The following is a 71942-nucleotide window of genomic DNA, read 5'->3' as shown; positions in this document are numbered from 1 at the left end:
CAGGAAACGGCGGGTTCTGGGAGGTTCTCAGGGCTTTCATTTGTTTTCTGTTCCAACCATACAAATCCTCTCTTTTATTACCTCATCATGCCCACATACCAAGAATTACAAAACACAAATTCCTATCTGGATTCTCATTTTCAGTAGGGAAGTAAGGCGTCAGTACTCAGCCCAACATGAACTAAAGACAGGGATGGAGACGGAACACGAATCAGTACGGGAGGGGTCATGGTGGGCATGGGGGCCAGTCTCCTGCGTCCTCACAATATGCTAATAGGAACACAGACACATTCTGACACCATCCTCAGAAAGTCAGGGGATCTTGATGTCACCAAGTGGGAGTGTGAACAGATCCCAGTTCTCCACAGGCAGCGGGTCTCACACTGTGAAAAAAAATCATCATGAACACATTTAGGTCAGTCACATAAGTGCCACACACTCAACAGCCCCACGCATGCTCAAAGTGTCCCTAGTGCCCCCACTCCTCCCCACTTCACCCTCCAGAGTCTTACCTTTAGGAGCCATTAGAGATGAATCAGAGCCCTGGGTACTGTCGTCGCCTGGGTAGAACAAACAGGACATGATCAGAGCCATAGGAGTTGAGACTAAAGGAGCAGCCAAGGGGGAAGGGGGGTGACCCATGGGATCCTGTCTACACTATCCCAGGTTTCAGGGATCACCCCCTCCACACTTACGTGCAGCGTGAGAATAGCTTGGTCCCTTTCCTCCTGTGGAAGAAAATAGCATGTTAGAGACCTGGGACAGGTGGGCCATGTGATCCTAGAGTAACCTCCTAGTCCTGGTCCACAATGACATTTCCAGAGTTCTGACTGAACACCCAGGACAGGATTGGGACACATGAAGAAAGAGGTGTGGGGTCACAGGACCCCCTGACTTGCTGGAGGTCTGGCCTCAGCAGGGACCTTCCTCTCTGTCCTGTCAGTGCTGGGAATCAGGTCCCCGTGACCAGAATTACCAAGTGAAAATCTGTTCTTCATTTTCACATGTGCTTTGCTACAGAGTGAATGTTAGTAACGGCTCCAGAGTGGGCAGGTCCATGTGTGTGGATGGAAATTCCCAGGAACCAGGCAGGACAATGTGCTACCTAGGAAACCCCCCAGCGGGACAAGAGAACTCAGATCCCCCCACTCCGTTCCTACCTGAGAACTTCTTCCTCCAGATCACAGCTCCAACCACCACAGTGACCACAAGGACAACCACACCAGCAATGATGCCCAGGATGGTGATGGAGGGCAGAGAGGATGGCTCTGGAAAGGGAAGGAAGGTGAGGGGCCCAGACCCCCGGCTTCAGTTCTGACTCTGAAATTTCCAGAAGGGCCCTGCTTTCCCTGACATGGGGCTCTACCCCAAACCCTCCTTACCCCATCTCAGGGTGATGGGCTGGGGCAGCCCCTCATGCTGCACATGGCACGTGTATCTCTGCTCCTCTCCAGAAGGCACCACCACAGCTGCCCACTTCTGGAAGGTTCCATCTCCCGCAGGCCTGGTCTCCACAAGCTCTGCGTCCTGGGTGTGGTCCTGCCCATCACGCTGCCAGGTCAGGGTGATCTCCGCAGGGTAGAAGCCCAGGGCCCAGCACCTCAGGGTCACCTCACGGTCAGAGATGGGGTGGCGGGTCACCCGTGTGTTGGGAGACTCTGAGGAAGAAGAAACAGAGAATCCACACTGTGGTTTAGCTTTATGGGCCACTGAAACTGCATCCACGTGACCATCCTGAGGTGGACAGGACAACTGGTCTGGATGGAAGAAGCACAAAACCCAGACAGCAGTCTAGCCTTTGGGATCTCCTGATTCTTGTTAAGTTCTGGAATCAGGGAGAGAAGCCCGGGTAGGGAGCTGCTGGTCTAAAGGGGGAACACACTGTGGTCCTGACTGTGGTGGAGGATGAGTGACTCAGAAAACCCGGAGTCAGATCTCCAAACATGTTCTCAGATGTAGACAAGGCCTTGAGAGGGAAGGTCAGGGTTCACAAGGTGGCTGCCAGGGTCCGAGGGAACTGCTGATGGGTTATTTCTGGGATGATCTCAACCTGCATCCCAGGGACAGACTGGATTCCTGTCTCTCTTTTAGAGAAAAGCACCCTCAAGGTGAGTCAGTCTCTAGTAGGAATATGAACTTCGAGGCGGATCTCCCTCTTCCCACTCGGGGAGGGGCGCTGTTCTGACGGGAAGCCATGCCCAGTGGAGGGGAGATCGAGGAGGCCCCGTGGTCCCGGTACCTGCGCGCAGCAGCGTCTCCTTCCCCATGTCCAGGTATTTGGCGAGCCACTCCACGCACGTGCCCTCCAGGTAGTTCCTCAAGCGCTCCGCCTCACCGGCCTCCTCCCACTTGCGGCGGGTGATCTGCGCCGCTGTGTCCGCCGCGGTCCAGGAGCGCAGGTCCTCGTTCAGGGAGATGTAATCCTTGCCGTCATAGGACTCCTGCCTGTACCCGCGGAGGAGGCGGCCGTCCGGTCCGACGTCACAGCCATACATTCTCTGGATGTTGTGCGACCCTGTCCCCGCCCCAGAGCAGCAGCGATTAAGGTGAAACCGAAAGTAAACCCGCCTAAAAGCTCCCTCGGGCTCTTCCAGGGTCTTGGGACGGGGGTCACGAGGCCTCGGGTTTGCACTCTGACCCGGAGAATCGGGGCGACCCCGGCCCGTCGTGACCTGGACCCGGGCCCGCGTCGCTCACCGGACTCGTTCTGGTTGTAGTAGCGGAGCATCGTGTTCAGGTCCACTCGGGAAATCTGTGCGTTGTTCTTCTCGTTCCGCGTGTTCCGGTCCCAATACTCCGGCCCCTCCTGCTCCATCCACGGCACCCGCGGCTCCATCCTCGGATTCGGGGCGTCGCTGTCGAACCGCACGAACTGCGTGTCGTCCACGTAGCCCACGGCGATGAAGCGGGGCTCCCCGAGGCCGGGCCGGGACACCGCGGTGTAGAAATACCTCAGGGAGTGGGAGCCTGCGGGCGCGGAGGGGCTGAGACCCCGCCCGACCCTCCTCCCCGCGCGGGGCCCGGGTCCCAGGGGGAGGGGGACGGGAGGGCAGGGGGAGGGGGACCCGAGTTGGGGAGAGCAGGGCTGAGTCCGGGAGGGTCGGGGGAGGGCAGGGCAGGGCGGGCTCGGAGGCGGGTGGGGGTCTGGGGTCGGGGCGGAGGACAGTCGCCTCCCCGGAGGTTCCACGTCCCCGCCGGGCGATCCTCTCCCTCCTGCCCCGCAGAGTCCCTTTCCTCCCGACCCCGCACTCACCCGCCCAGGTCTGGGTCACGGCCAGGGCCCCCAACAGCAGCAGGAGCACAGTTTCGGACATCACGAACCGCATCCTCGGGGTCTGGGGACAAATGTGTCTCAGGAGGCGGGTGCGGAAACTTGATACCCCGGAACCGCGGTGCCGCTCATTGGCTTCTCCGGAAACCGGACACTAATAGGAGTGTGAACCGAGGCCGCGTCATCAGTATCCAGGCAGAATGACCTGACACAGGTTGTGACAGGGAGAAGTGAAACCAGGGCAGATGGGGACTCCCCAACACTGGGCTTGCCTGCCCCCGACGCCGCCCTGGGGCCAGAGTCCCTGAGAGGCGGGCCTGGGGACCTGGGACTTGGCCTGGACGCCTCACCTACTGCACAGAGCGCTCTTAGTCCCACTGTGTCCCTGAGCCGTGGACCGGGAGCTGTGTGAGTCACTGATTCTCCAGCATTTTGTTCTCAGGATATCTCTACAGTCTTACAAATTAGTGAGGATCCCAGGGATAATTGTGTGTCTGTGGATTATATCGATCTTTATTTACCGCAGTAGGAATAAAACAGGTTCAAATACTTATTAATTCATTTTCAATCATATGAAAACATAAATATTGTTTGTATGGAAAGTACCAATGTTCCCAAATAAAAGGGGCAGTGAGAATAGTGGTTTTGTTCCATTGTACATTTTTGCAAGTCTCTTTCTTGTCTGTCTCGTTGGAAGACCACTGGATGTTCAGATTTGCCTCTGCATCTATTGTGTTGTTTTGGCTGAAGTATATGAAAAAATGTATGTCCTTGACCAAATGTAGGAGAATAGTACGTATTATAACCGTTTCAGATAATTATGGATATTCATCTTTGATACTATATTAAAACTACACAATGTGTAATTTCTCTGAGGTTCTTTGCAAACTGGGCTTGAAACAGTATCATTAACTGTGTTTTACTGTTACATTAAATCCATAGGCCCATCTGCACATGGAATGGATCTGTACTAATGCATGAATGTTTTTAAGTAACGTGTTGTGTGTTGTTTCACTAAGTAATGTAGGTGTTCCAGCATTGATTAGAGTGGAATCGAATTATCAAAAAGTCATTTGTTTTGGGGCACCTGGGTGGCTCACTTGGTTAAGCATCCGGCTTGGGCTCAGGTCATGATCTCAGGGTCCATGAGTTCAAGCCCCGCGTGGGGCTCCGTGCTAACAGCTCAGAATCTGGAGCCTGACTAGGATTCTGTGTCTCCCTGTCTCTCTGTCCTACCCCTGCTTGCACTGTCTCTCTTTCTCTCAAAAATAAATAAACGTTAAAAAAATTTTTTAAAGAAAGCCATTTGTTTTAATATTACCACACATCCCAACAGAAAAGGTGGTTAGTACTGAGAAACTGTCAAGCTTCTGGGTGGGTCACAGGTTTATGGGATGGGCTTCATGGGTGATGGGTTCTAAGGAGGACACTTGTTGTGATGAGCACTTGGTGTTGTTTGTAAGTGATGAATCACTCAATTCTTCTTGAACTAATATTAAACTGTATGTTAACTAACTGGAATTTAAATAAAAACTTGAGATAAACAAAGTAATGGTAAAAGCAGCGATTGTTCAGTAACCAGCACGGGGAGATGTTTGGTATTTGGTGGATCATACGGTGCCTTGTTTTTGTCTGTAATTGGACAAAGTTTTGTCATGGTTTCAGAGTGTCCTTGTGTGCTGTCGATGTTCGGTGAGATGACTGGCTCCTGTCCCACAGGAATAATATGGCCCAGTGGTGGCATCAGTCAGCTTCTGTCCACACTGAGGCCCAGCTGTCAGTGTCAGACCAGTTCCCAACGTGGGGGCTGCTGTTTCTTCTGTCGTCAATTGCATATTTTAAAATACGTACAACCCATCAATAATAATTAAAGACTTGGTGTTTTGGGGAGCCTGGGCGGCTCAGTCGGTTAAGGGTCAGACTCCTGATCTCATGGTTTGTGAGATGGAGCCCTGTGTCAGGCTCTGTGCTAACAGTGGGGACCCTGCTTGGGATTCTCTCTCTTGACCTCTCTGTCTCTGTCTCTGCCCCTCCCCTGCTCATACTCACTCTGTCTCTCTCTGTCTTAAAATAAGTAAATAAACTTTCAAGAAAATCTGGAGGACTTTTAAATCCTTAAATATTCCCACATACATTGGCCCTGTTAGGGTTCTTAAATATGTTTATTTCTTCTTGTATCACACCCTGAGGAGAAGCTTTTTTTCAGATTATGGATTGTGCAACTTTTTCACACTAAAACTACTCCCACAATTAGGGTAGGTCTTAGGTTTAATATTTCATAAGCAGGAATATTGTTCATGGTCGTTCCAGACCCTAGTTCCAATACTTATCCCTTTGTCATGGAGTATCTCATTCCTGTCTCCTAACATGTCTGCCAGGTTTGGTTACTGTTCTCTGTATCTCCTCAGAGACTGATTTGCTGAGGAAAATCTGAAGCAAAGGAGAGAAAGGAAGAATAATTATCCTTAGAGGAATAAAGGAATCATGTAGTGGGGAATAAGAGGGACTTAGTGGTTTCATGTGGAGGGTGTACTTCCAGAAATCTCCCACTCTGGCACATTGTCATTCTCCCCCCATACACACACCCATGGGCCCACATCCCCCTACTCTCCACACACAGGCAAGATCTTTGTGAAGTCTGTGCAGCGTTGCATTGCCCTGGCCCAGCTCCTAGTGGAGGAGAACTTGCCAGCCATTGCCACCACTGTAGGCGGCCCCGAGAGGAGAGGTGAGTGAGAGATGGAAAGATGTCTAGTGTCCTTGGGAGGAAATGAGACCCCTGAGATAAAGGACTGTGAACATTTTTATGATTGTCTTTCTGACAAAGGCTTTCTTGGTATCAGTAGTTTAAAGGTCTTCAATAACGAATTCTTGTGGCCAGCAACCTATGTGGCCAAGGCATGGACATTAAGCAGGTGAACTCTGCCATCAGCTACCACCGGCCTGGCGATTCCCACACCTACCTGCATCAGGTAAGCTGCACACCACACAGACATCCCAGTGCAACTCCCAGCCCCTGATTTCCTATGTCTTCGTACATTACACCCTCGTCCCTCCTTTTGGGTGTCTTCCTACTTTGGGGTCTTCCAGTGCTACCCTCTGTCCCCTTCCAGGAGGCCTGTGCAGGCCAGTTGCCCGAGGAGATTGTCCATCACATTTATGTCAAGTGAAAACAATGCCAAGATTCTCAGTGACGTGCAGGGTCAAACTGAGGTCGATGGTACTGAACTGCCTGATGAGATGGACATTTCCTCCTCCAGTGAGTATTGATTGAGTATGAAATTGGTTCCTCCACCCCTTCACAGTCCCCTTGTTCCTTAGAGACTTTGTCTTGAACCATGTCGTGCAGAGAATGGTGCCTGATGCCTAATGGGTGCCTGACAAGTTTATGTCCCCCAACCTTGATGCCATGTTGGGATGTTTTGTTCATTTCTATGTCCAGTCCCTTTCCTCTCTCATCCAGTTAGTTGTTTTTGCATCCCAGTGTCTCCTCTGACCCCACACCCCACACGAACACCTGCGTGTATAGGGGTCTGTGTTTCTGCCAGTCTCACTTAGCCTTCCCATGCCTTATTGTAACTGTGCATGTTTTCTCTGCAGTTGCAGTCATGGGAGAGGACGCACCCATTCACAGAGCCTGATGCAGGTCTCACACCCAGGAACCAGGAGATCATACATGACTTGAGCTGAAATCAAGAGTCAGATGCCCAACCAACTTACCTACCCAGCCACCCCTACAGTTTATACTTCCTAATTAATTTCTTTTTAAAAATATTTTAACTGTGAATATAGTTGAAAGACACGATTACATTAGTTGCAGGTGCACAACACAGTGACTCAAATTCTGAATACATTCTCTGTTTTTGAGAGAGAGACAGCCAGAGCAGGGAAGAGAGGCAAAGAGGGAGGGAGGGGGGGAATAAGAGAATCTCAAGCAGGCTGATTCCTGTGGGGCTGGATCCCATGACCCTGGGACCATGAGCGGAGAACCCACTGCCACCCAGGGACTTCACCCTCTGTCTACACCATGCTGTGCTCACCAGAGTGTAGCTGCCACCTGTCACCAGACAGTGATGTTGCAGTATCACTGATGATATTCCCTGTGCTGTGCCTTTTGTTCCTATGACCTGTTCCTTCCATACCTGGAGCCTGTGTCTCCCACTCCCCTCACCCACTGTGCCCATCCTCCCAACCTCCTTCCCTCTGGAAGTCATCCGCGAGTTCTCTGTATTTATAGGTCTGATTCTGCTGTTTGCTTGTCTATTTATTCATTTGTCTTGTTTTGTAAGTTCCACATAGGAGTGAGATCATGTGGTATTTGTCTTTCTCAGTCTGATTTCTTTCACGTAGCAGACACACTGCCCTGTTTGTCCATCCATGTTGTCACAAGTGGCAAGATCTCATCCTTTTTGTGGCCGCATAATATTCTAGTGTGTGTGTATATATGTGTGTGTATATACCACACATCTTCCTTAGCCATTTGTCTGTGGGGGGAACACAGGTTGTATCCCTGTTGCTTTTGAAAACAATGTCACTCACTGAACATCATTTGGGATGAGGGCGCCCCCTGGTGTCTGGGCCCCTGTCCAGGTGCTGGACCTGAAGGAGACCCTAGGGAGGGCCTGGCTGAGGAGGAGAAAGGCAGCTGGGTCTTCTCTCCTTAGTCCTGTGGCCGTACGTGGGGTGAAAGGTAAGGGGACATCCCCCACTGCTCTGCTCTTGGGTGGATACTGACTGAGAAGCTTTAGTGGGGTCTGGACTGTAACCCAGGTAGAGATGTCTGAGCAGAAGCCTGGGTGTCAGTGGGGAGAGGAAGAAGTTTCTGAGCAGCCCTGGAGTCCACAGGGGTCAGGCTCAGGGGTGAGGAGGGATTGCAGGAGAGGAGAGCTCAGGAGCCCGTGCCATTGCTGAGGTGTCTGTGTCCCTGTGCACCTTGTCCTCCAGCCCCGTGATGATGATACAGGGAAAACCGAAAAGTAGAAACATTTCCTTGGACTCCTACTTCTAAATGTTTCAAAACTCAGTGAAACGAAAATCATTTCTGATGTGGAAATAGCATCTCAATGTCTATACAATGCTCCTTAGTGTGGACATGTGCACTCACAGTTTGTGAGTTGACCCCACCTCAGGCGCTGGGCTGACGGCACTGAGTCTGCTAGGGATTCTCTCTCTCTCCCTCCCTTTCCCTCTCTCTCTGCCCTTCCCCTGCTTGTGTACTCTCTCTCCATCTCTCAATAAAAATAAATAAACCTTAAAAATAAAAGAATTGGTGTTTTCACTTTGGGGGATAAATACCCAAGAGTGCAATTATTGGATTATATGACGAGTCACTATGTTGTAAACCTGAAAGGAATGGAACAGTGTGTGTAAGCTGCATTCAAATACTAAGAAAAAAAAAAAGATTATTAGAAATATTAGAGAACCCTTTGGAAAGGAAGACACGAAATGTCACACAGAAAACACACAAATGGTACCTATATTGGTAATAAATAAACACAAAGAAAATGAGAGTGTGGAATATGTAGAGAGACTGGTCCTAGAGGTGTGGTGATGAGAGGATTGCAAAGCAGGGGGCTAAGACTCTCCAGGAGCCAAAGCCTCGGTCCCCTGGCTCAAGCCACTTTTATTTTTGCAAATTGTTGACAACAGCAAGCACATACAACATAGTATTTGGCATCTTGACGGGTCATGTACCTGCAGTGTTTTCCATACTGGGTCATGAGTACATCTGGCACCAGATAAAACATTCTTATTCCCAGGGTGGCGCCCGGATGATGTCCTTCTGGAGAGAACCATAACTCCCAGTGGCTTTCTGTCCTGGGAATGAAAGTTCTTTCAGTTTCTTGCTGCTCTGTCCCTTTCGTTCAGGACATTCTTACAGTGCATCCGGCCTGCTGTTCTCCAGCATCTTTCCCTTTCTCTTTGTATACGATGGACTGTAGGAGGACATTGCATAACCCGAACTGTCGTCGGTCGATATGTTGACAGGCTCGTCGTCTCTGGCACAGACTGTACATGCAAAGATAAATACATCGCATGTTAATGCAAACAGAATAGCAGTAGAGAAGCTAAAAATCTTAACGTGCTCTACAGGGCTTAGTTTTCCTCATCCCTCTGTTATACTTTCTAAGACCTTAGAACAGGATAACATGTCCAGATTGGTTATGAAAATCTCATATATCTGTGCTTGCAGATGTTGAATGTCCATAGACACATTAGATTGTCGGAGCAAGTGTCTCTAACATCATTCCATGGAAATTTAGTGTTATTAAACAGTAATGTGGCTACACATATTGATGTAGTGTTCCAATCACATTGTAATATTTGTCTTTGTAGCTCAGTAATTGATCTCCCAGCAGCATCACACAGCCTGTTGTAGGCCTGCAATCTCACTGCACAGTCGACTGTCAAGATCCCGTTGTGTCTTCCAATGTTGGAGCGATTTCTCATGCCATTGTTGCACAAATTGTACTGTCTGCACAGATTGGTGCAACGAGACAGCCGCAGTAGCTGCGGCCACAGTCACAGCAATAATGCCTATGAGAGCTGCAACAAGCATTCCAGCAAACCCTTGGTTTCCGTGAAGAACTCATAGAGCAGGGTCCATCAGATACATTTCTGAACAATGTTGCCATGGTGGAGACATGCGAATCAGCAGCCACAGGCCAGGGCGTGCTCTCAGTAAATATAAGCCTTTGGATGAGGAAGTAAAGGGTATAGAATTGTTAAGACAACTGTATAATGCGCAGTTAACACAGATTATAAGGGCCTCAGAATCATTCCTTTTAATAGTATGCATGGCAAACGGACACAAGCCCGTATGTACCAGGTACTATTGACCGTGAAAGATAAAGTAGAAAATGTTGCTGGAGCTTTTTTATCCTATGTGCCCTTCCAGGTATGGAAAGGGTGGGGGACAGCAGTTAATTTCCATAGATGCTTTTGTAAGGGTCCTGGTTGTAAATGAGGACTGGGCGCAGAAAATCCCCCACTGTGCCAAACAACAGAGCCATTAGCAGTGGTGAAGACGGTAAGATTATGAATCTCTGAGATTCAGGATGTGGGGTGCGCAGGGAAGATTGGGGACACCTGACTTGACCTCAAGTACTGCAGGAGTATTAGAATTTTTAAAACTCTGTGCCTCTATCATTTGCTAAAGACAACATGGTGGGTGAGAAACAGAGTGAGGAAAGTTCTGCACGGAGGCAATAGAGATGGGGCAGGAGTTGGCGGAGTCATGTCAACATGTTGGATTTTTAGGGGAGGATTTTGTTTGCATGTATTTAGTTGTGTTTCATGTTGTTGCATAGGAGTCAGGACAGCGTGTTTGTATGGGGACCAGCTGAGCCAGCAGAGAGGGGGAAATGGATGATGCAGGTGCCCAAATGGAGGGGCAGCCCGAGACAGGAGGGGCGCCTCCACCCTCAGTAGAAGGTGAGGACACAGGTGCAGATGGGCGAGAGGGTAGGGAGGAGGTGCCCTTCTCATGAGAGTGAGAAACAAAGGAGCTCATCACCTCAGAGAGGGGAGCAGGGAGGGGTGCAGGAGACTGAGGAGGGGAAGGAAGTGAGAAGCAGCCCTCTCAGGGGGGGACAGTGAGCTGACTGGGGAAATGGCATCTGGAGAGAGGAGGGCTGGGACCCCTGAGCTCTGTCCTCATCACCTTAGAGACAGAGAGAGCTCCAGCAGCAGGAGCATCTATCATACACTAGGAGAAAATGCAACAAAGTAGCTCAGGTGTGAGAATTACCATCCTTTCTACTTTGTCCTCATTCGCTTTTCTCATTTTTAATTTTTCTACAGGGAATATACATCACCTCATATATATTGTACATCATACGTACACATCATAACCAGTTTATACATGTTTCTTTACACTTTAGAAAGGAAGGAGATGGTAGGAAAGTCAGCAGCTCAGGCCACTGAGCTGGGGGCGGGGGGGGCGGGGACTGGGCCTGCCTGTCTGTGTCCTGGGCAGGGGACTCACAGAGACTTTGCTCCATTTCTCAGGACCCTGTTCTCTGGGGGTGGGAGGGCGGGGGCAAGCACGATCTTTCTCGTGCTTCTGGGGTGTGCTCCTTTATTCATTTATTACTATCTTGTCAGTTTAAATACTTTCTAGATGATGGGTTTTGTATGTTACATGGCATATTAAGCTATTCTCATGGGAGTACTTGTTCATACAATGAAGCCCACCTGCTTCAGAAATGAAAATTCAAAGGCAAAATAGTTCAGGGAAAAGATGATTGGTCCTAAAGTAGAAGATCAGAACCCGAGTCTTAATTAATGGTCTGAGGATGATCTGTCATGTGTTAGGGATTTTAAAGTAGTTTATGTTTTGAAAACATCACTCCAGCACATACGAGGGAATCCAGCAGATAACCACAGATATCCAAAACGAAAGATGTCATCTGGTAATCCCTCATCCCCCAGTCACCCAAGTTCTCTCCCCAAAATACATCACAAGAGTCATTTCTCCTACCCGCCCCCCCCCCAAAAAAAATACATCCGTGCATATACGTCTACTGTTAGTTCATAAAGAAGTTCAGGGCAGAGACTGGGAGAAGATATTTGCAAATCACATGTGTGATAAAGGACTTGTTTTAGAACACCCATAAAACCCTTAAAAAGCAACAATAAGCCAAACTCATTTTAAAAAATGAGCAAATGCCTGATCAGACAGCTCACCACGTAGATATACTCCTGGCAAATAAGCACATGAGCAGGTGCTCACAGAAGATGTCATTAGGGAAATGCAAAGGGAACAACAGTGATCTGCCATCGCACTCCTATCAATGGCGGGAATCCAAACACTGATAATATCAACTGCTGACCAGGACTTGGAGCAACAGAAAGCCTCAGTCACTAATGGCAGGAATACAAAGTAACACAGTCACTGTGGGCGTCAGTCAGCAGCTTCTTATAAAGCCAAACACAGACTAAGCATGGGAGCTGCTGATCCCTCTCTGAGGTGTTTACCCAACTCATTAGAGAACTCCTGTCTGCACAACAAGCTGCATGCACATTCTCATAGTGGGACAGCCCATATCTCTGGGCTGCACGTCCTGACTTCCTTCTAACACTACTTCGTGGAAAGGGACAAAGCATAAAGAAGAACTTCACGGGGAGAATCTGGGCAAGACGACCTTAGCCGGGGGGTGAAGGGTCACTTCATCAGTGATGACCAAGTGATCACTGTATGCTCTTGATATGTTGTGTTGAGAATGGCCCGTCCAGTTGTGGTCTTCCCAAACCCATAGCCTGTGGCAGCCTAATTCACAATGAGGGTTAGTCTACAATGTACCTGAAAGTCCTCCTCAAACATCAAAAAAAAAAAAAAAAAAAAAAAGGGGGAAAGTCTGAGAAATGGTCACAGCCTGAGGGGCCTGAAGGATATGACTGGACTATCCTGGATGGGATCCTGGAAGAGAAAACAAAACCAATGAAACAAATCCCGTGTGGGGTTCAGTAGTAGGAATGATGACTATTGCGTCATCATCTGTGGTAAATGCATGAGGCTGAGTGAGGGTGGTGTTAACAACAAGGCAACCAAGTGTGGGGCGTACAGGGACTCAGCGCTGTGTAATTCTCTGTAAATCTCAAACTATTCTAAAATAAAACCGTTTCTTTTTTACAGTAGCCCTCAAACAATTACTAGGTCCAGGAGGAAAAACTGTCTACTTTTCAGGTTTCCTGGGGTTGTTCAAGGGCCTGGAGAGAGGGGTTGTGGGGAGGACAGAGGGAAACTACAGACACAGGACAGGGCTCAAGGATCTCCTCTCCTCTGCTCCCTGCCCCACCCCTGCACCTGCCCCCAGGGCTGCCAAGAAGGCACCTTCATTCCCCCTTTCCCTGCTTGCTCAGCCTGACTGAGGTCAGCCCAGTCCTCTCCCCTGGCCTTGCAGAACCGGAGAGCGACAGCGCCCCCGTGTGGCCACAAGGATGACGACAGAAAACCCGAGTGCCCTTTGGGCTTCTCCCCAGGTTCCCACTGGGACCTTGACCCTGGAGTCCCTGTCAGGTGTTCCTGCTTCTGCTTCCAGGGCTACAGGATCCTCCTCCAGGGAACCAAGTCTGGATTGTCCACTCCTAAGATGTGGTCGAAGAAGGGGAGGAGGAGGAGGTGGGTAATGACCTGGAATCTGAGGAGGCTCCCGGAGAAGTGAGCAGAGGTAGGAAATTGTGACATTAGGGGATGAAGGCCAACAAGAGAACAGGAGGAGGAACCAGGGGCCAGAAGTAGGGGAAGGGTCATCTTAGGGGACCCTCGTGGGGAGACGAGTGGTTCTGGAAGGGGCACAGGGGTATCTGGGTGGGGCCCTGGTGGATGTCCCTGTTTGGACCTGATGGTTATTCACAGGAGTCAGTTCTGTAATTGGTCAGGAAACTGTACTTAGGTTTAGGCCTTTTTCCATACTTACAATACGAATAGTTCCAAAATCCCGGAATGAAGGAGAAAGAAGAGAGAGGGGAGGTGGTTAAGGGGCTCCCTTTCTTCCAGAGCAAGACCCCCTTTTGCTGGGGAGGCAGAAGGAGGCAAGGAGCTGAGAGGAGGGACAGCAAGGTGTGTGCACCCTGAAGGGTACTGGTTCTAATTCTGGAGTTTCCGGATCCCACTCCCTGGGCTAAGATTTCACAGCCACCTGCAGTCCACCCCTGTGTCACCTGGAGACATTCTCTCTTTGTGAACACGGGAAACACTCCTCCAGGAGGAGCAGCCCCATGGCCTCCAACAGGGAGGTTCCCAACAGCTGGGGCCCTGGAGGCTGCGTTCCTGGAGCTCAGAGACAGGACATGGGGTGGAGGCTGGACACTGCAGGGGCTACCAGGACATGAGCCATGAGTCAGGCCCAGGCTTCTGCCTACCATTTCCCCCAGGACCCAAATGTGTCCCCTCCCTGCTCCCCAGGCCTGCAGGACCCAGGCATCTCAACACCATGCCCAAGATTGACAAGGGGGAAGCCCCTGTGCCAGGGGGTCAGACCCCCACATTTGGAGCCTGGAAGGTGGCCCCCTCCCCCACCTGGAAAGCGCAGGACCCTGGCGTGCTGCCTCTTCCTCCCCTTGGTGCACCCTCAAAACAGGGTCTTGGTGCACCCTCGAAACCCAGACTGCTGTCTGGGTCCCTCAGGCTTGGCTTCCTGTCCCTGCAAACTGTGAAATCACAACCTCTGTTTCTGTTGCATCTACAGACCTCACATTGTCATTTCTGTACATTGTCACTCAGGTACAGACAATTCTGACCTCCCTGTGATTGTCTCTCTAAGCCATGACGACCCAGGGGTTTGAGGCGTGTTCTAACTTCCAAATATTTGGGGATTTTCCAGAGATACTCATGTTACCAATTTAGTGTCACTATGGTTACAGAGTGTACTCTATAATTTCCATGGCTTCACGTTTATTTAGGGCCAGTCTGTGGTCTATTTTGGCCCATGAAATGGTTGAAGTCATGTAATCCCTACCTGTTCTATTAATGAGAGAAGAGTATTGATCTTCAAATATAATAGCTAATTTCTCCATCTCTTTACCTGACTTCCACTTTATGTGTCACCTGTTTTAGAGCTCTGTACTGAGGGTCTTCTCCATTCATTGCTTTGTTTTGCTGCAATGCTGACCTTTTGTCCTTACAGAAAGTCCTTCTTTGTCTCTAGCGATGCTCCCTATGTGACAGCCTATTTTGCTTCAGGTTAATGCAACAGTCCAGACTTCTTATACTTTTTACTCCCATGGGATATTCATTCCTTAACCCTTTAAGTTTTAACTTATCTTTGGGTTTGTAGCTCAAGTGTTTCTATTCTACACAGTGTATAGTCCTCTTGATAATTATGCACTCGGATAACATCAACCTTTTGATTGGAATTTTACTTGGTTTATATTGAATATGATTCCTGACATGGTAGGACTTGGGTCTATCATTTTGCTCTTTGTTTCTGAAGTGTGTCATGTCTTTTCCATTCTTGTGCCTCTTTTCTACCTTCCTTTGTTTCAAGCAATTAGTTTTTGTTTATGCTTCGATTCCTCTGGTGGCTCTTCAGCCACACTTATTTCCGTTAATTTTTATTGAAGTTGTAGGGATTGAAACCTGCATCTTTCACTTTTCACAATCTACTTAAGGCAACATTGAACTCCATCCAGTACATACAGGGATAGAGTTTCACTTAGCCTTCTCAGTGCTAGTATTGTTACATGTGTCACCAGCATACATTGTCAGTCAGATAATATCATGTACCTCTTAGTGTTTGCAACAGTCGTATGTCTTTTAAAGAAGTTAGGAAGAAAATGTACATATACGGAATAACACCATTCCTGGTGTTAATTACTCCACTCTGTTTATGAGTTAACATCTGGTGTCATTTCTTTGTGGCCTGCAGGACTTCCTTCAAAATGAGATCATGGCGGGGAGCTTGCAATGAATTCTCCTAGCTTCTATTTATCTATAATACATTGACCTAAAACTTACTTCCTCACTTATACTTACTAGTTTAAATGTATCTTTCCTGTGTCATTTCCTCCCTATTGTTTTATTTTTGGAGGTTTCCAGATGAGATAAAATGCCCCAGGTGTGAATGCACAGTTAGAGGAATGTCACCAATGGTTTAGACCCATGGAACTAGTAAGATGAGGGCAATAGAGACAGGTCCCTTATCCTGAGTTTCCTGATGCCCCTTTGCATCTGGTCCTCGTCCCAGCCCCCAGCCCTGGGCGGCCACTGGTCTCCTTTCTGTCTGCACTTGTGACATTTCTCATTCTATTACATTTCTCACCAGGAGGCTCTCCTTATCTCCAGCAATGTGTTCTCTTTTCAAATCTCTTTTGCCCCTGGTGTTAACATATCAGCCTCCTCGTGTCACAGTTTGCCTGGCACAGCTGTTCCATCAACTTACATTCCGCCTGTGTTCTCAAACTGAAAGTGCACGTATTTTTTTTAATGTTTCTATCTTTCTTTTTGAGAGGGAGAGAGCGGGGTGTGGAGAGGAGGGAGACAGAGAATCCGAAGCAGGCTCCATGCTGTCAGCACAGAGACTGAACTGAGGCTCAAACTCACAAACCATGAGGTCATGACCTGAGCTGAAGTCAGATGCTTAACCAACCTAGCCACCCAGGTGCCCTGAAAGTGCACGTTTGTACACAGCACGCAGTGGGACATGTGGCTGTGTCTACAGGGCGTAACATCTTCAGCCTACTTCTCCCCAGAAGAATTGTAGGGCTCCAGAGGACTCTGTTCCTTTTCTACGTCTCTGCTCCTTTCCTTGAACGTTTCCAGCATTTCTGCTCATCTCTTCCTCCTAAACTCTCACATCACAGTCCTTCCGACTCCACCCTGCCCCCCTCCTCAGCACCTGCCTCGTGTAAAGTGTCTATGATGCCAGCACCCAAGTCCAGTTTCCAAGGTCTGTGTCATTATCCATTGCGATGCCACAGATTATAACATGATTCTGCAGCTTCATATGACATCATTACAGCAATAACAATAATAATAAAATAATATAAACATAATAATAGTTAAAGTGTAAAGACAGGGGATGAGGACAGCTCCAGCTAAGCTGTCTCATTAGGTTGCAGCCAAGATGCAACTAGAATCGCAGTGATGCGAAGGCGTGACATGGGCTGGAGGGTCAAGGTCACGCCCCCCGTGTGGCTGCTGGCAGGGAGCTTCAGTGTCCGTGGGCTCTCAGGGGGAAGCCTCAGCTCCTCACTCGTGGGCCCGTCCGCAAGTGAGGATCTTTCTGACAGGGCACCTGCCTTCTTCCAAATCCAGGATCTGAGAGAGGGAAAGAAAGAGAAGAAGGGGGAGAAGAAAACCACAGTCCCTTTGAGACCTGATCTCTGAAGTCACACACTATCACGTCCCCCTTATTCTGTCCATGAGAAGTGAGTCACTGAGTCCAGTCTGCACACAAGAGGAGGAGAATTAGTTCCACCTTTTCATGAGGGGAATATCAGTGAATCTGTGAACATTTTAATACCACACGTCCTGTGTGGAAGGTGTTGTCAACTGTGAAGATTTGTCTTTGGTTTTTTGGGGGGTTTTTTTTGTTTTGTTTTTAAATATATATTTATCTTAAGAGAGAGAGAGAGAGAGAGAGAGAGAGAGAGAGCATGAGCAGGGGAGGGGCAAAAAGACAGGGAGAGAGAATCCCAAATAGGCTTCATGCTCAGCAGGGAGATCCAACCGGGGCTCCATCACACGACCCAGAGATCATGACCTGAGCCGAAATCAAGAGCCAAGACGCCTAACTGACTAAGCCACCCAGGCGCCCCTGTCTTCTTTTTGATTCTCTCATGTGGAAATGGAAGAGCCTCAGTGTGGTTTTCTTTTGCTTCTCTTCTCTGGTGAGTGATGAGCTTCTCAGATCTATATGCTCAAGCTTTTTGCACTAAATTAGAGGAGTTTTCAAATGGGATTTCTTCAAATATTTTTCTGCCCTTTTCCTCCTTCCCGTTTTTGGAGTCTGATCATCTGTTTGCCTTTTTTTATTGTCTGTGGATTTCTGAGGTTGTGTAAGTTTCTCTTCAATCTTTTTTCTCTGATGTTTGGATTGGATAATTTCTATTGATTTATATTCAACCTCATTGATTCTTTACTCTGCCTTCCCAGGCCTTCTGTGAAGTTTACCCATTGAACTGTCACTGCATTTTTTCCCCTTTCAGTTCTAGAATGTCATTTTGGTCTTCTCTGTACATTCTACTTCTTCATTCAGGTATCCTTTCTGTTCACCCTTTGATAACTCGATTTTCTTAAATTCTTTCAACATATATTTATTCATTTTTTGATGCTCGTGGCCAAGTTTGGTGTGGATTGCAACATCTGGGAATCGTCACACAGGGAACATGCTTGTGTTGATTTTTGCATAGTCACACATTTCTGTTTCTCTGCATGTCCTTTATTTATTTATTTTTAATTTTTTAAAATGTTTATTTATTTTTGAGACAGAGAGAGACAGAGTATGAACGGGGGAGGGTCAGAGAGAGGGAGACACAGAATCTGAAACAGGCTGTGACCTGTCAGCACAGAGCCCGACGCGGGGCTCTACTCACGGACTATGAGATCATGACCTGAGCCGAAGTCGGACGCTAACCGACTGAGCCACCCATGTGCCCCATAAAATATGTCCTTCAAAAGTGGATTGTGCATTTTAGTTTTAGCAAATCTGAAATCTATTGTCTTTTTTTTTTTTTTTTTTTGACGATTGTGTTTTTCCTAAAAGTGTTTCACTAGCATGGACTCCACTATGACGTGAACATTGTTGACTGGTGTTATCTATACCCAGTTTCTCCCACCTCCAGGGTCTGCATTTTATCCCGGGTCTTGAGTGAGCCTCCCTCCAGCTGTGTGGTTTGGGCGTCAGTCAAGGGTTTGTGTAGGTTCTCCTCAGAGTTTGGTTCTCACCTCCTCTGTGGTTGTCTTGTTCCTAGTATTTCCCCCAAACTTCTAAATGTCCTCCCAGCCACAAAGTCTGACCATCCTTCACCCATTGTAGTCTTATCTTTCAAGTAAACTCTGTGCCCTATGTGGGGCTTGAACTCATGGTCCCAAGATCAAGAGTTGGACGCTTTATAAGAGACTCTTAAATACTGAGAACAAACTGAGGGTTGATGGGGGGCAGGGGGGCAGGGGGGGCAGTGGGAGGGGAAAGTGGGTGAAGGGCATTGAGGAGGGCACCTGTTCGGATGAGCACTGGGTGTTGTATGGAAACCAATTTGACAATAAATTTCGTATTAAAAAAAAGAAAATGATGGGAATTATTAGATAAACTTCTATATCTTGTTATAAAAAATAAAATTAAAAATAAAATGAGACCTCCCTCTGGTGCCTCCTGCATTATCAGCAGTGTCTCCTGAGTGTCCCCCAGCCATGCAGAGTGTGGTGCTCATCTAGGGATTTTGACCGAGTTTCTATTCAGATTTCAGATCTCAACTCTGTTGCTCCCTCACTTTCAAATTTCCCCTTTAAATGTCCAGCTCCTTGGCACTGTGACTGCTGTCATCTGCCCTGTGAGCCACTGGGCTGCAGTTACAGTGGGGAAGGGAGCAGCCAGAGGGGAGAAAGCTCTGAACTTGTGGTTCTCGTCCATTGTAGTGGTGGTTATTCAAGATTAAAGTTCTCTTGTTTCTTCCTGCCTGCAGTTACTTTTCATGGATTTCAAGTATTTATTTTAACGTTTTTCTTCAGTTTTGATAATTGTCTTCTGGGGAGGAACTAACTCCACCCCCTCCTCCTGTCATTACCAGAGAAGTCTCGCCTGAGAGAGGATTTGGGGTGAAAAGGTCCCAGCCCGTGATCTGATCTTGTGAGAACAAGGTGGATTCAGGCACCTGTGGTTCCGTGTTCAGGCTTCTCCAACTGAAATACAGGGAGGCCCGGGATCTGGGCACAAGCTGACTACATATAACCCATACTGACATAGAAGGACGCCGCCATGCCACCTCTCATCCACTGCCTCTATAGTATTAGCCAAAAATCTCTCTGTACATGAACATTTTCTTACATTATCTGCACTGAGTCACCAAAAGGCAGCAAAGTTTCAATGGAGGCCTTGGGGGGTTAAATCTGAAACAAGCTCCGCCTTGTCCTCCATCGTCCTCAAAAGCTGCAATGACCGTGACTCTCCCCATCTGACTGTTGCTTGTAGCCTTCATCAGGGAGACGCCCGTATTCCTCCCTGTGCTCTGGGCATTTGAGCTGGAGGCTTCTCTCCAGTTCTGAGGAACACCAGCCCTCAGAGATGTAAGTGCATCGGCATCATCAGATCCTCCTGAGTAACAATTGTTTTCCCCCCAAAGAACAACGGAGGATTTCTCACCTCACAAGGGGTCTTCTCACATCACCAAGGTATGAAAAGTGTACGGAATCCTCCCTGGGAAGTGGACATGGCACAATTTCTTGAGTGCCAAGCTCGTACCCGGAGGCCTCAGCCAACTGCCAAATCATGGGTCGGGAGAAGACAGCTCCTCAGCTGTTCTACCTGAACCTCCGGGCTCTAAGGGACTTGTCCACAGATCTGCCACCTGCTACTGAAGCATGTTTCACTGATGGGACAGCTCGGTGTTCCCATGTGGCAAATGCAAAAAAGTACTGCGGCCATCCGCCAATGATGGGAAGCTGCTACCACCACACAGCAATGGAGACTCGGTGCAGTTACGGTGACAGGATTGCCCAAAGGTCACACAGATGACCCTGACTGAAGCTCATAGATTCATCAGCTTTTCTGAATGGAACTGTTGATTGTCAGGCCATGTGACTTTTGAACACTGAGTTTGAAGGGGGTGAAACCCCTTATAAAGAAGGTGAAGGAATCTAGACTAACATTGAATCTTTACGCTCCACATTACATGCCCAGGAGAATGGATTTCAGGAACAGCACCAGATTTACAGGATCAGGATCTGCATTTTTAACAAGATCCTCACAGAATTTGCTTACATGCTGGGACGTCAGCAGCATGGTTCCAGGACCATGTTCCTCAAGGTGTGGTCTCCAAGCACCGCTGGGGCACCGCTCAAGAGCACATTCACAAGCTCTGTCCCAGAGGTGGTGCAGCTGGTTCTCTGTGGATAGATGCACCCAGGAAGGTGCCTTGTCAACAAGCACCTAGGTTCTCATGCACTCAAAGCTTCAGGACTGCGCTGTAGAGGGTGGGAAGTCTGGGCAGGGCTGGGCTGTGGGCTGTGGATGGGACGATGATGTGAGGCACCTGGAACACACCCGCCGAGTCTTCTCCCAGCAGCCAGTGCGGCAGAGACGTCTGATCCATGGACAACGCAGATGTCATGCTCTCCTTGAGAGTCACCTGATGTGATGGCAGGGAGTCTGTCACATTTGTCTCCTCGTGGATGCCCAGTATGGGTGCAACGTGGCTCTGGTAATGAACACACTTCTGAGCAGGTGTCATGAGAGGCCGTGGGGAAGCATGTCCAGTTCAGGGATACAGGGTCAGCTGATCCTTGGTCCACTGAAGATAAAGAATGGGACTATTTTCCCTGTGAAGGAGTCCTGAACAGTAACATGGTGACCTCTTGAAAAGATACACCCTGGTTTCCCTGGGGTGTCGTTATTGTGCACCTGCCTGGTCCCTGCTGAAGAGTCAGGTGGAGATGGCTCTCAATCCCTGTCCTGTGCCTCATCTGTATGACTTCTGGCACAGGACAATGCCAGTGGACGTTGGCCCTCAGGGAGGGAGGGCACAGTCTGGGTCCGCCCCCTTCCTGGATGTCCGCTCTCCCCAGGCTTGTTGCTGTGGTGACTGCCCTGCATCTGGGCGACCCATGTGTCACTTGGTACCAGGCTAGAGTGCTGGACAGGCAGCAAGGTGGGCTGGGAGAGCAGACTCCATAAGCAAAAGACAGCTGGAGCCCAGCTGGGTTCTGGATAAACAGCCTACAGGCTGTGTGATCTGAACATGTGAATGATTTTGCCTGAGTATCTCCTTCTTCATCATGAGTTCTGTGTGCTAGAATCTTCCTTGGATGCATCATCATTAAGAGGATGTACAATCATGCATGGAGTGGCCTGGGTCCCAAGTCTCCTGGTACATTCTCATCACTCTCACGTGGCCACATAAAATGGTCACTATAGCTGTCCTTCCTTGTCCCTGGTGTGGCTGTCTGTGCTATCTATTGCTCAGGTCCAGTGCGCCCTGGAAGCACGTGATCCTCCTTCTGACATAAGGTTGAAGGTCAATAGTAGCCTCACGCTGCATCCCAATGCTGACCTCACTCACCTCCCTTATCTCCTCACGTAGGTCTCTTAACATCTCACATCATCACAACAAGCAGGATGGGCGCAGTACATCAGATTCGTTGGGGGCAGTTATGCATAAGTTTGACTACAGTATACTCTTAGGATTCTTATCTTCTTTTGTAGTTATTGTTCTTAATTTATTACTGTGCCTAATTCATAAATGAAGCTTGATCATGGGTGGGAACGTACAGGAAACCTCATAGGACACGTAGGGTCCGGTACTATCCGCCATCACACACCACAGGCAGCCCCTGGGGTCTAGGAACATATTTCCTGCAGATAAGGGGACTACTTTAGTTCAGTACCTTTGTGATCTCCCTAAGCGTCTATGTATTCTCCATTCTTGGGGCCCCTGAGTGGCTCATTTGGCTGAGTCTCTTAATTTCAGCTCAGGTCACGATCCCAGGTTGGTGGGATCGAGCCCCAAGTCAGGTTCTGCACTGAGCTTGGAGCCTGCTTGAGTTTCTCTCTTTTCCTCTGTCCCTCTTTCTCACTCTGTCTCTCTCATATAAATACATAAATACGTAAAGAAATAAATAAATAAATATTCTCCTTTCAGTTCACTTTGGTCGCATTATTAGACTTTGAAATGTCCCTGGATCTGCTTGTGCCCATGTGTTTCTTTGTTAGTCTGTCAGGTTGGAGTCCCTCATGTTCTGGCTGGAAAATAATGGAGAAGGTGCTATGTGCTGAGTTTCAATGAGATGACATCTTCCAAATCTCTAATCTCTCACATGGTTTCCCAAAAACTGGTTAATCAACCTCCAGAGAAGGAACAAAGGTGCTTTTGGTGCAAGAACCATGAGTCCCTCTATCTGGACCCTGAGCATGATTCTCAGGAATCCTTAGGACTTCAGGAAATCTCCTGTCTCTCAGGCCTGTGCACAGGGCAAGCGCCAAGGACCTTCCACAAAGTGGGGAGGAGGAAAAGGTGCTGAAGAGCTGGCCGTCTCTCTTACACAGAGTGGGAAGGAAAAGCACCTCCCATTCATGATACGCAGTGTATACTCCCTCTCTTCGGTGCCACAACGGGCTTCACCTTGGCTTGCCCTATATGCTTCCTCCCGATGTTGTGATGGGTCCCAGATGCCCGTGCTGCTCCAAGTCAGCTGACACGGGCTCTGGAAGAAGAAATGAAAGACAATTTGTTCACCGTGGAGTCAAGTTCATTTAAAAGAGGAACAAGGAACAAATCTTGCCTTGAGCTGGTCCCAACATGAGATGAACTCATTCAGGGCATGTCTTCCTCAGAGGTTCATGAACTTGGTGGATGTGTGTTGTTTGTGGGGTCACTTTGAAAAGCTGTCAAGTGAACTGCAGCAAAGAGCAAGACCGTTCAAATGAAGGGACATTGGGTTTGACCCTGATCTTCTGTCCAATTTGTGCAACATGAAGAGATGATAGAAATTCTTTAGGTTCGGTTTTATCATGACTAAAAGAATTGATCATAAGTGATGTGAGTAGAAAACAGTGCCCCTTTAGTTTCTCTATAATTTCCATACAGTCATGACCATAAATGACATGTCTGTGAGTTGGATTCCCAGTACAGAACTTGCTCTCTTCCTTCCCCTGTATGACAATGACCCACAATCTCACACTACATTATAACCTCTGCACTCTTACAAGGTAGACAGGGCAACAAGCGTCTACAGCAAATTCCCTTCTGAACTCTGAAATGCTCCAGACTCTGCAGCAGGTCCGTCTTCCTTGTGATTTCAGGAAGTCTGTTTTCAAGGATTGGGGACACAGCTGGAATGTGCACCCACTTCCTCCTGGAGGAAAGGAAAGGACCGTGGTTCCATGACCCCAGACATCTCTCTGAGAGTGAGAGGCTCCTCCAGCCTGAGAGACCAGCACTGTAGTCATCTGTGAGGGGCCTCGATAAATGGCCTCTCTCCTCACCAACAACTAGAGAGAGCAGAATAAGGCAGCCGGAGGTCCAGTGATCCTTTCTGGCCCAAGAGCATGGAAGTTGTCGGGCATAGCTCAGTGTGAGAGCCACATGGCTTCTTCACAAGGAAACCCGGATCAGTCACACCCTCACTCCATAGTGGCAGCAAGGCACAGGACAGCCCTTGGCTTGAAAGGGAAGCCCTGGTGCATTACTATTATGTTTAGAATTGAACAGTTTACTTTTCTGTAATGTTCTGTCCATGCGAAATGAAAAAAACTTTCAGAATTTCTAAAAAAGTGGAAGGGCGTTTTATTCAAGCCATAGTGAGGACAGCTGCCCGGGATACACAATCCTCACAAAGAAGATAGTGCTTCGAAGGAAGGAATATTTGTGCAGAGTATTTGCGTTTTTATGAAAAGAGTCAGACACCATCACAATGAAAGACATTCCAGAAAATTACAAACTTCAACTGTGTTTTCTGTACGTGCAAGTTTGTAGGCTTCCAAGATATGGGGGCAGAACTTAGGAAGAATTTTACTCTTATTTTAGTTTGATATGTGTCTTTTAGGTTCCTTGCTCTTGAAGCAGAGGCACAATGTGTGCTCAGGGCAGAAGTAGAGCCCATGCTTTCCAGTTGGGAAGTCATTCTGATCCTGGCAAGTCTAGCTTCCCTGGGAGCCCACGAGCAGGGCCCACAAACAGCGAAAGCTGAAAATGTCCTTTATCAGTTCTAAAGTCAATAATTGTGCAATCGTCCAAAGATCTGTCCCAAGTTACACAAGACAGCACAGGGTTTCCCTACCTCCTGAGGCTGGGCACCTCCTCCCTCCGCAGCACCGAGGGGCATTCTGCTCTGTGAGATACTGCAAACCACACGCAGGAATTGCGGATCCTTCTAGAAAGAGCAGAAGGACCCTTGGTTGTGCTGCTCACAGAAGCAAACTGAATCCACACCCCACAGCATTCATGCGGTTGAAGCTAGCAGAACATTTAGAGCTTATTTTTCAGAGGACTGTTTCTCCCCACTCAGCTATGGTTTCTTTTCAGATTCCTGTCCCTGCAGGAGCCTGGGTTCAAGGTCAGGTGCTGTGGCTCCAGCCTGTGAACAAGTGAGGTCCTGCATTCTTTATCAGGATAATGAGCCAGAAACCCCGTCCCCTTTATACCGGCTCGCGGAGCATGCCCAGTGCCCCCCTCCTTGTCCCAAGACAACCTCAGAAGATCAGGGGCTACATTTATCCTCCTGCTGAAGCTGGTTCCACCCCAACGGGAACACAGGCTGTATGTGACACGTATGGTTGTTTGATGCGCACGCTCCATCTTTCCTCATCAATAGTTACGTGTCCCGCCCTTTCCATCAATATGTACATAATCTCATCCCTTATGATTACATAAAAAAAAAAAAAAACTTGTTCCTTCCCCTTCAGGGAGGATATTTAGCCTTGGCCTCCTACCTCTCATTAGGCTACCGCTCAAATAAACCCTTTCCTTGCTGACCCTGGGGTCTCAGTCATTGGCTTTGCTGTGCATTGGGCAGAGGGGTGTGGGTGAGTTTGGTGAGAAAACTTCCTGTGCTGGATTCCCACTCCTGGGCTCCAGGGTTAGGAGGCTGACACCACACTGGCAAGTGTCCAGTCGGGCCTGATGTCTCCTCCTGGAATGGCTTTGTTCAGGATGGACAGCCCACGGCTCCTTGGTGGCTCCGAGAATGACACAGCACGTGGTGATGTGGTCCTGGAGAAGCTGTGTCCACAAAAGATGCTCCCAGGGTCCTTCCAGTTCACCAGGTAGACACTACAGGTCACCTCTTCCAAAAGGTTCCATATAGTTGGCCCGGTCACCATGACTGCTGCCAAGTTGTGCTCAATAATTCTTCTCACCTAAGGCTGACCTGTGATGGGAGGATGATGAGGTGAGGAGTGTGAAAAGGAGTAGAGATGGCACAGGGGTGGTTTAGGAGACACAGGGCTGACATGTGCCACTAGTGTGGCCCCCGCAGTGGCCTCCTGTCAGGTCCCCGCATATCCTCTCCTCCTCTCCATCTCTTCCCTACACTGCACCCGAGTAGGCTTCCTCCACATGGACTTTCACCCTCACTGTGTTTCCCACGCCAGGCAGGGAGGGCTCCAGGGCCCGGCCTCTGTCCTCAGCCTCCCCTCCCTCCACCTTGTTTCCCTCCGGCCATGAAAGCAAACAGTACTCGAGCATCAGCCAATGCCAGACACTGTTCCGAGCACTTCACAGGTGTCACCTCATCCCTAGAGCATCAGCCGTGGTACAGGGGAAGAGGTTGATGTGTCCCTGGGTGAGGAAATTGTTCAGGTCCCAAGCTAAGTGGCCGGTGGAGGACATCCAGGGATCCAGGTGGGCCGGGTCCAGGCTCGCACTCCTCAGCTCCAGGCTGCAGCCGCCAGCAGCTTCCCTGCACTTGGTCAGACCCAAGTGCCTGCCACACCGGCCACCAGCCAGGACTTCTCCCCAGCTGCTCTCCTAGTGAGCCATTCATCCAGTGTCAGCTCCTGTTCGTCCTGGGGGCTCAAGTTAATGTCACCTGCTCAGGGAGGATATCCTGAGCTGCTTCCAGGATGGTGCCCCTGCTCCATAATCCAAATGACTGTCTCTTCAGGCCAAATATTTAGTATATAAACACACAAGCCTGTTTTACTTGCTCACTGCTGTTTCCCCAGTGCCCAGCAGAGATCAGGCCCCAAATATGTATCATCAGAGTTAATCAATTAATCAGCCTCATCAAAAAGACCTAGGGAGAACCTCACGCTTCCAGTAATGTGGGGCTGGAATAATTGCATCCACCCTCCTACTGAAAACAGCCCACTTTTGTTTATTTTTGTTTATATTGATGCGATATACCTTGTCTGTGACATGAGTTAAAGTATTTGAAGGGTGTCATGTGAAGTCTTACAGTTATTCTCTTTGACTTATAGGGGTCAGAAAGTGGTCATTTCTTTTCTTAAACAGTTCTTTCTAATGATTATTTATTTATTTTGAGAGAGAGAGAGAGTAAGAGAGAGAGAGAGAGAGAGAGAGAGAATCCTAAGCTGACTCCTTCCTGTTGGCTCGGAGCCTGATATGGGACTCGATCTCTCAAACTGTGAGATCGTGACTTGAGCTGAAACCAGAGTTGGATGCTAAACTGAATGAGACACCCAGTCACCCCAGAAATTGGTCATTTCTAAATTATTGTATTTTTTTCTGTAAACTCTACATCCAGCGTGGGGCTTGAATTCACAGCCCCAAGATCAAGAGTCATGTGCTCTATGGACTGAGACATTCAGGTGCCTCAGAAATCATCCACTTCTATAGAAGCTTGAGGGAGACAGAATTGGGCATCATCATAAGGTTTGTTTTATTTTTGTTTTCAAATCAGACATAACACAGGAATGCGCTTCTGTAGTAGGATTAGGTTGTGCTCCTCCGTCACTGAAAGAGTCCCACTCTGTGGTGCTTTCGTTGTAAAGGGACCTGTGGCATCATGAGGGGTCAAGGGCAGGCCCTCTGAGCCGCTCCCTCACTGAAGTTGCCCCGGGAGATGGAGCCCTGAGGTGCCTGTCACAGGCTTGGGTTCCACCAGCTCTGTCATCTGGCACTTCTACCCGCTGTCCTCACATTGCATAGTGACACTGTGACAGTAATATGGCACTGACTTTGCAGAGTTATAAATGTTTTAAACACTGTAACATGTGTAAATTCCTGTTTGTTCGTTTCTTATTTTGTGTTCATTTCTCTCTGCCTTCTGAGAACCCAAGTCAACTCTTTCCTTCTCCCATTTCCTGTTTCTGTATGTACAACATCCTGCAGCAACAACAGGAAAGAATTTTAAAATGGGAGAAAAGCCAGCCCCTCAGCTGCAGTCCCTCTACCTTAAGGGACAGCAGCCCTGTGTCTGCTGCATTCTGCTGTGAGCCAGGATGGAAGGATGGCTGTGGCTCTAACTGGGAACCACAGAGGGAACTGTGCAAGAAGCCCACTGTCTCCTGACCCCTGCCCTGCCCCAGCTCCATGGGACAGAACATTAAAAGTGCTCTGCTCTGGAGGGTTGGGGGGCAAAGCGAAGAGGAGGTGTATGGGGATGAGAGGCCACAAATGCACATGGTTTTCTCCCTTCTCAAGTGCACTGAGCAACATGACCTGTTCAGTCCCCTCCATGCTCCTCTGTCTCCTCAGGGGCTGCATGCAGATTCGTGGTCGAGAGCCAAGCCACTGCCATCTGCACTTTCCCCTGCAGACATCATACCAGGGAATTCTCCTGAACACAGTACATGATGAGGGTGGGAGGGAGGAGGGTGCAGGAAAATCCTGGCATTTGTCTGGGATCCTCCACCTGCTGCCAGAGTGCTCAGCTCAGGAGAGATGGGGACCCGAAAGCACAAGCAAACAGTCCTCTTCCAGCTCTGACTTCAAACTGTCCTCAGGGAACTGCAGCAGACATGCCCCACCCCCTCCCTCCCTAGAGGGTTAGAGGTTCAGGGAGTGATTGGTGTTGCCTGTGTTCCTGCTGAGCCCTGGGGGCAGGTCAGCCATGGCGCCCTCTCCTCCTGTCCCCACCATCCTCCTCACTTCTTTCAAGCAGGGTGGGGCCAGCAGGGAGAGGAGCACATTCTGGGGGTCAGGGGGCTCCTGCAAGGACTGCAGGACAGCTGGACTGTGGGATTGGATGGCGCCCCTGTCTGCCCCTCTTTGGGGGAGTGCTCTGCCCTCACTCTCCCTTCCTATGTGGGAGCCCGTCCAGACTATGCCACCCGAAGATGAAAGTTTCTTTTCCCCCCACAGACAGGAAGTGATTCCTTTCCTAACTGGTTCTGGCTAGTCCTAGTAACCCTGAGTCAGCCCTTGTTAGTCAGTTACTCGGGAATCCCCAGCCACCCTTCCCTCCATTGGGAGCTGCTGGGGGAACTTAGATTTTCATGAATCCTGCCCACACGTGTGCAGCCCTACAGCACAGTGAGCGGGGGCCACCAAAGCAAACCAACAAGGACCTGGCTTCGTGAATTCAGAGAGAAGTATCGTTGTGCTGTGTTCCGAGTCTTGTGATCGCATGGAGATGCCCATGTGGACGGGTCAACGGGGTTCAAACACAGGGCAGGTGAGCACGAGAAAGTCAGGGGACTGCTGCTATTATGTTCCTGCATGTGTGTATTCTTTCTGGTTCTAAACGTCCCCGCTAACAGTCCGGATTACAAACTCTGAACTCCCTGATCTCTTCACTCTGAGTTGTCTCGCGTGTCCACCTTGTCATCTCCATTTATTTCTTATGTCAGATATTCAATGAGTCAACAATGCTGCCAGCAAACTATATGTTAGACAAGGATATTATTGAAAAACATTTGAGCACCAGTACAATAATACAATGTATAAATAAAAAGATGTAAGTTATACTGTGTCTATGTTCTAAATAAACCATGTATTAGAAAACTGCTCACAAATGATGTAAGTTATAATCTATTTTATTTCTTAAACTATTATAAAAAGTTGTTGAGATTTGAAAGTATTTTGGGGTGGCACCTGGGTGGCTCAGTCGGTTAAGTGTCTGACTTCAGCTCAGGTCATGGTCTCATCACGGTTAGAGGGTTCGAGCCCTTCATAGGGCTCTCTGCTGTCAGCAGGGAGCCTGCTTGGGATTCTGTCTCTCCTTCTCTCCTACCTCCCTCCCTCTCTCTCTCTCTCAAAATAAGTAAATAACTAAAAAAAATAAAAGTATTTTGGACAGATTTTTTTTTATACTGTTGTCATTAGCAAAGTGATATGCCATTGTGAGCCCTGGTTGGACAAGCGAGCCCATAAAAAGTTTTCAATGTGTTCCCATTGAATTGTCTTTAATGTAACAGCACATAAACATTATGCTGCTCACGGTACTAGATTCTCTCTCACTTTAACTATTACATTAAATATTTTTTCCATTGTAATACTGTCTGAAGTTCTTACATATTTAATATCTCTGTAGTTAACTGAGGCACAACTGTCATTTGTTATAATGACATATTTGATTAAGTGAGATTAATTTTATTCATTTAATAAATAAAATCTATATAGTTTGGTAAATAATCAGGGTTCATTAAATTAAACTTAAAACTTCTGAATGTGTTTATTTCTTTCAAATGACAAGTAAAATCACATATTATTAAATAATTGTCTTTCTCTTAATATGGGATTTTTCTTTCAAATGGTATGTCCTATTACTTTTTTCGAAACATAATATTATCTAGTTTTCCCCTTTGATTCCGTTACTAATTTTGTAAGTTAATTACTTCTTCCTTTCTCAGATTAATCCAGCTTCTGTAATAAGTAACAAATCTCTCTGGTAAGGCTAAAGACAGTAGTGACCTCACTGTTCACAGACAAGTTATTAACGCCAACTCTCTGAAAAAAAGTTTATCTTCCAAACCTTTACCTACTCCAATTGCATGGATGCTTATAAAGTGACCCTAACAGGTTTGATACTATTTCCAGCTGCTGTTGCCATCTTAGCACTGCAGGAGCCCAGACCTGCCCAGTGTCCTGGTTTCCACCCAAATATTCAGATAGTATTTAATCTTCTTAGTGTTTATTTATTTACCTATTGTTTTCATAGCTGACTTTGTGGAAGATAGATACCATCATTATACATTTTATTTATCAATTCTCATACCCACGAGTACAATTTGATATGCACATTCACTTCATTTAAAATGTTGGTGGCTCAGTTGGTTAAGTGTCTGACTTCAGCTCAAGTCATGATCTCGCTGTTCCTGAGTTCGAGCCCCCTTTGGGCTCTGTGCTCACAGCTCAGAATCTAGAGCTTGCTTTGGACTCTGTCTCCCTCTCTCTCTGCCCCTCGCCTGCTAGCACTCTGTCTCTCTCTCTGTCTTAAAATAAGTAAACGTTAAAATAATGCCAAAAGAGGGTCACCTGGGTGACTCAGTCATTTAAGCATCGGACTCTTGATTTCGGTCGTGTCGTGATCTCAGGGTCGTGGGATCGAGCCCCAATTCTGGCTCTGTGCTGAGCATGGAGCCTGCTTAAGATTCTCTCTCAAAATAAATAAACACTTTTTAAAAAGTCAAAAAGCTACCAAAATTGTAATAGAGTCATTTTAAATAGTTTTTAAAATTTGAGTAGAGTTGATACAGAATGTCACATTGGTTCCAGGTGTACAAGGTAACGTATGACAAGTTCACACATTGTGCTCTCTCCACCACAGGTGTAGCTGCCCCGACACATCCTGTTACGGTATCAGTGACTGTTCCTCATGCTGTGCCTTCTATTCAGTCACTTCTTTCATTCCCTAACTGGAGCCTGTGTTCCCGCCCCCCCCCCGCCACCCGCTGTCCCAACCCCCACACCCTCCTCTCTGGGAACTAACTCAGATGTTCATTTACTGTATATAATACGTGTGAATAAAAAGTGTCCTGAAGTAAATATTTAAAGTGATTTATTTGAATTCACATTTCACTGTATCATCTTGAAATCACTGAATACATGACTTATGCAGTACCAAGTTAGAATATCCAGAAATTTCTCTAAAACTTTGTGTGAGACCCTGAACTTTGTGGCTACACTGGCACCATGGGTACACGTGTAACCGTGTCACATCTTGTTTGAGCACTGATGACTACCTTTGATGCACTGGATTCTCAGATCAACAAAACCCTCCTTCTTACACATCCTCAATTTAGTATTGAAGTGATGAAAACACATTCTCATGACATAGTTGAAACGACACTGATAATGATTTTTTGCTTGATTTATGAGTTGTCCAAATACTTTCTTATTCTGGCAGACACACGGTTTGCAGCCAGCAGCACAGGGACAGGGACCACAGGGACATGTGCTGCTCACAGTCCGGTCACAGCCTTCGTTCACCATGTAAAATGCTCTGCTTCACTGCACAGTAGATAGTGTGACTTCTGATGGCACTTTTCCCATGTTGGTTGCTCTTACCAAACCTGTAAAGACTATTATGCAAAGTTTTTCTATTTCAAAGACTTTACTGTGTGAAGTTCATCTATAAGGTTCTTCACACTTTTCTTCCTGATTATTGCTAATTGTTCATTGCATTCTGAGCACTGACAGCAAGCGCTTAGCACAATCACATTCACACAGCTTTGGAGCATGATTTGCACATAATATTTACATGGTTAGCAAGAGTAAGACATCAGTGAGTTTTGACAAAAATAGCAGAGATCTTTTTTTAATTTTAGAAATGTCAAACAGTGTTTTCTTTGAACTAAATCGTACACAGTCTGGAAGCCATTCCCAAGCGTTATAAGGTTTGTACAGTATTAGATGCTCTGTGACACGACAGGTTGTGATGCATTGCTAGTGCTATGGCTCCCTGTTCCCTCTCAGACCCAGAAGATTCACGATTAGTATATTTCAAACAATGTTAAAAGGCACTGAAGCTTTGTCACTTCATTCTGTTCATTCTTAGTATTGTATTTATGTTCTTGAATCTGTATCTATTATTTCCACAACAGTTGTGGCAGACTGACGTTGAAAACAAAGGAAAAGTTGTGCAGCATGAGGGTAATGATAAATTGAAAACTCTCCTAATCTCACAAGGAAGAAATACAACACAGATCGTTGTCCAAACTGCCTTCGGATCACGTCTGCCACATTAGCTCTGCTCACACACCCGGCCGGCCCGCCTGCCCTGCACATTTTGGACCTCCAGCCTCGCCCCAGTCCCATGAGCCGGTTCCTTAAAATACACCCACCTCTTCCTTGATGCACGTATCTTATTGTGTCTGTTTCTCTGAGCACCCTGACTAACACAGTACTGTGACAGGCACTAAGGATAGGGACCTACAAAAAAGAAAACTCGCCATTGTCATGGAAAGTACAGTGGCAGGTGGTGAACATGCAATCATGTGATGCTCACTGGCCACGGCTGCACGTGAGCAGGAGCTACTCACCTTCCCTGGGGTGCAGCTGGGGTGAGGGGAGGGGGCAAACTGTCCCTGAGGACTCCTGGGCTGAGGGGACAATAAGGGAATTCTCTGTGATGGGGAGGCTGGGGGCTTCCTCTGCTGCCTGACACCCACCTTCCTCGTTCAGTTTTCTGTCAGAGGGTCCATGGCCTCCCTGGACTATTGACACTAGGGGGGTGCATTTCCATCCCCACCTGCTTGGTGACTCTATCCAGAGGCTGTAACAGCACAAGTGGGTCATGGTACCAGGGGCCAACAGAACATATGTGCATCCCATAGGACAGGGAAGATTGCCTTGGACAGGGTTGTTGGGGGGAGGTCAATGGGCCTGGGGGAGGGGAAGGCCCCGCACCAGGGTTGAACCTGTTCTGCCCAGAAGTCCATCCAGGATTTTAGATATTTCTGCAGGCTTCCACAAAGCTCTCCCTGCACATAGGCTGAGGAAGCCTGGTTTGAAAGCCATCTGCATCGTGATTTCCTTAGCCAAGGTCTGCGCTGAGGACCAGGGAACTGGCCATCCACGGGTCTTTGGGTCACAGAGGGGGAAAGAGCTCCCATCATAGCGGAAATGACCGAAACCCCTGGTGCTGTTGTCCTCTCGGATCTCCCAGCCCCAGATCTCCTGGAGTGAATAGGAGCCTGCCCCCGAGCCAGCAGTGACAAATCCCATCCTGTGTTCCTCTGCCTTCCCCACACCAGTGACAGACTCCAGCCAGAAGGGCCCCTCCCTCCTCTCCTCCACGTCTTCCCTGTGCTGAGTAATGGCCGCCTCTGGGCTGAAGTCCACAGACGCTCAGTCCTCACCTCCACTCCCAGGTAAATCCAGTAGTAGGAGAACAGGTCTCTGCTCTTGGTCATGAACTTCCCTGGGAAAGGCCTCTCATCACTCTTGCCCCCACTCCACTATCTCCTACTTTCTGCACCCACAGGGCCAGGGGGTCTGCCAGAGTCATTCTGAGGCCCGTCCTGCTCTCTCTCAAGTCCTTGGTCTCTGTATCCCATGTCTGCGGTACCAGGACTTCTGCCCACAGTCCCTGTGCCTCTGCCATGTCTATCTCACTGTCATCTGCAGGAAGGCCTGACCATCCACGCGTCCCTCAGTGAAAAATCTCTGATACACAGATCCATCCTGGGACAGCACCGTGAGGTTACAATGAAGACTGAGGGATCCTGGCAAGGAGGAGACTGCAAATGAAACTGCCTCCTGGAAGTAACTGCTCGTCAAATATTTCTCAGAAAAGCTCTGCTGTCCTGAGCTGCTTGAAGTCTTGAGGATGCAGAAAACGCACATGTACAAGGGACAGAAAGGAGGCTTTCCAGTACAGGAAGATAGGCAAGGGGCTTGAAGGAGAGGGAAGAAGGAATGTCTGTGGGGGGGTGGGGGTGGAGGACAGGAGCCAGGAGAGGGAGCCAGAGGCAGGGTGGGGACAGTGACACAGAGGGCTTGTGGGGTGGATTGTGACCACAAGGGAGTTTAGGGTGGCCCAGTGCCCTGGGGGTGAGGGGGGAAGGTGTGGGCCTAGGCCCAGAGTGGAAGCGTGGCAGGGTGAGGCCCCCAGGTGGGGAATGGGATGGACCTGCCAGTGTCCCTGGGGAGAGGCAATCAGAGGGTCTCTGAGAGAGAGGGCAGCGAGCCCAACGTAGTCTATATTAGAAAGGAGGGTCAGTGAAAGAGAAAATAGACCCGACACACCTCGGTGCACACCTTGGGGAAGGACCGGCATGGTGGGCGTGGTTCTGGGAGGAGGGCGGGTCGTCCCTCCAAGGAAGGACTTCCAGCCCAGGATTGGCAAGCTGGGAGAAGGCTGGCTGTGTGGAAAGGCTGGTGCTGACCACCTAGCAGAAACAAGTTTGGAGACCAGATGTCAGGAGTGGGGTCCACTGGGGTCAAGGAACCAAAGGAGTGGGTGAGGGCCAAGAATCTGGGTGGCTGGACCTCAAGAAGTTTTCTGGTCAGTGGGGGAGAGGGGAAGGCAGGAGGCAGCAGGGGAGACTAGTGCTGAGGGTCTGGGAAGGGGGACTGAATGTCTCAGAACAAACTTGAATCAGAGGCTGACAGGAGAGGAGGGGACTTGGGCCAAGAGCCAGGAGGAGGGGTGTGGATGGCAGGGTCCCATGGGAGGAGCTCCTGAGAGAGGAGAGCTTGGTGAGGGCCCAGTATGTGGGCAAGGGGTGTGAGCAGGCATGGGGCCATGGGGGAGGGGTGCAGAGGGACCAGGGAGACACAGAGTCCAGTCCACAGGGAGAGTGGAAGCCTCGAGAGTATGAGGGTGGGATGAAGGAGAGGGGACAGGGGGGTGTGGGTGCTGGCCCAGGATGGAGAACGGCCAAGAGCAGGTGCCTGCAATGGAGGGGAGGGAGGAGGAGGGGCACCAAAACAGGGGACAAGTCTGGCCAAGAAGCTGCACCCCATGCCGCAGTGCTCCCCTTAGTGATGGCAGGAGGGCAGTTGGAGGGAGACGCTCTGGGCAAAATACCCCCTCAGAAAATTAGAGTGGAGGAAAGTTAGGGAGAAGGAAGTAGCCCAGAAGTTTCCTTGCAGGCAATGGCCCATGGGAGGAGTGAAATTGGCAGGGGTGAGGAGGGGTGAGGTGAGGGACCCAGAAGCGATTCAGAGAAAGAAAACAAGGAGAATGTCAGGGAAAGGGTGAGGGACATGGGGGACCCCGATGATAGGTGAAGAGATTAGAGAAGCGGCTTGAGCTTTGAGGGCAACAGGCCCCCTCCTTTCCTGGGCGGTCTGACGGATGATGGGGCCCCCACAACATTCACTGAGGCCTCTGCCCCTCCAACGACCACAGTGAACCCCAGGCAGCAGTGGCGCTCCCCAGCAGAAAGGCAAAAGTCACAGCGGGGCTCAGAGCAGTGGGACAAGCTGTTCCATGTCTGCAACTGTGCCCACCTCCAGGTGGGTGATGGGCACCGGGCTCAGCGGAGCAGTCGAGAATCCAGGGAAAAAAGTACAGTCCAAAGGAAGCCCTAGGCCTCTACCCCCTAGAATAGTCTACCAATCAAGAGCAGGACGTGTGCCTCGCAGGTGACCACGGAAGTCCCCTAAGTCCAGGGATGAGGGAACACACACCAAGACCACCAGAAGACCTCAGCAGGCTAGGGCTAGTGGCACAGGGAAACCCGGAGAAGCTGGAAAGCCTGCAGTTCGGGATCCCAAGCAGGGTTAGGCTGCAGGGCAGTGCAGCCAACTGGTGCAGGGACAGACTCTGAGCAGGTGGGTGTTAGGGCCCCAACCTCAGGAGCTCCAGACCACTGTTGCCCAGAGCAGCACAGACCTCCCCTCACTGCTGTAGAAACCAAATTCAACAGTGTTATGAAAAAAATGATTCACCACAATCAAGTGGGATTTATTCTTGGGCTGCAAGAATATTCTTGGGTTGCAATATTGCAAGAATATTCTTGGGTTGCAAGGGTGGTTCAGTGTTTGCGAAATCAATCCACATGATACATAACATCAATAAGAGAAAGGATAATAACCATATGATCATTTCAATGGATGCAGAAAAAAGCATTTGACAAAGTACAATTTAAATTTGCGGTAAAACCCCTCAATGAAGTAGGTATAGAGGGAACATAGCTCAATGTAATAAAGGTCATATATGAAAACCCACAGCTAACATCATCCTGAATAGGGGACAAACTGAGAACTCCACATCACTCATCATCAGAGAAATACAAATCAAAACCACACTGAGATATCACTTCATACTTGTCCGAATGGCTAAAATCAAAACACAAGAAACAGGTCTTGGTGTGGATTTGGTGGAAAAGGAGGCCTGTGCACTGTTAGTGGGAATGCAAATGGATGCAGCCACAGTGGAAAACAGTCAGAGGTTCCTCAGAAAATTAAAAATACAATTACCAGATGATCCAGTAATTCCACTACTGGGTATTTTTCCAAAGAATATGAAAACACTAATTTAAAAGGATATACACCCCAATGTTTATTGCATCATTCTTTACAATAGCCAAATTATGAAGGTAGTCCATGCGTCCTTCCAGAGATGGATTAAGAGCCTGTGGTATATTATGTTTTAAAGTTTATTTATTTATTTTGATAGAGAGCACAAGCGAAGGAGGTCAGAGAGAGAAGGAGGCAGAAAACTGCAGGCTGGCTCCCCACTGTCAGCACTGAGCCTCATACGGGGCTCGATCCCATGACCTGAACCAAAATCAAGAGTCATAGGCTGAACCAAATGAGACACTCAGGTGCCCCCAAGATGCGGTTATATTTATGCAACGGACAGTTACTCAGCCACAAAAAAGAATGAAATCTTGCCATTTGCAGCAAAATGAATGGATCACGAGAGTATAATGCTAAGCGAAATAAGTCAGTCAGAGAAAGACAAATACAATATGATTTCAGTCATATGTGGAACATAAGAAATAAAACAAAGGAACCAAGTGAAAAAGAGATAAACCGAAAACCAGACTCAGAACTATAGAGAACATATGGATGGTTACCAGAGGGCAGGTGGGGGTGGGGGGTGGGTGAAACAGGTGAAGGGGATTAAGAATACACTTATCCCGACAGGCACAGAGCAATGTATAGAATTGTGGACTCCCTATATTGTACATCCAACACTCATATAACACTGCTCACATTAAACCATGCTGGAGAAAACAAAAACAAGATTAGTAAGTGGGTGCCCTTCACATAGGTCCTGGGCACTTTTCAAACTGCTGTTTAGCTGAGTCCTGAGGGGTGTGAGGCCGGACACAGGCCTTGTAAGAGTGAGTTCTTGGGGAGGAGTTCAGGTGGCAGAGGAGGAGGGGGACCCTAAGTTGGTCTCATCCCTGGAACTCGGCCAGATAGTTACCAAATCACTTTGAACACCAGAGAAATCAATTGGAGTTTGGAGAGAACAAAAACTCTAAGTCTACAAGTGGAAAAGTGACCACCTTCTGGAAGGTAGGAGGCAGGAGATTTGATTTGGGGGAGACAAAGCTGCAGTTAGGGCAGCAGGCAGGGAGCCTGCTTACAGAGATACCACAAGAATTATAAGCAGCGCACAACCTGAACTTTAGCCCGCTGCTGTGGGGGTGTGCCTGGCTTACAGGTGCTCAAGTGGCAAAGTGGGAGGAGTCCCAGGAGTGACAGTCTGCTCTGAGGATCCCCGGGTCACAAGAAGGACAGGGGCACCCACGTGCTCCATTGCTCCCAAGTGTAGAAGCAGGGCCTTGAGCTCAGGGGAGAGAGCTGTGGTGCCGCATTCTGCTCTGTTTTGCCAGAAACTCGGAACAACTGCATGGTTGTGCCACCGCTTTCCTGGCATCGCCCGCAAACAGCAAAAGTGACGCGAGATCCTCTCCTAGGGAACAGCGCTGGTCCGGGCCAGGGGAGTCCCTAAAACTTGGAGTTTTGAAACTCAATCACATGCTTGTGGTAAAAAAGGTCAGACCCAGAGCTATCAAGCCTTACTATAAAGCTACAGAAATCAAAGCATTATAGTACTGGCATAAAAACAGGTATACAGACTTATGAAAAAACAGGGTCCAGAAAATTTCTTTGGATATATGGCCAAGTGATTATTGACAACGGTGCCAAAACAATTCATTGGGAAAGGACAGTTGTTTTAACAAATGATATTGGGAAAACTGGATAGCCACATGCAAAAGAAGGGAAACGGTACATAAGCGAGGTAATTGCTTGCTTTTCTGTGAGGGATTTCTGAAAAATTAGGGGCGCAATCTTTCAGCTCCATCCCTGGAGAGTGGGAGCTTCCGCATTCATCAGCCCATCAGCCCTGAAAGGCTTCGGGAAGCAAAACAGCGCCATCTAGCGGACGCGAAAACTGCTTACCCCAAGCCCTGACCACCGTGCTATGAAGTCACATTTCCATCTCAGAATCAGCACAACAGGCCCCTCCTCCAGATGGCCAGCACTTGATCCCACCACCTCTACTGATCATAAAACACACCGAAGCTTCAGCTCTAGGGAAAATAAGATCGAGTTTCTCTTTTACTTTTATTCTTTATTTTTAAATTATTTTTTCATTTATTTTATTTTTAAAAATTCCTTTTTTATGTTTTATTATCATTTTCTTAATTTATATATATTTTATTTTGTGTATTTGTGTATTTTCATTTTATTTTATTTTTATTATGATTATAATTTTTGTTGTTTGGATATAGATTCCTTTAACAAACAGACAAAACACACCCAGGATCTCTCTTTTTGATAGTTTCTGTCTTGCTTTGTTTTTTTTTCTTTCTTTTCTGTTCTTGGAAAAATGACAAGAGAGAGGAATTCACACCAAAAGAAAGAGCGAGAAATATATCTCTCAGTCAGTGATTTAACCAATACAGATATAAGTAAGATGTCTGTACTAGAATTTAAAACAATTATAAGAATAATAGCTGAGCTTGAAATATACATAGAAGACACTACAGAATCTTTTCTGCAGTAATAAAAGACCTAAATCTAGTCAGCTCAAAATTAAAAATGCGGTAGCTGATGGCACAAAAATAGACACTCAGATCAATGGAACAAAATAGAGAATCCAGAAATAGACCCACAAACGTATGACCAACTAATCTTTGACAAAGCAGGAAAGAATGGAATAAAGACAGTCTCTTCAGCAAGTGTTCTGGGGAAACCGGACAGAGACATGCAGAAGAATGAACATGGACCACTTTCTTACACCATACACAAAAATAAACTCAAAATGGATGAAAGACCTCAATGTAAGACAGGAAGCCATCAAAATCCTCAAGGAGAAAGCAGGCAAAAACCTCTTTGATCTTGGCTGCAGCAACTTCTTACTCAACACGTCTCCAGAGGCAAGGGAAACAAAAGGAAAAATGAACTAATGGGACCTTATAAAAATAAAAAGCTTCCACACAGAGAAGGAAACAATCAGCAAAATTCAAAGGCAACTGACAGAATGGGAGAAGATATTTGCAAACGACATATCAGATAAAGGGTTAGTATCCAAAATCTATAAAGAACTTACCAAACTCAACACCCAAAATCAAATAATCCAGTGAAGAAATGGGCAAAAGACATGAATAGACACTTCTCCAAAGAAGACATCCAGACGGCCAACCAACACATGGAAAAATGCTCAACATCACTCATCATCAGAGAAATACAACTCAAAACCACCATGAGATACCACCTGACACCTGTCAGAATGGCTCACATTAACAACTCAGGCAACAACAGATGTTGGCAAGGATGCAGGGAAAGAAGGGTCTCTTTTGCATTGCTGGTGAGAATGCAAGCTGGTGCGGCCACTCTGGAAAACAGCATGGAGGTTCCTCAAAAAATTAAAAATAGAACTACCCTACAACCGAGCAATTGTACTACAAGGTATTTATCCAAGGGATACAGGTATGCTGATTCGAAGGGACACATGCATCCCCATATTTATAGCAGAACTATCAACAGTAGCCGAAGTATGGGAAGAGCCCAAATGTCCCATCGATGGAAGAATGGATAAAGAAGAAGTGGTACGTATATACAATAGAGTATGACTCGGCAATCAAAAAGATGAAATCTTGCCATTTGCAACTACGTGGATGGAACTGGAGGGTATTATGCTGAGTGAAATTAGTCAGAGAAAGACAAAAATCATATGACTTCACTCATATGAGGACTTTAAGAGACAAAACAGATGAACATAAGGGAAGGGAAGCAAAAATAATATAAAAACAGGGAGAGGGACAAAACAGAAGAGACTCATAAATATGGAGAACAAACTGAGGGTTACTGGAGGGGTTGTGGGAGGGGGATGGACTAAATGGGTAAGAGGCATTAGGGAATCTACTCATGGAATCATTGTTGCACTATATACTTACTAATTTGGATGTAATATTAAAAAATAAAATTTAAAAAAATGCTGTAACTGAAATGCAAACCCAAATAGAGTTCATAAAAACGAGGATGGATGAATTAGAGGAAAGAAACAATGATATAGAAGATAAAATGATGGAAAATAATGAACTGAAAAGAAGGAAAGAAAGGTACTTTATCATGAAGGTAGACTTAGGAAACTCAGGACTTCCTAAAATGGAATAAAATTTGCATCATAGGAGTCCCAGAAGATGACGAGAAAGAAAAAGGGGCAGAAGGTTTATTCAAACAAATTATAGCTGAAAGTTTCCCTAATCTGTGTGAGGACACAGACATCAAAATCCAAAAGCACAGAAAACTCCCATTAAATTCAACAAAAGCTGATCATCACCAAGGCATATCATAGTGAAATTTATAAAACACACAGACTAGGAAAGAATCCTGAAAGCAGCAAGGGGAAAAAAATGTCCCTAACATACAAGGGAAGACAGAAGAGGTTCTCAGCAGCCCTGTCCACAGAAACTTGGCAGGCCACAAAGGAGTGGTAGGACATATTCAATGTGATGAATGGAAAAATACGCAGCCAAGAATTCTTTATCTGGCAAGGTTGTCATTCAGAACAGAAGGAGAGATAGTTTCCAAGACAAACAAAAACTAAAGGAGTTTAAGACCAGTCCTGAAGGAAAAAATATTTTTTTGAGAGAGAGAAGGTGCAAGTGAGCAAGGGAGAGAGACAGAGAATCCCATGAGGCACAGAGAGAGAGAGAGAGAGAGAGAGAGAGAGAGAAGCCAGGCTCAGCTGAACTGAGGCCCCAGCTCACCCTATGCAGGACTCAAACTCACAAACTGAGATCATGACCTGAGCTGAAATCACATGCTTAACCAACTTAGCCACCATGGCTCCCCTTGAAAGAAATTGTAAGGAGGACTCTGAGTGGAGAAAAAAGACCAAAAGCACAAAAACAAAAACAAAAACAAAAACAAAAACCTAAAAAGGACCAGAGAACATCACCAGAACACCAAATCTACAGGTAACACGGGGCACTAAAGCCATATATTTCTTTTTTTAAAATTTTTTTTAACGTTTATTCATTTTCTGAGAGACAGAGACAGAGCATGAGCAGGAAAGGGGTAGAGAGAGAGACACACAGAATCCGAAGCAGACTCCAGTCTCTGAGCTGTCAGCACAGAGCCCAATGTGGGGCTCAAACTCACGAACTGCGAGATCATGACCTGAGCCGAAGTCAGACGCTCAATCGACTGAGCCACCCAGGTGCCCTTAAAGCCATATCTTTCAATAATTATTCTGACTGTAAATGTATTAAATGCTCTAATCAAAAGATTATGGTATCAGAATGGACAAAACAACAAGATCCATCTATATGCTTCCTACAAAGGGTTCATTTTAGACCTAATGACACCTGCAGATTGAAAGTGACGGGTTGGAGGACCAACTACCATGCTAATGGACGTCAAAAGAAAGCCAGAATAGCCATACTTATATCAGATGTACTGTATTTTAAACCAAAGACTGTACCAAGAGATGAAGAAGGACATTATATCATCATTAAGGGGTCAATCCAGAAAGAATATAAAACAATTGTAAACATTTATGCCCCCAAATTGACAGAACACAAATATATAAATCAACTAATCACAAACATAAAGGAAGTCATTGATAATAATAAAATCATAGTAGAGGACTTTAACACCCCATTTACATCATTGGACTGACCATCTAAGCAGAAAACTAACAAGGAAACAATAGCTTTACATGACACACTGAACTGGATGGACCTAAAATATATATTCAGAACATTTCTTCCTAAAGCAGCAGAATACACATTCTTTTTGAGTGTACATGGGACATTCTCCAGAATAGATCACACACAAGGTCACAAATCAGCCCTCAACAAGAACAAAAAGATTGAGGTCATACCATGCACATTTTTAGACCACAACACTATGAAATTTGAAGTTAACCACAAGAAAAAATTTGGAAAGCCATCAAATACACGGAGGTTAAAGAACATCCTACAAAATAATGACAGGTTAACCAGGAAATTAAAAAGTACCTGGATGCAAATGAAAATGAAAACACAACGGTTCAAAACCTGTGGGATGAAGCAAAGGCAGTCCTAATAAGAAAGTATATTGCAATAGAGGCCTATCTCAAGAAGCAAGAAAGGTCTCACATACACAACATAATCTTACACCTAAAGGAGCTAGAAAAGGAACAGCAAGTACAGCCTAAAGCCAGCAGAGAAGGGAAATAATAAAGATTAGAGCAGAAAGAAACCATATAGAAACAAACAAACAAACAAAACCCTAGCAGAACAGATCAACAAAACTAAGTCTGGTTTTTTGAAAGAATAAAACTGATAACCCTCTGGCCTCACATGTCAAAAAGAAAAGAGAAAGGACCCCCGAAAGATAAAATTATAAATGAAAGAGGAGAGATCACAACCAACACCACAGAAATACAAACAATTATAAAAGAATACTATGAAAATTATATTCCAGAAAACTGGGCAATCTGGAAGAAATGGAAAATTCCTAGAAACTTACAAACAAAAAAACTGAAACAGGAAGAAATAGAAAATTTGAACAGATATATAACAAGCAAAGAAATTGAATTGTATTCAAAAATCTCCCAACAAACAAATGTCCTGGGCCAGATGGCTTCCCAGGGGAATTCTGCCAGACATTTAAAGGATTCTTCTCAAAGTGTTCCTATTCTTCTCAAACTGTTCCAATAAATAAGAATGGAAGGAAAACGTCCAAACTGATTCTACAAAGCCAGCATTGCCTTGATTCCAAAACCAGAGAAAGACCCCATCAAAAAGGAGAATTACAGGTGAAAACCCTTGATGAACAAGGATGCAAAAATGCTCAACAAAATAATAGCAAATCGAATTCAACAGTACATTAATTAAAAGTATTACCATGATCAAGTGGGATTTATTCCTGGGCTGTGGGTTTGGTTCAATGTTTGCAAATCAATCAACATGATACTCCACATTAATAAAAGAAAGACAAGGACCATATGATCCTGTCAATACATGCAGAAAAAGCATTTGGCAAAATACAGCATCCATGCTTGATAAATACCTTCTACAAATAGGGATAGATGGAATATGCCTCAACATCATAAAGGCTATTTATGAAAAACCCATAGCTAAAATCATCCTCAATGGAGAAAAACTGAGAAACTTTCCCCTATGGTCAGGAACAAGACAAGAATGTCCAGTCTCACCATTACTATTTAACATACTACTGGAAGTCTTAGCTTCAGCAATCAGATAACAAAATGAAAGAAAATGGATCCAGATTGGCAAGGAAGTATTCAAGCTTTCACTCTTCACAGAAATCATAATACTCTGTGTAGAAAACCTGAAAGATTCCACCCCAAAATTGCTAGAACTAACACATGAATTCAGAAAAGTTGCAGATTGTTAAATCAACGTAGAAAAATCTGTTGCATTTGTATACACGAATAATGAGGCAGGGGAAAAAAAAAAAGAAACAAGGAATCAACCCTGTTTGCAATTGCACCAAAACCAATAAGATACCTAGGAATAAACTAACTAAAGAGGAAAAAGTTCTGCACTCTCATTGATAACTATAGAACACTTATAAAGAAATTGAGGATACAAAGAAATGGGAAAGCATTCCATGCTCATGGATTGGAAGAACAAATATTGTTCAAATGTCTATCCTCCCCAAAGCAATCTATAATTTAATACAATCCCTATCAAAATACGACCAGCATTTTTCACAGAGGTAAAACAAACAATCCTAAAATTTGTATGGAACCACAGAAGACACCAAATAGCCAAAGAAACTCTGAAAAACAAAAAACGGGAGGCATCACAATTCCAGATTTCAAGCTGTATTACAAAGCTGTAGTCATCAACACAGTATGGTACTGGCACAAAAGCAGACACATAGATCAATGGAACAGAATAGAAAATTCAGAAATGGACCCACAACTATATGGTCAACTAATTTTTGACAAATCAGGAATGAATATCCAATGGAAAAAAAGATAGTCTCTGTAACAAATGGTGTTGGGAACACTGAACAGCAACAGGAAGAAGAAAGTAATGGGACAACTTTCTTACACCATACACAACAGGAAATTCAAAATGGATGAAAGACCTAAATTTGAGATAGGAACCTATCAAAATCCATAACAACCTCTTACTGTACACACTGCTGGAGGCAAGGGAAACAAAAGCAAACATGAACTACTGGGAGTTCATCAAGATAAAAACCTTCTGCACAGGGAAGGAAACAACCAACCAAAGTAGAAGACAGTCTACAGAATGGGAGAAGATATTTGCAAATGACATATCTAATAAAGGATTAGTTTCCCAAATCTATAAAGAACTTAGCAAACTCCACACCCAAAAAGCAAATAACCCAGTTAATAAATGGGCAGAAGACATGACTTTAGAAAACACTTTTCTAAAGAAGACATCCAGATGGCTAACACACATGTGAAAATATGCTAACATCATGAGAAAGAATGAAATCCTGCCATCTGCAGCAACGTGGATGGAACTGGAAGGTATTATATGCTAAGTGAAATAAGTCAGTCAGAGAGAGACAGATATATGTTTTCACTGATATGTGGAACTTCAGAAACTTAACAGAAGACCATGGGGGAAGGGAAGGGGAAAATATAGTCACAGAGATGGAGGGAGGCAAACCATAAGTGACTCTTAAATACAGAGAACAAACTGCGGATTTATAGGGGGCAGGGGAGAGGGGAAAATGGTGATGGGCTTTGAGGAGGGCACTTGTTGGGATGAGCAGTGGGTGATGTATGTAAGTGATGAACCATGGGAATCTACCCCCAAAACCAAGAGCACACGGTATACACTGTATGTTAGCCAACCTGACAATAAATTATATTAAAAATAAATAAATAAATAAACACAAATGTTAAAAAAAATGGAAGAAAATATGCTCACATTTTGCTGCCAGTATGTCTAAAATGAACAGCACAGGAAATAACAGATGTTGTCAAGTATGTGGAGAAGGGGGAACCCTCTTGCAGTGTTGGTGGGAATGTAAACTGGTGTAGCCACTCTGGAGAACAGTATGGAATTTCCTCAGAAAACTAGTAATAGAAATATCCTATGGTCCAGCAATTACACTATCATGTATTTACCCAAAGGGTACAGAAAGACATATTCATAGGTATACATTCACCACAATGTTTATAGCAGCATTATCAATAACAGCTAAACTATGGAGAGAGCCCAAATGTCCATCGACCGATGAATGGATAAAGAAGAGGTGATATATATATATATGTGTGTGTGTGTGTATATATATACATACACACACACACACACACACACACACACACACACACATATATATATATATAGGAATATTACTCAGCTATCAAAAAGAATGAGATCTTCCCATTTGCAACAACATGGATGGAACTAGAATTTTTATGCTAAGCAAAATAAATCAATCAGAGAAAGACAAATATCATATGATTTCAATCATATGTGGAATTTTTTAATGTTTATTTACTTTTGAGTGTGAGACAGACAGAGTGCCAGTGGGGGAGTGGGAGAGAGAGAGGGAGAAACAGAATCTGAAACAGGCTCCAGGCTCTGAGCTGTCAGCACAAAGCTGGATGCGGGACTCAAACTCACAAACAGTGAGATCATGACCTGAGCACAAGTCAGACGCCCAACTGACTGAATCATCCAGGCGACGCTCATATGTGGAATTTAAGAAACAAAACAGATGAACATATGGGAAGCAGAAAAAACAACGAGGAGAGAGGGAAGCAAACCACAAGAGACTCTTAATGATAGAGAATAGACTGAGGGTTGATGGAGGGAGGTGGGTGGAGATTGGCTAAATGGGTGATGGGCATTAAGGACGGCACTTGTTATGATGAGCACTGGGTGTTTTATGTAAGTGATGAATCACTGAATTCTACTCCTGATACCAATATCGTACTGTATGTTAACTAACTAAAATTTAAGTAAAAAGTTAAAAAAAAAAGAGTGGGTTCTTCATTAGCTACAGTTCTGTGGTTTTCCTGAATATACTCACATTGGCTTTCAAAGTCAGGCCTTTTAGGGGCTCATCTCTCCTGTGCAGACCCCGGGGTTTAGTGCTTGGTGTGGGGCACAGACACTTGCTTTTCAGCAAAATTTTGTATTTTTGAAGTCCCAGTATATTTTGAATTCTCATATCTGGGAGGAGGCAGGTTTGCTTTTGGTTTTGTCTTTGTTTTTGTTTTTGGCAAGAGTGTCTCTGCCTCTCTTACCTGTTTTCATGCTGTCTTTTTATTGTTTGTTGTGCAGGCTGAAGTCTTTTTCAGAGAACATTATCCTGTATATAGTTGTAAATTTGTTGTGTCCATGAAAGGAGACAAGTTCAGGATGTTGGTAAGCTGGTACCTTGAACCAGACTCCCAAAACCATCTTGATTACCTTTGCTTTGCAGGATGTTTTTGAAATTGGGAATTGGGGGTCCTACTACTTTGGCCTCCTTTTTTAAGATTGGTTAATCTAAGTCCCTTGACTTTTCCTATGAGTTTAGAATCAGTTTGTCAGTTCTTACAAAGGAGCTATTTAAGTATCTGATAGGGATTGTGTTGAACCTATAGATGAATTTGAGGAACGTTGCCACCTTGACAATATTAAGTCTTCTGACTGTGAACATGTTTCCATTTACTTAGATGTTTTTAAATTTTATTCAATAATGCCTTGTAGCTTTCAGAGTATAAGTTTTGCACTTCTTTTGTTCAATGTATTCCTAGTATTTAACTCATTTTGGTGCTATTATAAATGGAGTTGTTTTCTTAATTTCATTGTTGGATTGTTTATTGAAAGTATATGGACATATAACTGATTTTTCAGGTATTGACCTCATATCCTACAATGTTGCTGAACTTGTCTGTTTGTTCTAATAGTTGATGCCCTAGGATTTTCTATGTACAAGATCATGTCATCTGTGTACGAACAGAAATAATTTTACTTCTTTTTTCCCCAATCAGGATGCACTTTATCTTATTTTCTTGCTATAGAATCTCCAGCACAATGTTTAATGGAAGTGGTGAGAGTGGACATCCTTTTCGTGTTGCTGATCGAAAGAGAAAAACAACCAGTATTTCACCATTAAGTACGTAACATGTTAGCTTAAGGGTTTTCATAAATGCTTTTAATCAGATTGAGAAAATTCCCTTCTGTTACCAGTTTGGTGGGTTTTTATCATGAAAGGGTGTCAGATTTTGTCAAATGCTTCTTGCCCATCTGTTGAGATAGCAGGTGGCTTTTGTATTTTATTATAGAAATATGGTATATTGCATTGTTGATATGGATGTTAAACCAATATTGCATTCCTGGAATAAATTTCACTTGGTCATGGAGTATAGCTTTTTTTATATGTTGCTGGATTTGATTTGCTACGTTTTGTTGAATTTTTCCATGTCTATATTCATAAGAGATATTAGCCTGAATTTTCTTTTCTTGTGATATCTTTGTCTGGTTTTGGTCTCTGAATAATACTAGCCTCATAGAGGGAGTTGGGTTCCCTCCTCTCCTTTTTGGAAGGTTTTGTAAAGAGCTGTTATTATTTCTTTAAACATTTGGTATAATTCACAGGTGAAGCATTTGGAACTGGGGTAGCATTTTTTGTGGGGTAGCTTTTGACAATAGACTCAATCTTCTACCTCATTATAGGTATATTCAGATAGTCCATTTCTTCTGAGTCAGCGTTTGTACTTTGTGTCTATTAATTTGCCTATTTTATCTAAGTAAGCTAATTTTTGGCATAATTGTTCATCATAATCTCATATAATTCTCTTTATTTCAGTATGGTCAGTCATAAAATTCCCTCTTTCATTGCTGACTCTAATAATTTGAGTTCTCTCTTTCTCTCTGTCTCTCTCTCTCCCTTGTTAGTGAGTCTAGTTGAAAATTTGTCTGTTTTGTTGATCTTTCAAAGGATCACATTTAATTTAGTTAGTTTTATATATTGTTATTTTATTCTCTTTTCTGTTTTTCATTCATCTCCACTCTAATCTTTCCTTTTTCCTTCCTTTTGCTTGCTTTTGGTTTAGTTTGCTCCTCTTTTCTCTTTGACTTAATGTGGAAATTTAGGTAATTGATTTGATATGTTTCTTTTTAAAAATGTTTATTTATTTATTTTGAGAGGGGAGTAGAAAGAGAGGGAGAGAGAGAATCCCAAGCAGGCATCATGCTCAGTATGGAGCCCAACCCAGGGCTCGATCCCATGACCGTGAGATCATGACCTGAATCACAATCAAGAGTGGGACACTCAACCAACTGAGCCACCCAGACACCCCACTCTGTCTTCACTTTTATTAATCTTAAACTATTCTGTGATTCCCACTGTGATATCTCATTTACCCTTTGATTATGTAGAAGTGTGTTGTTTAATTCTGCATATTGTGAGTTTCCCAAATTTCTTCCAGTTATTGACTGATTTCTAGTATCATGCCACTGTGATAAGAGAACATATTATGCACTATTTACATCCTTTTAAATTCGTTGAGTTTTGTTTTATGGCCTAGCATATGGTTTATCCTCAAGAAACCTCCACATGCATTTGAAAAGAATGTATATTCTGTTGATGGTTGGAATGTTCAATAAATGTCAAATTTCTGCTATTGGTTTATAGTGTGATTCAAGCCTTCTTTATGTTTGTCTCTGCATAGATGTTCTTTCCATTATGGAAAGTGATATATTTCAGTTTTTGACTATTACTGTTGTATTGCCTATTTCTCAGTTTCTGTCTGTTTTGTTTTCATGTATTTGGTGCTGAGGTATTAGGTGAATATATATTCAGAATTGTTTCCTCCTTCTGATAATTTGACCCTTTTATCATTATAAAATGTTGCTGTTTATCTTTACTATAATTTTTTAAATGTTTGTGTGTGTGTGTGTGTGTGTGTGTGTGTGTCTGTGTCTGTGTGACAGAGAGAGAGAGAGAGAGAGAGAGAGAGAGAGAGAGAGAGAGAGAGAGCCTGGGGGAAGGCAGAGAGAGAGGGGGACAGAGGATCCAAAATGGGCTCCCTTGCTGATGGCAGAGAGCCCAGTGCAGGGCTCAAACCCAAGAACCATGAGATCATGACCTGAGCTGAAGCCGGATGCTTAATCAAATGAGCCACCCAGGCACCCCTTTACTAGCATTATTTATTTATTTATTTGTTTATTTATTTATTTTATTTATTTATTTAAAAGTTTATTTATTTATTTTGAGAGAGACAGAGACACTGTGAGTGGGGGTGGGGTAGACAGACAGGGAGAAAGAGAAAATCCCAAGCAGGCTCCACACTGCCAGTTGCAGAACCATTTCTTTAATTTTATACTATTTGTAATTGAATCTCAAGTGTGTCTACTCTAGACAACATAGTTGGATCTTGTTTATTTTCAGTCCAACCATCTACACTTTGATTGACTTATTTAAGACATTTACATGAAATGCTAATATTGACATAGATGGATTTATGATGTCATTTTACTTTTTGTTTTCCGTGTTTCCACTCATTCCTCTTTTACTGATAATCATTTATTAAGTGAATATTTCATGTTGTAATATGTTAATTGTATAATAATAATCTATTTTGTAGTTATTTTCTTAAGGGTGCTTTTCTTTTCCCATTTTTTCTACATTTTCAGTTTTGTGATTTTTTTCTTTATGTCATATATATAATATTTAGTCACATAACATATATTTATATATTTATATCATATGCTGGTCATGTTATATTTTATGTCCTATGAGTGCAATATTGAAGTTTTATGACCTCCTTTTTACCACCTATATTCTCTAAAGTTACTCAATCATAGTCTTTTTCCCATTTATACTTTACATTTCATGCTACGAGTTGCTCTTTTTCTTTGTGCAATTCTTTGTGTACATTTTTTGACACATTGGATAAATGTAGATTTCTCTAGAGAAATTTGTTTCTCTCTTATAAATTTGAGTCAATATCAATCCAGGACAATTATAAACTAAAGTAATGACTTGAAGGTATTTTGGTCCAAAATAGCAAACGAAATTTGGACTACAAATCACAGAAGTGTTAGTCTGTCATTGCAAATTCTTTGAAATAGCTGTTTGCTTACTTTGTGCTAGTTCAAAAAAAATCTCCTTACAATAATATCTTCTTGTATTTCAAGATAGAGCCAATCTGATCTGTGTCCCCCTTTTTTGAGGATATGAATCTATGTATCTTAGGTTCCCATATTTTCAGGGAGGGGATGTTTCTCATGCTCCTCACATGAATAAACTCTGAGCATTATTTCCTGTCTATTCAGTTCATGAGCCTGAGAAGCAAGCTAAGATTTTCTAGATTTGAAATACACCTTAAGTATCAGAGCAACCATCATCCCTGGCTTTTTGCCCATTATTATATTTTGGCCTAAATGATTATTCTCTTGATTTTTGGCCTAAATGATGATTCTCTTGATGTGATATATACACACATCACCCAAATATATGTATAAAATATATACATATATATATATAATACACACACATATATACATATATATGTGTGTACATATATATATATATATATATATAATAATTATTGTTTTTATAGGAAGAGGCAGTCTTAAAACTTAGTCTACTGTGTTATTGGAAGAGGATCCCCATTCACAATTGTTTCATTTCTGCAATTTATCCAGCACCAGAGGAGGTGGTAGAATACAAGTCTACCTAAGCCAATGGTGATCTGTGTCTTGTGTGAGCCAGCACTGGTCTGTGAATGTGCATCAGCCCACAAACAGATAGAGACAGAAATGAAAGTGAAACCTTATCCTGTCTCAGACTGGCAATCAACACAAAAATAAGCCTGTATATCAAGTCATTGGATCTGCTAAAAACAGTTTGATTACTAGCTGTTCGTGGACCAGACGTGGAGGAGCACAGTGTTTAACCTGGAAAGATTTTTTAGACTTTTGTGAGGGTCACATAAAATCTGGTAAGTTCTGGATACTGTCCCCAGACATACGGGCATGTACAAAGAAATATGAAGTGTCAGTGTATGTATAAGGATCATCTGAAGTGTTACAGATCTGGGTTACTTAATCCTAGAAAGAGACAAAGGCTGGAGAAGACATTTTGAACAATCACTTCATCACCCGACAGTGCTACTCCACTTACTTGTGAGTACAACGGGAGTAGACAAAAGCTGGATCCCATAACAACTATCAAGGGGAAAAGTTGAAAGATGCCATTTTTTAGTCGCTCCTTCCTCCAATCTGACCTGAGTGCCTACAATGTATCATATCAAGTTGTAGTCTCAAATCACTGCTCCAAATATTGCAATTTGTCATTCTTTTCCGATTCCAGGCCCCCAGTTTCCATGCCCAGAACTAGTACCCTCTTCCCACATAAAAGATTTCCACGTTTAAAAATCGTGATGGAAGGCAGAGACCATGGAGAGGAGAACCCATTTTGCCAGTCTTGCATTGGACATGTCATGAAACTTCACAGTCACGTGACCACCTGCCAGACTCTGCCTCAGGACATGGGACAGATAGGCTGGGACCACACTACATGGCATTTGGCACAGGTGTTTGAGTGACAGTGGTGTCATGCAGTTGCAAGGGGCAGCAGCAACAGCAGTCTCAGCCTCCGGATCCAGTGTCCTATGTCAGGGGACTCTGTTGTGAGGGTGGCATCTTTACCCAGGAGCAGGGCCCTGGCTATATGTGAGCCTCCCACTCGGGTCCATTGTGGATTCTGTTCCCGTCTGTGTAGCCTCAAGCCTGGCTTGTGACTTTCCTTGAAATAGAACAAGGCCCCACATTCTCTCTCATCCCAGTCTCTGTAACTGTGCACATGTATCACAAAGAGGCAGAAGTCGATGTAGGCAATAGCTTCAGAGAGCATGATTTCAGACTTTTTTTCCAGTTTTACTGAGATATAACTGACATACACCATTGTGTCAGTTTAAGGCTACAGTCTCTTGATTTGATACATTTCTATGCTGCAAAATGCTTACAACCAGAGCATTAGCCTAGACCTGCACCTTGTCACATAGTTACCATTTCCTTTTGTGTGGTGCAAACATTTAAAATCTACACTCTTGTTATCTCAGAGATTTTATGTTGAGCTGATAACCACTTCCTCAATCTGCCACCTGGCTCTGCCCCATGGGAGAGAAAATATGTATCTCCCAGCAGGTCTTATTTTTCTTCCTAGAAAAAACAACAATTTTTAAATGTGGATGTAAGACCCCTTCCCACAATGAGGGCTCTCATCAATGACCTCACTGCATCTCTACCTGGTGGAACCCCAGGATTGCTTGTGGGTTTGTTACAAAATGCTCAGGCCTCTCCCCATCTACGATGTTAGAGCGTTGGGCGTGGACCCAGGAATCTTAATAAGCCCCACAGGAGAGGCAGAGGCACAGCCATGTGGGAATCCTGCTTTATGTGCTTGGTGCTCAGTGTGTGATCTGAAGACCAGAAGCAGCACCAACCTTGTTATAAACCCAGAATCTCACACTCTACTCCAGACTGTCTAGCTCTTCCTCAGTCCAGGAAATTCCTGTGCACACTGAAGGCTGGGTCTCCCTGGAGTGTGTGCCTTCTAGGTGCAGAACCAGAACTGTGCAGTGTGCTCTAGGTTTGCTCTGATCTGCTTGCTTAGTGCTGACAAGTCCAGGGTTTGGTCCTGTTCCTCTCTCTTCTGTGGCCATCATCCCCTTGGTGACCTCATCTATGCTAAAGGCTCTAAACATCATTTATATGGTGTCACCTCCATATCTATTCCTCCAACCTAGATATTTCTCCCACCCTGCACTCTATATCCAGCTGCCAACTTCGCTTGTATTTCTAATAATCTCAGATTCCACACTCCTAAATTGTGTGCCTGTGACGCAGCTTCCCTAAATGTCCTGCTTCCAGAGTCCTCCCTGTTTCCATGGAAGGCACTCCTCATTTCTACCTGCAGTCTGAAGCATTGGATGCCGTCCCTGATTCCTCCTTCTCACAACCCAGAATTAATACATTAGGAAATGCTGTAAAGTCCATCTTTAAATGTATCCAGGACACACACACACACACACACACACACACACACACACTAACTGGAGCACAGTCACTTCCTATTATTTTCTCTCTTCAACCCCCACATAAATCCGACATCCCCCTCCTGGAACACTGTACTAGATTCCCACAGCTTCCCTTCTGGTCACTTGCCCTTCACCTCTCGATTCTGCACAGCAACAAATGCTTCCAAAGAGTAGTCCCAGGTGGACCATCTGATCTAAACCATCTGGTGGCTCCGCATCTCAGAGAAAACTGAAAACCCTTCTAATCCTAAGGTCTAGACATCTGACCACATTTCACATGCTCTCTGCTCCAGCCACAGTGGTCTCCTCACCCTTCCTTGAACACAGGACATACTCCTGCCCTAGTGAATGTGCCTAGAGGTTCTCCTGCCTGGAAAGAACTCCCTGAGACATGCTCTTCAACAACTCCTTGTGTCCCACACATCTCTCAGAGGTGAGCTTCCCAGTGAGGCTCACACTTACCACCCTAGTAAAGTAGCCACCTTCCCTGTCCCCACACAGGTAACTCTCTGGGTCAACTTCCTCAAAGCACCTACCAATTTCCAATTTAAACACTTCCCTTATTTACCACATTTATACAATATACAGTTGACTCTGAATTACACTAGTTGGAACTGTGCACATCCACTGATATGTGGACTTTTTTTTTACAATAAGTACTGCCAGTGAAGTTTCTCTTATGTTTTCTATTTTCTCCAGCTTAATTTATTGTAAGAATACATGTACATATACATGTAATGTACAAAATATGTGTTAAATGACTGTTCATGTTTTCAGTAAGACTTCTTAGCAACAGTAGGTTATTAGTAGTAGTAGTTAAGTTTCAGGAGAGTCGAAAGTTACACTTGGAATTCTGACTGCACAATGGGGTCATTGCCTTCAGTCCCCACATTGTTCCAGGGTCAAGTGGAGTCTGTCCCTCACCCCTAGGACATATTCTCCACAAGACCAGCATGTTTGCCTCTTCTTAGTCACTGAGGTGTCCTAGATGAAAAAAATAGCAGGTCCTGTACGTGGCACACGACATTATCAGTGGAACGATTGGTCAGCAGAGAGGACCTCCGTCTTCTGGATGAGTCTCAGGCACAGCCCGTCCGTGGCAGCTCCCACAAAAAGTGCCCCCACCTCACCATCAGTGCCGCCTCTACTTTTCCCCCAGGGCTGCTCCTCCTTCCCTTTTTCTGCTGAGCTCCCCCCTCCCACAGCGTTTCCCCTGCACAGCACAGCACAGCACAGCACAGCACAGAATTACAGTTCTGTCTTCAGAAACACTGTACTTAGGCTCTAGTGGGCCCTTTCTCCACAACCAAATAGAAGTTTACATTAGACCCTGCTTTATAAATCCATGAACTTGGATGGGAGCCACACCAGCATCACTAAACTAAGGGCAGGGAAAGGGCATAGAGAGGGAGGGAAGGTAGAAACTAACTGAAGTTGAAAAAGGATGAGAAACTCTCAGATTCCTCTCTACCTCCAGAATCTAAAGAATAATCCAGAAGACAGCTCTAGAGGGAGGAGAAGGGAAGGATGACTGAAAATTCATCTCTCCAAACCCCAGAGACTCCTGTGTGCAGAGCACACCTAGGTCTGTGGGAATGTCAGTCAAAAAGACTCTTGGTGATGTAACTGCCAGGGTCACCTGGGAAGAATGAGACAGGAACTCGGACACAAGAGCAAGAACAGGCCTGATGCTCCACAGAAACAGGGTAAAAAAAACCACCCAAAAGATGGGGCTGAGGGCTCAACCCAGGATGGAGCCTGGGCTGACCCAGTCACAGGAATCATTTGCTGCCCAAGGTCCTGGTGACAGGTGACATCCAAGCCTCTATGATCACAGGTCCTGGTGAGACAAGTATCCACAGAAGGGACAAGGACAAGGAGCAGAGACATGACCCAGCTGAGGAGTGAGCACGTCACACCAATGGTGCTTGAGCACCAACTGGACACAGGCCCTGTCCCCGCTCGGCTCCTCACAGTTCTCTCCTGTCCCCACCTGCACCAGACTCAGTACAGCAAAAACACAGGTTCTGAAGGTTCTCAGTGCTTTCATTTCTTTTCTACTTCAACTTTACAAATCCTCTCTTTTATTATCTCATCATCCCCACATGCCAAGAATTACAAAACACAATTCATATCTGGATTCTCATTTTCAGTGGGGAAGTAAGGCAACAATACTCTGACCAACATGAAATGAAGACGGGGATGGAGACGGTCCAGCCCTACCTCTGCTGGAATAAGAAAGCAGATCAGAAAGGGAACAGGAATCAGTATGGGGAGGGGTCATGGTGGGCGGGGGGGGGGGGCAGTCTCCTGTGTCCTCACAATATGCTAATGGGAACGCAGACACATTCTGACACCATCTGCAGGAAGTCAGGGGATCTCGATGTCACTAAGTGGGGGTGTGAACAGATCCTGCATCGCTCAGTGCACCACAGGCAGTGGGTCTCACACTGTGGAAAAAATTAATCATTAACAGATTTAAGTCAGTCACATAAGAGCCAATTTCTCAACAGCCCCCCGCATGTCAAAGTATCCTTAGTGCCCCCACCCCTCCTCGCTTCAGGCCGTCCAGAGTCTTACCTTTAGGAGCCATTAGAAACGAATCAGAGCCCTAGGCGCTGTTATCACCTGGGGTAGAACAAACAGGACGTGATCAGAACCACAGGAGATGAGACTAAAGGAGGAGCTTATAGTGGCGGGGGGGGGGGGGGGGGGAGGGACCTCCCTATGAGGTCCTGTCTACACTATCCCAGGGTTTCAGGGATCATCCTCTCCATACTTACGTGCAGCGTGAGAGTAGCTCGGTCCTTTTCCTCCTGTGGGAAGAAAATATCATGTTAGAGACCTGGGACAAGTGGACCATGGGATTCTAGAGCAACCTCCTAGTCCTGGTCCAAAATGAAGTTTCCAGAGTTCTGACTAAACACCTAGGACAGGATTGGGACACATCAAGAAAGAGTTGTGGGGTCACAGGACCACCTGACTTGCTGGAGGTCTGTCCTGAACAGGGACCTTCCTCTCTGTCCTGTCACTGCTAGGAATCAGGTCCCCATCAGCAGAACTACCAAGTGAAAATCTGCCCTTCATTTTCCAAGTGCTTTGCTACAGAGTGAATGTTAGTAATGGCTCCAGAGTGGGCAGCTACATGTGTGCGGATGGTATTTCCCAGGAACCAGGCAGGACAATGTGCTACCTACGAAACTCCCCAAGGGGACTAGAGACTCAGATCCCCCCACTCTGTTCCTACCTGAGAACTTCTTCCTCCAGATCACAGCTCCAACCACCACAATGACCACAAGGACAACCACAGCAGCAATGATGCCCGGGAAGGGGATGGAGGGCTGAGAGGATGGCTCTGGAAAGGGAAGGAAGGTGAGGGGCTCAGACCTCTGGCTTCAGTCTTGACTTTGTGAAGTTCTCCATAAGGGCCCTGCGTTCCCGTCAGGGAACCCTCCTTACCCCATCTCAAGGTGATGGGCTCGGGCAGCCCCTCGTGCTGCACATGGCACGTGTATCTCTGCTCCTCTCCAGAAGACACCACCACAGCTGCCCACTTCTGGAAGGTCCCATCTCCTGAAGGTCTGGTGTCCACAAGCTCTGCGTCCTGGGTGTGGTCCTGCCCATCACGCTGCCAGGTCAGGGTGATCTCCGCAGGGTAGAAGCCCAGGGCCCAGCACCTCAGGGTCACCTCACGGTCAGAGATCTGGTGGCGGGTCACGTGTGTTTTGGGAGATTCTGAGGAAGAAGAAACAGAGAATCCACACTGTGGTTTAGCTTTATGGGCCACTGAAACTGCATCCACGTGACCATCCTGAGGTAGACAGGACCACTGTTTGGATGGAAGAAACACAAAACCCAGAGAGAAGTCTAGCCTTTGGGATCTCCTGATCCTTGTTAAGTTCTGGAATCAGGGAGAGAGCCCGGGTGGGAGGCTGCAGATCTAAAGTGGGGAACACACTGTGGTCCTGACTGTGGTGGAGGGTGAATGACTCAGAATACCCAGACTCAGATCTCCAAACATGTTCTCAGGGAGAACAAGGCCTTGAGAGGGAAGGTCAGGGTTCACAAGGTGGCTGCCAGGGTCAGAGGGAACTGCTGATGGGTTATTTCAGGGATGGTCTCAACCTGAGTCCCTGCTGGGAACAGTGGATTCCGTCTGTCCTTGAGAGAAAAGCGCCCTCTAGGTGAGTCACTCTAGCAGGAATATGAACACCGAGGCGGATGTCCCTCTTCCCACCCGTGGGAGGGGCGCTGTTCTGACACTGAGTCCATTTTTCCTTCCTCGTGGGAAGCCAGCCCCAGTGGAGGGGCCATCGGGGAGGCCCAGCGGTCCCGGTACCTGCGCGCAGCAACGTCTCCTTCCCCATCTCCAGGTATTTGGGGAGCCCCTCCACGCATGTGCCCTCCAGGTAGTTCCTCCAGCGCTCCGCCTCATCGGCCACCTCCCACTTGCGGCGTGTGATCGGCGCCGCGGTGTCCGCCGCGGTCCAGGAGCGCAAGTCCTCGTTCAGGGCGATGTAATCCTCGCCGTGGTAGGCGTCCTGACTGTACCTGCGGAGGAGGCGGCCGTCAGGCCCGATGTCACAGCCATGCATTCTCTGGATGCTGTGTGACCCTGTCCCCGCCCCGCCCCCAGAACAGCAGTGATTAAGGTGAAACCGAAAGTAAACCCGCCTAAAAGCTCGTGCGGGCTCTTCTCGGTGTCGGGGGACAGGGGTCCTGTGACCTCGCCGCTGTGCTCAGACCCAGAGACTCGGGGCGACCCCAGCCCGTCCGTAGGGATGGGGGTCGTGCCCTGGACTCGGGTCCGCTCACCCGACACGGTCTGATTGTAGTAGCCGCGCAGGTTGTTCAGGCTCAGTCGGAAAGTCTGGGCGTGGTCCTTGACCATCCGCGTCTGCTCGTCCCAATACTCCGGCCCCTCCTGCTCCATCCACGGCGCCCGCGGCTCTTCCCTGGGATTTGGGGCGTCGCTGTCGAACCGCACGAACTGCGTGTCGTCCACCTAGCCCACGGAGATGAAGCGGGGCTCCCCGCGGCCGGGCCGGGACACCGCGGTGTAGAAATACCTCAGGGAGTGGGAGCCTGCGGGCGCGGAGGCGCTGAGACCCCGCCGGACCCTCCTCCCCGCGCGGGGCCCGGGTGCCAGGGGGAGGCGGCCAGGAGGGCAGGGGGAGGGGGACCCGAGTTGGGGAGAGCAGGGCGGAGTCCGGGAGGGGTCGGGGAGGGCAGGCTAGGGCGGGCTTGGAGGCGGGTGGGGGTCTGGGGTGGGGGCGGAGGACAGGCACTTTCCCTGTGGGTCCCGCGTCCCCGCTGGGCGGTCTCCTCGCTCCTGCCCCGCAGAGGCCCTTTACTCCTGACCCCGCACTCACCCGCCCAGGTCTGGGTCACGGCCAGGGCCTCCGACAGCAGCAGGAGGAGGGTTCGGGGCATGACGAACCCCATCCTCGGCATCCGGAGAGAATGTGAGTCGCAGCTGGTACCAGGGGCGGGTGCTGAGACTTTATGACCCGGAACCGCGGTGCCGCTGATTGGCTTCTCCGGAAACTGGACACTAATAGTGTGAACCGGGGCTGCGTCATTAGTATCCAGGCAGAAGGAGCTGACACAGGTCGTGACCTGGAGAAGTGAAACCAGGGCAGTTGGGGGCTCCCCACCACTGGGCTTCCCCGTCCCCGACACTAACCGGGGGCAGAGACCCTGAGAGGCAGGCCGGGACCTGGGACTTGGCCTGGACGCCTCACCTACTGCACAGAACTCTCTTTGTCACACTGTCTCCCCGAGTCTTGGTCCAGGAGCTGTTATTCTCCAACATTTTGTTCTCAGGATATCTATAGAGTCTTACAAATTAGTGAGAATCCCAGGGATAATTGTGTGTCTGTGGGTTATATCTATCCATATTTACCATAGTAGGAACAAAACAGAATTAAATATTTATTAATTCATTTACCATCATATGAAAACAGCAATATGTTTTTTTATGAAAAATAATTTTTCCAAATAAACAAGGCAGTGAAAAGAGTGGATTTTGCTTTATTTTACATTCTTGCAAGTCACTTTCTTGTCGGTGTCATTAGAAGACCACTAGATGTTCAGATTTGCTTCTGCATCTATTGTGTTGTTTTGGCTGAAGTATATGAAGAAAATTTACGTCCTTGACCAAATATAGGAGAATAGTATGTTTCATATCGTTTTCAGATAATTATGGGTATTCGTCTTTGATCTATATTAAAACTACACAAGTTGTACTTTCTCTGAGGTTATTTGAAACTGGAACCTGAACCGGTATCATTGACTGTCTCCTTCTGTGTTACATTCAATCCATAGGCCCATCTACACATGGAATGGATCTTGTGCTAATGCACAATTGTTTTTAAGTAATGTGTTGTGTGTTGTTTCACTTAGTAATATAGGTGTTCTGGCGTTGATTAGAGTGGAATCGAATTATCACAAAGTCATTTGTTTTGGGGTGCCTGCCTGGCTCAGTTCGTTAAGCATCCAGCTTCGGCTCATGTCATGATCCTGTGGTTCATGAGTTCTAGCCCCTCATCAGTTGTGCTAACAGCTTGGAGCCTGGAGCCTGCTGAGGATTCTGTCTCCCTTTCTCTCTGCCACAGCCCCGCTTGCACTCTGTCTTTCTCTTCCTCTCGAAAATGAATAAACATTAAAAAAAAATTTAAAGAAAGTCGTTTGTTTTAATATTACCACAAATCCCAACTGAAAAGGTGGTCAGTACCGAGAAGCTGTCAAGATTTTGGGTGGATCACAGGTTAAATGGGATGGGCTACATTGGGTGATGGGTACTAAGCAGGGACTTGTTGTGATGAGCGCTGAGTGTTGTATGTAAGTGATGAATCACTCTTGAAACTAATAATACACAGTATGTTAACTAACTGGAATTTAAATAAAAACTTGAGGGGAAAAAAAGGGTAAAAAAGCAGCGATAGCTCACATTAACCAGCATAGGGAGATGTTTAATATTTTGTGGGTTGTACAGTGCCTTGTTTTTGTCTGTAATTAGACAAAGTAATGTCATGGTTTCACAGTGTCCTTGTATGTTGATGTTCTGTGAGATGACTGGCTCATGTTCCACAGGATTATAATATGGCCCAGTGGTGTCATTGTCAGACCAGTTCCCGATGTGGGGGCTGCTGTTTCTTCTGTCTTCAATTCTGTGTTTTAAAATAGATACAACCAATTAATAATAATTAAAGAATTTGTGTTTTGGGAGCCTGGGTGGCTCAGTCGGTTAACGGTCGGACTCCTGATCTCATGGTTTGTGAGATGGAGCCCTGTGTCAGGCTCTGTGCTGACAGTGTAGAGCCTGCTTGGGATTCTCTCTCTTGATCTCTCTGTCTCTGTCTCTACCCCTCCCCTGCTCATACTCATTGTCTCTGTGTCTCAATATAAGTAAAAATAACTTTTTAAAAATCTGGAAGGACTTTTAAATTCTTAAATATCCTTACACATTGGCCCCATTAGTGTTCTTATGTGTTTATTTCTTCTTGTATCACTCCCTGAGGAGAAGCATTCTCTCAGCTTACCGACTGTGTAACTTATTCACACTAAAACTACTCCCAGATTTAGGGTAGGTTTTAGCTTTAATGTTTCATAGCAGGAATATTGTTTGTTCCAGACCCTAGTTCAAGTATTTAGCCCTTTTCATGGAGTACCTCATTCCTGTCTCCTAACATGTCTGCCAAATTTGGTTACTGTTCTCTATCTTCAGAGGCCAATCTTCTCAGGAAAATCAGCACCAGAGGAGAAAAAGGAAGAGTAAGTTATACTGAGAGCAAAAAAAGAATCATGTAGTGAGGAATAAGAGGGACTTACTGGGATTCATGCAGAGGGTGTACTTCCTGAAATCTCCCACTCTGGCACATTGTCTCTCTCCCCTCCACACACACACTTTTGGGCCCACATCCCCCTACTCTCCACACACAGGTGAGATCTTTGTGAAATCTGTGCAGTGTCGCATGGCCCTGGCCCAGCTCCTAGTGGAGCAGAACTTGCCAGCCATTGCCATCCTCCGAGAGATGTCCCAGGAGGAGAGGTGAGTCAGAGATGCAAAGATGTTTTGTGTCCTTGGGAGAAAATGAGACCACAGGGAGAATGGAATATGAACATTTTTCTAATTGCCTTTCTGACAAAGGCTTTCTTGCTGTCAGTAGTTTAAAGATCTTTGATAACAAAATCTTGTGGCTGCCAACCTATGTGGCCGAGGCATGGACAGTAGCAGATGAACACTGCCATCAACAACCACCTGCCTGAGGATTCCCACCCCTACCTGCATCGGGTAAACTGCACACTCACACGGGCATCCCAGTGTCCCCTCCCACCCCTTGATTTCCTATGTCTTCATACTGTACATCTTTGTCCCTCCTTTGGGTCTTCCTATTTTGGGGTCTTCCCAGTGCTACCCTCTGTCCCCTTCCAGGAGGCCTGTGCAGGCCAGTTGCCCGAGGGGATTGTCCATCACGTTTGTGTAAAGTGAAAACAATGCCAAGATCCTCAGTGATGTACAGGGTCACACTGAGGTCAGTAGTAGTGAGCTGCCTGATGAGATGGGTATTTCCTCCTCCAGTGAGTATTGATCTCATGAAATTGGTTCCTCCAACTCTTCAGAGTCTCCTTGTTCCTTAGAGACTTTGTCTTGAACCATATAGTGCAGGCAATGGTGCCTGATGCCTAATGGGTGCCTGACAAGTTTATGCCCCCAGATCTTGATACCTTGTTGGGATGTTGTGTTTATTTCCATGTGGGATCTCTTTCCACTCTCATCCAATTAATTGTCTTTCTTGCACCCCAGCCTCTTCTCTGACCCCACACTCCACACAAAAACCTGCACGTTTAGGGGTCTGTGTTTCTGCCAGTCTCACTTAGCCTTTCCATGCCTTATTGTAACTGTATGTTTTATCTGCAGTTGCACGCATGAGAGAGGATGCACCCATTCTCAGAGTCTGATGCACATCTCCCATCCATGAACCAGGAAATCATAGATGACCTAAGCTGAAATCAAAAGTTGGATGCCCAACTGACTGACTCACCCAGGTACCCTTACAGTGTATTCTTCCTAATTAATTTCTTTTAAAAAATATTTTAAATTTGAGTATAGCTGACACACAAGATTACTTGTTTTTTAAGTTTATTTATTTTTGAAAGAGATAGAGCATGAGCAGGGCAGGGCAGAAAGAGAGAGGGAGACACAGAATCTGAAGCAGGCTCCAGGCTCCAAGCTGTCTGCACAGAGCCCAACACAAGGCTTGAACTCACAAACCACGAGATCAGGACCTGACCCAAAGTCGGATGCTTAACCGACTGAGCCACCCAGGTACCACAAGATTACTTTTATTTCGTGTGTACAACATAGTGACTCAACTTCTGTATACGTTTTTTTCTTTGAGAAAGAGACAGCAAGAGCTGAGAAGAGAGGCAAAGACAGAAAGAGAGAGAGAGAGAGAGAGAGAGAGAGAGAGAGAGAAAGAGAGAGAATCTGGAGCAGGCTCAATCCCTCAGTCCCTGCAGGGATGGATCCCATGACCATGGGATCATGACCTGAGAACCTACTAATCCACCCAGGGGGCTTCACCTTGTATCTACACCATCCTGTGCTCACCACAGTGTAGCTTCCATGTGTCACCACACAATGATGTTACAGTCTCACTGACAATATTCCCTGTCCTGTGCCTTTTATTCCTATGACCTGTTCCTTCCATAACTGGAGCTTGTGTCTCCCACTCCCCTTACCCTGGTGCCCATCCTCCCAACCCCCTTCCCTCTGGCAATCATAAGTTTGTTCTCTGTATTTATGTGTCTTATTCTGCTGTTTGTTTCTTTATTCATTTGTTGTTGTTGTTGTTTTAGACTCCACATATGAGTGAACTCATATGGTACTTGTCTTTCTCAGTCTGATTTATTTCCCTTAGCAGACATTCTACCCTATTTGTCCATCCATGTTGTCACAAGTGGCAGCACATATTTATATGCATGTGTATATACCACACATCTTCCTTAGCCATTTGTCTCTGGGAGCATACAAGTTGGTTAGTGTGGCTTTTGGAAAAACTTCACTCACTGAACATCATCTGGGATGAGGGCGCCTCCTGGTGTCCAGGTCCCTGTCCAGGTGCTGGAGCTGAAGGAGACCCTAGGGATGGTCTGGCTGAGCAGGAGAAAGACAGCTGGGTCTTCTCTCCTTAGTCCTGTGGCCGCACATGGGGTGGAAGGTAAGGGGACACCCCCACTGCTCTGCTCTCAGGTGCATTCTGACTGAGAAGCCTGAGTGGGGTCTGGGCTGTAAGCCAAGTGGAGATGTCTGAGCAGAAAAGCCTGGGCATCAGTGGGGACAGGATGAGGTTTCTGAGCAGCCCTGGACTCCACAGCGGTCAGGCTCAGGGGTGAGGCAGGATTGCAGGAGAGGAGAGCTCAGGAGCTCGTGCATTGCTGAGGTGTCTGTGTCCCTGTGCGCCTCGTCCTCCAGCCCCACGATTGTGATACAGGAAAAACTGAAAAGTAGAAAAACTTCCTTGGGCTCCTATTTCTATATGTTTCAAAATTCAGTGAAACAAAAATCATTTCTGATTTGGAAATAGCTTCTCAATGTCTACATACGCTCCGTAGCATGGACATGCACACTCATATTTTGTGAGTTGAAGCCCCACATCAGGCTCTGGGCTGACAACAGTGAGTCTGCTTGGGATTCTGTCTCTCTCCCTCCCTTTCCCTGTCTCTCCCCACCCCCCCCCCCCGCCCCTGCTTGTGTACTCTCTCTGTCTCTCAATATAAATAAATAAACTAAAAAAAAAAAAAAAAGAATTGGTGTTTTCATTTTTTTGGGTAAATACCCAAGAGTGCAATTATTGGATTATATGACGAATCACTATGTTATAAACCTGAAAGGAATGGAATAGTGTGTGTAAACTGCAATCAAATAATAAGAAAATAAAAAAGAAAAAGACAATTGGAAATATTAGAGAACAGTATGCAAAGGAAGACAAAAATGTCACACACATATATTGGCAATAAATACACATAAACAAAATGAGACGTGGAATAAAAAATGGGAATAAACATTCTGAAAAATATCTCCACAATTTAAATGTACCTGTACTGTGACATAGACATTCTCTTTTAGGAATTTATCCTTTTCTAAAAAATATATTTATTTATTTATTTTGATAAAAAGTGAGAAAGAGTGCATGCAGGAGTGGGGAGAGGAGCAGAGAGAGAGGAGTGAGAGAATCCCAAGCAGTCTGATGCCAAGCTGGATCTCAGGAACCCAGAGATCATGACCTGAACTGAAATCAATGGTCTGATGCTTAACCGACTGATCCACCCAGGTGCATTTCTTTCAGGAGTTTATCCTAAGGAGATAATCACGTATGTTCTCAAAAATATATTTGCAAGGGTGCGCCTGGGTGGCTCAGTTGGTTAAGTATCCAACTTCGGCTTAGGTCATGATCTCAAGGTTCTTGATTTCATGCCCTGCGTCAGGCTCTGTGCTGTTAGCTTGGAGACTGGAGCCTGCTTAGAATTCTGTGTCTCTTTCTCTCTCTGCTCCTCCCCCACTCACTATCTCTCAAAAATAAATAAACATTAAAAACTTCAAAACTATATTTTCAGGGATGCTTCTTGAATTGTGGCTTATAAAAACAAAGAATGGAACTATATCTAAGTGCTATAATCAATATGATAACGATAAGTATAAGTAGTGGAATACTTCTCAGGCATTATCCCCATGTGATGTACACAGAGGGTCAAAGTTAATCATCAAAGCAAACCCATGAGGCACCCCCTACGGGATCCCTTTGTACACACAGGGAGAGGGAGACTCAGGGAGGATAAGAAGGTAGTGGAACCAGGGTTCAATCCAGAACGTTTGCACTGAAAGGCTTTGTCGACTTGTCTTTCTTTGGTTCTCTGTCCATCGGGAGGTGGGTATGAGTGTGCACTCCATGCAAGTGAACTGTTGCAATGTTCCAGAGTGTTCTGCAATGGGATGCTGCTAGGTTCAGAGACTAAGAGGACATTAAGAGGCAGTGTGACTTACCTGCACAAATCAAACTAAAGCCCATCATCCCATATACATCTCAAGGCCTCCAGTGACTCAGGGTCAGCTGACTCCAGATGTAAAATGAAGAACAAGCGTGAGCCCCTGGTGACACGACGCTGGCACTGTCCTGTGGGAGGTGGGCATTAGCAGAAATGACAAGAAAATGTAAGTCACTCCTGAGGTGAGTGTGTGTGGAGAAAGATCAGGATGTCCCGAGGACAGATGACAGGAGACCTAACGGGTCCCCAGTCATTAGAATCAATCATTCTACAGAGTGTAAGAAGCATATGGCATATGGAACAGAATCGGAACCACACACACTGGTGAACAACCCTAGAGGAAGAAAGAGCTCTTGGGAGTTAAAACGATGACTCTAGAAATGAATAATTTAGTCGATAAAGTGGATGATTACATTTGTATTTCCCCAAAGTAGTACAGTTGGGAGGTGAAGGCAGCAGGAGAGAAGACCTGTTTGGTTCTTAAAATTTGTTTCCAAAAATTTCAAGAATATTTCTCAGAGTTGACAGGGAGCAACGCATATGTTGAAAGTCCTACCCAAGTTCTTAACTAGAGTGGATGACAAGAGACCCACACGAAGACACGTCACAATGAAATGTCAGGAGGAGGGTAGAGGAGCAGACACCTCGGAAACTCCAGACACAACAACACAGAACTGGCAGCTGGGAGACATGACCCACGGTCCCCAAATCCCGAAGACAACTGTGTCCAGGACAGAGTCTCTATCCCATCACCGTGGGAGTCAGGGTGAGGGTAGCCCAAAGGCACGTCAGGTGTTTAGAGTGTCAGTGTCTACTTTCCACGTTCCCTCCATGGGATACCACTAGGCAAAGGGGAAAATGATGGAGAAAAGCAAAAGGGAGCACATGGGATCCAGGCAACAGGGGGCCAGAAGGAGAGAGGCAGAGGGCACCCAGGCTGAGCTCAGGGGATCCGGCTGTCGGCCCTGCCCCAGGTGTGCAGGCATCCCGTCCACATGGGGCAGGACTGAGGGCTGCAGGATGGGCATCTGCACAGACATGAGGTGGAATAGTGGATGGGCTTGAATAGATTCATGAAGATTTACCCGGGGGAGCTTGGGAAGGATTTAAATGAGAACAACAGACACTAAGCAAATGAAGGATAAGATATGTATTTACTCCAGGAAAATAATAAGATGAGTTAGGAAAGGTAAAGTAATCATAGTCTACTAAATACTCAGTTGTGAGTAGCATTTCACAGTCATACAAATGCAAACAGTGCACACTGAGCTAATCAAAGTTATAAAATAATTATACGGGGCATATGGGAGAGTATGAAAGAGCAAATTCAGTAAAGATGATGCATAAACCTGAAAACCAGAGAATGGGTGCAAGAAGCAGGTTATTTAGAGGCACAGAAGCAATAATCAGAGAGTCAGCTGACATAACTAATGCAGGTGATCTCGGAGATTCAGGATGGGGGGGCATGGAAGATTGGGGACACCTGACTTGACCTCAAGTACTGCAGAAGTATTAGACTTTTTAAAACTCTGTGTCTATCCATTTGCTAAAGACAACATGGTGGGTGACAAACAGAGTCAGGGAAGTTCTGCACGGAGGCCATAGAGGTGGGGCCGGAGTTAGTGGAGTCATGGAAGCAAGGGTTGGATTTTTATAGGATGATTTTGTTTTGATTTATTTAATGTTGCTTCATACAAATAAGACAGCATGTTCGTATGAGGAATGACTGAGCCTGTAGAGAGGGGGAAATGGATGATGCAGGCGCCCAAATGGAGGGGCAGCCTGAGACAGGAGGGGCACTTCCACCATCACTTAGAAGGTGAGGACACAGGTGCCGATGTGGGGGAGGGGAGGGAGGATTGTGCTGTTCTCACCTGAGTCCTTCTTTCTGAGTGAGAAACAAAGGAATTCATCATCTCAGGAAGGGGGGCAGGGAGGGGTGCAGGAGACTGAAGAGGGGGGAGGAAGTGCAAAGCATCCCTCTCAGGAGGGGGACAGTGAGCTGACTGGGGAAATGGCATCTGGAGACAGCAGGGCTGGGGCCCCTGAGCTCTGTGCTCATCACCTTAGAGAGAGAGAGTTCCAGCACCAGGAGCATCTATAATAGACTAGAAGAAAACGCAACAAAGTAGTTCAGGTGTGAGAATTACCATCCTTTTTAATTCTCATCATTCGCTTTTCTCATTTTATAATTTTTCTACAGGGAATATACATCACATCATATATATTGTACATCATACATACACATCCTAATCAGTTTATACATGTTTCTTTACATTTTAAAAAGGAAGGAGATGGTAGGAAAGTCAGCAGCTCAGGCCACAGAGCTGGGAGGGCTGGGCCTGCTTGTGTGTGCCCTGGGCAGGGGACTCACAGAGACTTTGCTCCATTTCTCAGGACCCCCTTCTCTGGGGGTGGGGGGATGGGGGCAAGCAGTATCTTTGTCTTCCTTTTGGGGTGTGCCTCTTTATTCATTTATTACTATCTTGTCAGGTTTTTTAAAAATGTTTATTCGTTTTTGAGATACAGAGACAGAGCGTGAGTGGGGGAGGAGCAGAGAGACTGAACTTGAAGCAGGCTCCAGGCTCCAAAATGTCAGCAGAGAGCCCGATGCGGGGCTCGAACTAAGAAACCGTGACATCAAAACCTGGGCTGAAGTCAGACGCTCAATCGACTGAGCCACCTAGGACCCTCATCTTGTCAGTGTTAATGCTTTCTAAATGATGGTTTTTGTATGTTACATGGCATTTAAGCTATTCTCATGGGAGCATTTGTCCACACAATCTAGCCCACCTGCTTCAGAAATGGAATTTCAAAGGCGAAATAGTTCAGTGAAAAGATGATTGGTCCTAAAGTAGAAGATTAGAACGCAAGTCTTATTTAATGATCTGAGGATGATCTGTCAAGTGTTAGGGATTTTAAACTAGTTTAGTTTTTGAAAACATCACTCCAGCACGTACGAGAGAATCCAGTAGATAATCACAAACATCCAAAAATAAAGAAGTCACATGGTAACCCCTCTTCCCCCATCACCCAAGTTCTGTACCCAAAATCCATCACAGTGAGCCATTTCTCCTTTCTCCTACCCAAAATATACATCCGTGCATATGTGTCTACTGTTACATCAGTAAGAAGCTCAGGCCAGAGACTGGGAGATGATATCTGCAAATCACATATCTGATAAAGGCATTGCTTTAGAATAAAACTCATAAACCCATAAAACTCTTTTCTTTAATGTTTTACTTATTTTTGAGAAAGCGAGAGACAGAGTACTAGCAGGAGACAGCAGAGAGAGAGAGGGAGGGAGACACAGAACCCGAAGCAGGCTCCAGGCTCTGAGCTGTCAGCTCAGAGACTGATGGGGGGCTCGAACTCATGAACTGCAAGATCATGACCTGAGTCATAGTTGGATGCTTAACCAACTTAGCCTCCCAGATGACCCAGAATACCCATATAGCTCTCAAAAAGCAATAATAAGTAAACAACTCATTAAAAAAATGAGCAAAAGCTAGGGCGCCTGGGTGGCAGTCGGTTGAGTGTCCAACTTTGATGCAGGTCACGATCTCATAGCTTCTGGGTTCGAGCCCCGTGTGGGGCTCTGTGCTGACAGCTCAGAGCCTGAAGCCAGCTTCAGATTCTGTGTCTCCCTCTCTCTCTCTGCTCCTCCCCCACTCATGCTCTGTCTCTCTCTCTTTCTCAAAAATAAATAAATAAATAAAATTTTTAATGAGCAAACATCTGAGCAGACAGCTCACCAAGAACATATATATTCCTGGCGAATAAGCACATGAGAAGGTGCTCAACAGCAGGTGTCATTGGAGAAATGCAAAGGGAACAACAGTGATCTGCCATCGCACTCCTATCACAATGGCGGGAATCCAAACACTGATAATATCGAGTGCTGACTAGGACTTGGAGCAACAGAAAGCCTTAGTCACTAATGGCAGGAATACAAAGTAGCACAGTCACTGTGGGCATCAGTCAGCAGTTTCTTGTAAAGCCAAACACAGACTAAGCATGGGAGCTGCCGATCGCTCTCTGAGGTGTTTACCCAACTCATTAGAGGACTCATGTTGCACAACAACCTGCATGCACATTCTCATAGTGGCACAGCCTGTACCTCTGGGCTGCACATCCTGACTTCCTTCCAACACTACTTCATGCAAAGGGACAAAGCATAAAGAGGAACTTCACGGGGAGAATCTGGGCAAGACGACCTTAGCCAGGGGATGAAGGTTAACTTCATCAGTGATGACCAAGTGATCACTGTATGCTCTTGATATGTTGTATTGAGAATGGCCCATCCAGTTGTGGTCTCCCCAGGCCCATAGCCTCAGGCAGCCTAATTCACAATGAAGGATAGTCTACAATGTACCTGAAAGTTCTCTTCAAACATATCAGGGTCATCAAAATATGAGAGTCTGAGAAATGGTCACAGCCAGAAGAGCCCAAAGGAGACGTGATTGGGATTTAACTCAATGTAGTATCTTGGATGGGATCCTGTAAGAGAAAACAAAACCAATAAAACAAATCCCGTGTGGAGTTCAGTAGTAGGAATCATGAGTATTGCATCATCATCTGTGGTAAATGCATCAGGTTGAGGGTGGTGTTCACAGGGCAACCGAGTGTGGGGCGAACAGGGACTCTGCGCTAACTTTGTAATTCTCTGTAAATCTCAAACTATTCTAAAATGAAGCAGTTTCTTTTTTACAGTAGCCCTCAGACAAGTACTAGGTCCAGGAGGAAAAACTGTCTACTTTTCAGGTTTCCTGGGGTTGTTCAAGGGATTGGAGAGAGGGGTTGTGGGGAGGACAGAGGGAAACTACAGACACAGGACAGGGCTCCAGAATCTCCTCTCCTCTGCTCTCTGCCCCACCCCTGCACCTGCCCCCAGGGCTGCTAAGAAGGCACCTTCATCCCTCCCACCCCCTTCCCTCCCTGCTCAGCCTGACTCAGCTCAACCCAGTCCTCTTCCCTGGCGGTGCAAAACCGGAGAGCGTCAGCACCCCCGTGTGGCCACAGGGATGATGACAGAAAACCCGAGTGCCCTTTGGGCTTCTCCCCAGGGGTCTAATGGGACCTTGACCCTAGAGTCCCTGTCAGGTGTTCCTGCTCCTGCTTCCAGAGCTATAGGATCCTCCTCTAGGGAACCAAGTCTGGATTGTCCATTCCTAAGATGTGGTCCAAGAAGGGGAGGAGGAGGAGGCAGAGCTCCCCTGGGTAATGACCTGGAACCTGGGGAGGCTCCAGGAGAGGTGAGCAGAGGTAGGAAACTGTGACATTAGGGGATGAAGGCCAACAAGAGTGCAGGAGGAGGAACCAGGGACCAGAGGTCAGGGGAAGGGTCATTTTAGGACCCTTGTGAGGGAGGAGGGGTTCTGTCTGGAAGAGGCACAGGGGCATCTGGGTGGGGCCATGGTGGACATCTCTGTTTTGCACCTGATGGTCATTACACAGGATTTAGCCCTGTAATTGGTCAGGAAACTGTACTTAGGTTTAGGCCTTTTTCCATACTTACAATAGGAATAGTTCAAACATCCCAGAATGAAGGGGAAAGAAGAGAGGGGAGGTGGTTAAGGGGCTCCCTTTCTTCCAGAGCACGACCCTCTTTTGCTGGGGAGGCAGGGAGAGGCAAGGAATTGAGAGGAGGGGCAGCAAGGTGTGTGCACCCGAAGGGACCTGGTTCTAATTCTGGAGTTTCCGGATCCCACTCCCTGGGCTAAGATTTCACAGCCACCTGCCATCCACCTCTGTGTCACCTGGAGACATTCTCTCCTTGTGAACACGGGAAACACTCCTCCAAGAGGAACAGCCCCAGGGCCTCCAACAGGGAGGTGCCCAGCAGCTGGGGCCATGGAGGCTGCATTCCTGGAGCTCAGAGACAGGACGTGGGGTGGAGGCTGGATGCCGCAGGGGCTACAAGGACATGAGCCATGAGTCAGGCCCAGGCTTCTGCCTACCATTTCCCCCAGGACCCAAATGTGTCCCCTTCCCACTCCCCAGACCTGCAGGACCCATGCATCTCAACACCATGCCCAAGATAGACATGGGGAGGAAGCTCCTGCGTGTGTGTGGGCAGGGGGAGTCAGACCCCCCACAGTTGGAACCTGGAGGGTGGCCCCTACCCCACCTGGAGAGAGCAGGACCCTGGCGCCC

The 71942-nt window shown here is 46.2% G+C and overlaps 1 protein-coding gene, 1 long non-coding RNA gene and 1 pseudogene across 5 annotated transcripts; 1 reads left to right on the top strand and 2 right to left on the bottom strand.

Annotated features, from left to right (window-relative positions):
* Window positions 1-14: 14 nt before the first annotated feature.
* Window positions 15-3396, bottom strand: LOC122238583 (DLA class I histocompatibility antigen, A9/A9 alpha chain-like). Its single transcript, XM_042985932.1, has 8 exons — window positions 3254-3396; window positions 2698-2967; window positions 2240-2515; window positions 1383-1658; window positions 1161-1268; window positions 696-728; window positions 513-560; window positions 15-383 (listed from the first exon to the last, which is right to left on the bottom strand). Exons 1-8 carry the CDS (start codon window positions 3324-3326, stop codon window positions 379-381), a joined length of 1089 nt encoding a protein of 362 aa, XP_042841866.1. The 5' UTR covers window positions 3327-3396; the 3' UTR covers window positions 15-378.
* A 69-nt stretch (window positions 3397-3465) lies between these two features.
* Window positions 3466-7045, top strand: LOC122238585. Of its 4 annotated transcripts, none has more exons than XR_006217554.1 (5): window positions 3466-3679; window positions 5892-5999; window positions 6118-6243; window positions 6385-6530; window positions 6872-7045. It is a non-coding gene; the product is annotated as an uncharacterized LOC122238585 (long non-coding RNA). The 4 variants fall into 4 exon arrangements; XR_006217552.1 differs by having other exon boundaries at window positions 6115-6243; XR_006217555.1 differs by lacking the exon at window positions 5892-5999.
* A 48288-nt stretch (window positions 7046-55333) lies between these two features.
* LOC102957422 lies at window positions 55334-59195 on the bottom strand (annotated as a pseudogene).
* Window positions 59196-71942: the final 12747 nt, after the last annotated feature.

Source organism: Panthera tigris, chromosome B2 (assembly GCF_018350195.1).
Source record: "Panthera tigris isolate Pti1 chromosome B2, P.tigris_Pti1_mat1.1, whole genome shotgun sequence".
In the NCBI taxonomy this organism is placed as follows: domain Eukaryota; kingdom Metazoa; phylum Chordata; class Mammalia; order Carnivora; family Felidae; genus Panthera; species Panthera tigris.
The sequence above is the reverse complement of the archived record's forward strand: the minus strand, read 5'-3'. Positions and strand labels throughout refer to the sequence as shown.

Coding starts and splice junctions, on each gene's coding strand:
- LOC122238583 (XM_042985932.1), bottom strand. CDS start 3,326: ATGCGGTTCGTGATGTCCGAAACTGTGCTCCTGCTGCTGTTGGGGGCC. Junction 729..1,160: donor CTGGAGGAAGAAGTTCTCAG/GTAGGAACGGAG, acceptor TTTCTTCCACAG/GAGGAAAGGGACCAAGCTAT. Junction 561..695: donor AAGCTATTCTCACGCTGCAC/GTAAGTGTGGAG, acceptor TGTTCTACCCAG/GCGACGACAGTACCCAGGGC.